Below are 72,089 nucleotides of genomic sequence, written 5' to 3'. Positions count from 1 at the left end.
GATGTGACCTGGTCTGAATAAGAGGATGTGACCTGGTCTGAATAGGAGGATATGACCTGGTCTGAATAAGAGGATGTGACCTGGCCTGAATAGGAGGATGTGACCTGGTCTGAATAAGAGGATGTGACCTGGTCTGAATAGGAGGATGTGACCTGGTCTGAATAAGAGGATGTGACCTGGTCTGAATAGGAGGATGTGACCTGGTCTGAATAAGAGGATGTGACCTGGTCTGAATAGGAGGATGTGACCTGGTCTGAATAGGAGGATGTGACCTGGTCTGAATAAGAGGATATGACCTGGTCTGAATAGGAGGATATGACCTGGTCTGAATTGGAGGATGTGACCTGGTCTGAATAGGAGGATGTGACATGGTCTGAATAGGAGGATATGACCTGGTCTGAATAGGAGGATGTGACCTGGTCTGTATAGGAGGATATGACCTGGTCTGAATAGGAGGATGTGACCTGGTCTGAATAGGAGGATATGACCTGGTCTGAATAGGAGGATGTGACCTGGTCTGAATAGGAGGATGTGACCTGGTCTGAATAGGAGGAGGAGGATGTGACCTGGTCTGAATAGGAGGATGTGACCTGGTCTGAATAGGAGGAGGAGGATGTGACCTGGTCTGAATAGGAGGATGTGACCTGGTCTGAATAGGAGGATATGACCTGGTCTGAATAGGAGGATATGACCTGGTCTGAATAGGAGGATGTGACCTGGTCTGAATAGGAGGATGTGACCTGGTCTGAATAGGAGGATGTGACCTGGTCTGAATAGGAGGATATGACCTGGTCTGAATAGGAGGATGTGACCTGGTCTGAATAGGAGGAGGATGTGACCTGGTCTGAATAGGAGGATGTGACCTGGTCTGAATAGGAGGATGTGACCTGGTCTGAATAGGAGGATGTGACCTGGTCTGAATAGGAGGATGTGACCTGGTCTGAATAGGAGGATGTGACCTGGTCTGAATATGAGGATGTGACCTGGTCTGAATAGGAGGATATGCCCTGGTCTGAATAGGAGGATGTGACCTGGTCTGAATAGGAGGATGTGACCTGGTCTGAATAGGAGGATGTGACCTGGTCTGAATAGGAGGATGTGACCTGGTCTGAATAGGAGGAGAAGGATGTGACCTGGTCTGAATAGGAGGATCTGACCTGGTCTGAATAGGAGGATGTGACCTGGTCTGAATAGGAGGATGTGACCTGGTCTGAATAGGAGGATATGACCTGGTCTGAATAGGAGGATATGACCTGGTCTGAATAGGAGGATGTGACCTGGTCTGAATAGGAGGATGTGACCTGGTCTGAATAGGAGGATGTGACCTGGTCTGAATAAGAGGATGTGACCTGGTCTGAATAGGAGGATGTGACCTGGTCTGAATAGGAGGATGTGACCTGGTCTGAATAGGAGGATGTGACCTGGTCTGAATAGGAGGATGTGACCTGGTCTGAATAGGAGGATGTGACCTGGTCTGAATAGGAGGATGTGACCTGGTCTGAATAGGAGGATGTGACCTGGTCTGAATAGGAGGAGGAGGATGTGACCTGGTCTGAATAGGAGGATGTGACCTGGTCTGAATAGGAGGATGTGACCTGGTCTGAATAGGAGGATGTGACCTGGTCTGAATAGGAGGATATGACCTGGTCTGTATAGGAGGATATGACTTGGTCTGAATAGGAGGATATGACCTGGTCTGAATAGGAGGATGTGACCTGGTCTGAATAGGAGGATGTGACCTGGTCTGAATAGGAGGATGTGACCTGGTCTGAATAGGAGGATGTGACCTGGTCTGAATAGGAGGATATGACCTGGTCTGAATAGGAGGATATGACCTGGTCTGAATAGGAGGATATGACCTGGTCTGAATAGGAGGATGTGACCTGGTCTGAATAGGAGGATGTGACCTGGTCTGAATAGGAGGATGTGACCTGGTCTGAATAAGAGGATGTGACCTGGTCTGAATTGGAGGATGTTACCTGGTCTGAATAGGAGGATGTGACCTGGTCTGAATAGGAGGATGTGACCTGGTCTGAATAAGAGGATGTGACCTGGTCTGAATAGGAGGATATGACCTGGTCTGAATAAGAGGATGTGACCTGGTCTGAATAGGAGGATATGACCTGGTCTGAATAAGAGGATGTGACCTGGCCTGAATAGGAGGATGTGACCTGGTCTGAATAAGAGGATGTGACCTGGTCTGAATAGGAGGATGTGACCTGGTCTGAATAAGAGGATGTGACCTGGTCTGAATAGGAGGATGTGACCTGGTCTGAATAAGAGGATGTGACCTGGTCTGAATAGGAGGATATGACCTGGTCTGAATAAGAGGATGTGACCTGGCCTGAATAGGAGGATGTGACCTGGTCTGAATAAGAGGATGTGACCTGGTCTGAATAGGAGGATGTGACCTGGTCTGAATAAGAGGATGTGACCTGGTCTGAATAGGAGGATGTGACCTGGTCTGAATAAGAGGATGTGACCTGGTCTGAATAGGAGGATGTGACCTGGTCTGAATAGGAGGATGTGACCTGGTCTGAATAAGAGGATATGACCTGGTCTGAATAGGAGGATATGACCTGGTCTGAATTGGAGGATGTGACCTGGTCTGAATAGGAGGATGTGATATGGTCTGAATAGGAGGATATGACCTGGTCTGAATAGGAGGATGTGACCTGGTCTGTATAGGAGGATATGACCTGGTCTGAATAGGAGGATGTGACCTGGTCTGAATAGGAGGATATGACCTGGTCTGAATAGGAGGATGTGACCTGGTCTGAATAGGAGGATGTGACCTGGTCTGAATAGGAGGAGGAGGATGTGACCTGGTCTGAATAGGAGGATGTGACCTGGTCTGAATAGGAGGAGGAGGATGTGACCTGGTCTGAATAGGAGGATGTGACCTGGTCTGAATAGGAGGATATGACCTGGTCTGAATAGGAGGATATGACCTGGTCTGAATAGGAGGATGTGACCTGGTCTGAATAGGAGGATGTGACCTGGTCTGAATAGGAGGATGTGACCTGGTCTGAATAGGAGGATATGACCTGGTCTGAATAGGAGGATGTGACCTGGTCTGAATAGGAGGATATGACCTGGTCTGAATAGGAGGATATGACCTGGTCTAAATAGGAGGATATGACCTGGTCTGAATAAGAGGATGTGACCTGGTCTGAATAGGAGGATATGACCTGGTCTGAATAGGAGGATGTGACCTGGTCTGAATAGGAGGATGTGACCTGGTCTGAATAGGAGGAGGAGGATGTGACCTGGTCTGAATAGGAGGATGTGACCTGGTCTGAATAGGAGGAGGAGGATGTGACCTGGTCTGAATAGGAGGATGTGACCTGGTCTGAATAGGAGGATATGACCTGGTCTGAATAGGAGGATATGACCTGGTCTGAATAGGAGGATGTGACCTGGTCTGAATAGGAGGATGTGACCTGGTCTGAATAGGAGGATGTGACCTGGTCTGAATAGGAGGATATGACCTGGTCTGAATAGGAGGATGTGACCTGGTCTGAATAGGAGGAGGATGTGACCTGGTCTGAATAGGAGGATGTGACCTGGTCTGAATAGGAGGATGTGACCTGGTCTGAATAGGAGGATGTGACCTGGTCTGAATAGGAGGATGTGACCTGGTCTGAATAGGAGGATGTGACCTGGTCTGAATAGGAGGATGTGACCTGGTCTGAATAGGAGGATGTGACCTGGTCTGAATAGGAGGATGTGACCTGGTCTGAATAGGAGGATATGACCTGGTCTGAATAGGAGGATGTGACCTGGTCTGAATAGGAGGAGGAGGATGTGACCTGGTCTGAATAGGAGGATATGACCTGGTCTGAATAGAAGGATGTGACCTGGTCTGAATAGGAGGATGTGACCTGGTCTGAATAGGAGGAGGAGGATGTGACCTGGTCTGAATAGGAGGATATGACCTGGTCTGAATAGGGGGATGTGACCTGGTCTGAATAGGAGGATGTGACCTGGTCTGAATAGGAGGATCTGACCTGGTCTGAATAGGAGGATGTGACCTGGTCTGAATAGGAGGATGTGACCTGGTCTGAATAGGAGGATGTGACCTGGTCTGAATAGGAGGATGTGACCTGGTCTGAATAGGAGGATGTGACCTGGTCTGAATAGGAGGATATGACCTGGTCTGAATAGGAGGATGTGACCTGGTCTGAATAGGAGGATGTGACCTGGTCTGAATAGGAGGATGTGACCTGGTCTGAATAGGAGGATGTGACCTGGTCTGAATAGGAGGATATGACCTGGTCTGAATAGGAGGATGTGACCTGGTCTGAATAGGAGGAGGAGGATGTGACCTGGTCTGAATAGGAGGATATGACCTGGTCTGAATAGAAGGATGTGACCTGGTCTGAATAGGAGGATGTGACCTGGTCTGAATAGGAGGAGGAGGATGTGACCTGGTCTGAATAGGAGGATATGACCTGGTCTGAATAGGGGGATGTGACCTGGTCTGAATAGGAGGAGGAGGATGTGACCTGGTCTGAATAGGAGGATGTGACCTGGTCTGAATAGGAGGAGGAGGATGTGACCTGGTCTGAATAGGAGGATATGACCTGGTCTGAATAGGAGGATATGACCTGGTCTGAATAGGAGGATATGACCTGGTCTGAATAGGAGGATGTGACCTGGTCTGAATAGGAGGATATGACCTGGTCTGAATAGGAGGATGTGACCTGGTCTGAATAGGAGGATGTGACCTGGTCTGAATAGGAGGATGTGACCTGGTCTGAATAGGAGGAGGAGGATATGACCTGGTCTGAATAGGAGGATGTGACCTGGTCTGAATAGGAGGATGTGACCTGGTCTGAATAGGAGGATGTGACCTGGTCTGAATAGGAGGATGTGACCTGGTCTGAATAGGAGGATGTGACCTGGTCTGAATAGGAGGATATGACCTGGTCTGAATAGGAGGATATGACCTGGTCTGAATAGGAGGATATGACCTGGTCTGAATAGGAGGATGTGACCTGGTCTGAATAGGAGGATGTGACCTGGTCTGAATAGGAGGATGTGACCTGGTCTGAATAAGAGGATGTGACCTGGTCTGAATAGGAGGATGTGACCTGGTCTGAATAGGAAGATGTGACCTGGTCTGAATAGGAGGATGTGACCTGGTCTGAATAGGAGGATGTGACCTGGTCTGAATAGGAGGATGTGACCTGGTCTGAATAAGAGGATGTGACCTGGTCTGAATAGGAGGATATGACCTGGTCTGAATACGAGGATGTGACCTGGTCTGAATAGGAGGATATGACCTGGTCTGAATAAGTGGATGTGACCTGGCCTGAATAGGAGGATGTGACCTGGTCTGAATAAGAGGATGTGACCTGGTCTGAATAGGAGGATGTGACCTGGTCTGAATAAGAGGATGTGACCTGGTCTGAATAGGAGGATGTGACCTGGTCTGAATAAGAGGATGTGACCTGGTCTGAATAGGAGGATATGACCTGGTCTGAATAAGAGGATGTGACCTGGCCTGAATAGGAGGATGTGACCTGGTCTGAATAAGAGGATGTGACCTGGTCTGAATAGGAGGATGTGACCTGGTCTGAATAAGAGGATGTGACCTGGTCTGAATAGGAGGATGTGACCTGGTCTGAATAAGAGGATGTGACCTGGTCTGAATAGGAGGATGTGACCTGGTCTGAATAGGAGGATGTGACCTGGTCTGAATAAGAGGATATGACCTGGTCTGAATAGGAGGAAATGACCTGGTCTGAATTGGAGGATGTGACCTGGTCTGAATAGGAGGATGTGACATGGTCTGAATAGGAGGATATGACCTGGTCTGAATAGGAGGATGTGACCTGGTCTGTATAGGAGGATATGACCTGGTCTGAATAGGAGGATGTGACCTGGTCTGAATAGGAGGATATGACCTGGTCTGAATAGGAGGATGTGACCTGGTCTGAATAGGAGGATGTGACCTGGTCTGAATAGGAGGAGGAGGATGTGACCTGGTCTGAATAGGAGGATGTGACCTGGTCTGAATAGGAGGAGGAGGATGTGACCTGGTCTGAATAGGAGGATGTGACCTGGTCTGAATAGGAGGATATGACCTGGTCTGAATAGGAGGATATGACCTGGTCTGAATAGGAGGATGTGACCTGGTCTGAATAGGAGGATGTGACCTGGTCTGAATAGGAGGATGTGACCTGGTCTGAATAGGAGGATATGACCTGGTCTGAATAGGAGGATGTGACCTGGTCTGAATAGGAGGAGGATGTGACCTGGTCTGAATAGGAGGATATGACCTGGTCTGAATAGGAGGATATGACCTGGTCTAAATAGGAGGATATGACCTGGTCTGAATAAGAGGATGTGACCTGGTCTGAATAGGAGGATATGACCTGGTCTGAATAGGAGGATGTGACCTGGTCTGAATAGGAGGAGGAGGATGTGACCTGGTCTGAATAGGGGGATGTGACCTGGTCTGAATAGGAGGAGGAGGATGTGACCTGGTCTGAATAGGAGGATGTGACCTGGTCTGAATAGGAGGATGTGACCTGGTCTGAATAGGAGGAGGAGGATATGACCTGGTCTGAATAGGAGGATGTGACCTGGTCTGAATAGGAGGATGTGACCTGGTCTGAATAGGAGGATGTGACCTGGTCTGAATAGGAGGATATGACCTGGTCTGAATAGGAGGATGTGACCTGGTCTGAATAGGAGGAGGATGTGACCTGGTCTGAATAGGAGGATGTGACCTGGTCTGAATAGGAGGAGGAGGATGTGACCTGGTCTGAATAGGAGGATGTGACCTGGTCTGAATAGGAGGATATGACCTGGTCTGAATAGGAGGATATGACCTGGTCTGAATAGGAGGATGTGACCTGGTCTGAATAGGAGGATGTGACCTGGTCTGAATAGGAGGATGTGACCTGGTCTGAATAGGAGGATATGACCTGGTCTGAATAGGAGGATGTGACCTGGTCTGAATAGGAGGAGGATGTGACCTGGTCTGAATAGGAGGATATGACCTGGTCTGAATAGGAGGATATGACCTGGTCTAAATAGGAGGATATGACCTGGTCTGAATAAGAGGATGTGACCTGGTCTGAATAGGAGGATATGACCTGGTCTGAATAGGAGGATGTGACCTGGTCTGAATAGGAGGATGTGACCTGGTCTGAATAGGAGGAGGGGGATGTGACCTGGTCTGAATAGGAGGATGTGACCTGGTCTGAATAGGAGGAGGAGGATGTGACCTGGTCTGAATAGGAGGATGTGACCTGGTCTGAATAGGAGGATATGACCTGGTCTGAATAGGAGGATGTGACCTGGTCTGAATAAGAGGATGTGACCTGGTCTGAATAGGAGGATGTGACCTGGTATGAATAAGAGGATGTGACCTGGTCTGAATAGGAGGATGTGACCTGGTCTGAATAAGAGGATATGACCTGGTCTGAATAGGAGGATATGACCTGGTCTGAATTGGAGGATGTGACCTGGTCTGAATAGGAGGATGTGACATGGTCTGAATAGGAGGATATGACCTGGTCTGAATAGGAGGATATGACCTGGTCTGTATAGGAGGATATGACCTGGTCTGAATAGGAGGATGTGACCTGGTCTGAATAGGAGGATATGACCTGGTCTGAATAGGAGGATGTGACCTGGTCTGAATAGGAGGATGTGACCTGGTCTGAATAGGAGGATGTGACCTGGTCTGAATAGGAGGATATAACCTGGTCTGAATAGGAGGAGGAGGATGTGACCTGGTCTGAATAGGAGGATCTGACCTGGTCTGAATAGGAGGATGTGACCTGGTCTGAATAGGAGGATGTGACCTGGTCTGAATAGGAGGATGTGACCTGGTCTGAATAGGAGGAGGAGGATGTGACCTGGTCTGAATAGGAGGATGTGACCTGGTCTGAATAAGAGGATGTGACCTGGTCTGAATAGGAGGATGTGACCTGGTCTGAATAAGAGGATGTTTCCTGGTCTGAATAGGAGGATGTGACCTGGTATGAATAAGAGGATGTGACCTGGTCTGAATAGGAGGATGTGACCTGGTCTGAATAAGAGGATATGACCTGGTCTGAATAGGAGGATATGACCTGGTCTGAATTGGAGGATGTGACCTGGTCTGAATAGGAGGATGTGACATGGTCTGAATAGGAGGAAATGACCTGGTCTGAATAGGAGGATATGACCTGGTCTGAATAAGAGGATGTGATCTGGTCTGAATAGGAGGATGTGACCTGGTCTGAATAAGAGGATGTGACCTGGTCTGAATAGGAGGATGTGACCTGGTATGAATAAGAGGATGTGACCTGGTCTGAATAGGAGGATGTGACCTGGTCTGAATAGAAGGATGTGACATGGTCTGAATAGGAGGATATGACCTGGTCTGAATAGGAGGATATGACCTGGTCTGTATAGGAGGATATGACCTGGTCTGAATAGGAGGATGTGACCTGGTCTGAATAGGAGGATATGACCTGGTCTGAATAGGAGGATGTGACCTGGTCTGAATAGAAGGATGTGACCTGGTCTGAATAGGAGGATGTGACCTGGTCTGAATAGGAGGAGGAGGATGTGACCTGGTCTGAAATAGCAGGAGGAGGATGTGACCTGGTCTGAATAGGAGGAGGAGGATGTGACCTAGTCTGAATAGGAGGAGAAGGATGTGACCTGGTCTGAATAGGAGGATATGACCTGGTCTGAATAGGAGGAGGAGGATGTGACCTGGTCTGAATAGGAGGATATGACCTGGTCTGAATAGGAGGAGGAGGATATGACCTGGTCTGTATAGGAGGATATGACCTGGTCTGAATAGGAGGATGTGACCTGGTCTGAATAGGAGGATATGACCTGGTCTGAATAGGAGGATGTGACCTGGTCTGAATAGGAGGATGTGACCTGGTCTGAATAGGAGGAGGAGGATGTGACCTGGTCTGAATAGGAGGATGTGACCTGGTCTGAATAAGAGGATGTGACCTGGTCTGAATAGGAGGATGTGACCTGGTCTGAATAAGAGGATGTGACCTGGTCTGAATAGGAGGATGTGACCTGGTATGAATAAGAGGATGTGACCTGGTCTGATTAGGAGGATATGACCTGGTCTGAATTGGAGGATGTGACCTGGTCTGAATAGGAGGATGTGACATGGTCTGAATAGGAGGATATGACCTGGTCTGAATAGGAGGATATGACCTGGTCTGAATAAGAGGATGTGACCTGGTCTGAATAGGAGGATGTGACCTGGTCTGAATAAGAGGATGTGACCTGGTCTGAATAGGAGGATGTGACCTGGTATGAATAAGAGGATGTGACCTGGTCTGAATAGGAGGATGTGACCTGGTCTGAATAAGAGGATATGACCTGGTCTGAATAGGAGGATATGACCTGGTCTGAATAGGAGGATATGACCTGGTCTGTATAGGAGGATATGACCTGGTCTGAATAGGAGGATGTGACCTGGTCTGAATAGGAGGATATGACCTGGTCTGAATAGGAGGATGTGACCTGGTCTGAATAGAAGGATGTGACCTGGTCTGAATAGGAGGATGTGACCTGGTCTGAATAGGAGGAGGAGGATGTGACCTGGTCTGAAATAGGAGGAGGAGGATGTGACCTGGTCTGAATAGGAGGAGGAGGATGTGACCTGGTCTGAATAGGAGGAGAAGGATGTGACCTGGTCTGAATAGGAGGATATGACCTGGTCTGAATAGGAGGAGGAGGATGTGACCTGGTCTGAATAGGAGGATGTGACCTGGTCTGAATAGGAGGATATGACCTGGTCTGAATAGGAGGATGTGACCTGGTCTGAATAGGAGGAGGATGTGACCTGGTCTGAATAGGAGGATATGACCTGGTCTGAATAGGAGGATATGACCTGGTCTGAATAAGAGGATGTGACCTGGTCTGAATAGGAGGATATGACCTGGTCTGAATAGGAGGATGTGACCTGGTCTGAATAGGAGGATGTGACCTGGTCTGAATAGGAGGAGGAGGATGTGACCTGGTCTGAATAGGAGGATGTGACCTGGTCTGAATAGGAGGAGGAGGATGTGATCTGGTCTGAATAGGAGGATGTGACCTGGTCTGAATAGGAGGATATGACCTGGTCTGAATAGGAGGATATGACCTGGTCTGAATAGGAGGATGTGACCTGGTCTGAATATGAGGATGTGACCTGGTCTGAATAGGAGGATGTGACCTGGTCTGAATAGGAGGATATGACCTGGTCTGAATAGGAGGATGTGACCTGGTCTGAATAGGAGGAGGATGTGACCTGGTCTGAATAGGAGGATGTGACCTGGTCTGAATAGGAGGATGTGACCTGGTCTGAATAGGAGGATGTGACCTGGTCTGAATAGGAGGATGTGACCTGGTCTGAATAGGAGGATGTGACCTGGTCTGAATAGGAGGATATGACCTGGTCTGAATAGGAGGATGTGACCTGGTCTGAATAGGAGGATGTGACCTGGTCTGAATAGGAGGATGTGACCTGGTCTGAATAGGAGGATGTGACCTGGTCTGAATAGGAGGATATGACCTGGTCTGAATAGGAGGATGTGACCTGGTCTGAATAGGAGGAGGAGGATGTGACCTGGTCTGAATAGGAGGATATGACCTGGTCTGAATAGAAGGATGTGACCTGGTCTGAATAGGAGGATGTGACCTGGTCTGAATAGGAGGAGGAGGATGTGACCTGGTCTGAATAGGAGGATATGACCTGGTCTGAATAGGGGGATGTGACCTGGTCTGAATAGGAGGAGGAGGATGTGACCTGGTCTGAATAGGAGGATGTGACCTGGTCTGAATAGGAGGAGGAGGATGTGACCTGGTCTGAATAGGAGGATATGACCTGGTCTGAATAGGAGGATATGACCTGGTCTGAATAGGAGGATATGACCTGGTCTGAATAGGAGGATGTGACCAGGTCTGAATAGGAGGATGTGACCTGGTCTGAATAGAAGGATGTGACCTGGTCTGAATAGGAGGATGTGACCTGGTCTGAATAGGAGGAGGATATGACCTGGTCTGAATAGGAGGATGTGACCTGGTCTGAATAGGAGGATGTGACCTGGTCTGAATAGGAGGAGGAGGATGTGACCTGGTCTGAATAGGAGGATGTGACCTGGTCTGAATAGGAGGATGTGACCTGGTCTGAATAGGAGGAGGAGGATGTGACCTGGTCTGAATAGGAGGATGTGACCTGGTCTGAATAGGAGGAGGAGGATGTGACCTGGTCTGAATAGGAGGATATGACCTGGTCTGAATAGGAGGAGGAGGATGTGACCTGGTCTGAATAGGAGGATGTGACCTGGTCTGAATAGGAGGATGTGACCTGGTCTGAATAGGAGGATGTGACCTGGTCTGAATAGGAGGATATGACCTGGTCTGAATAGGAGGATGTGACCTGGTCTGAATAGAAGGATGTGACCTGGTCTGAATAGGAGGATGTGACCTGGTCTGAATAGGAGGAGGAGGATGTGACCTGGTCTGAAATAGGAGGAGGAGGATGTGACCTGGTCTGAATATGAGGAGGAGGATGTGACCTGGTCTGAATAGGAGGAGAAGGATGTGACCTGGTCTGAATAGGAGGATATGACCTGGTCTGAATAGGAGGAGGAGGATGTGACCTGGTCTGAATAGGAGGATGTGACCTGGTCTGAATAGGAGGATGTGACCTGGTCTGAATAGGAGGATATGACCTGGTCTGAATAAGAGGATGTGACCTGGTCTGAATAGGAGGATATGACCTGGTCTGAATAGGAGGATATGACCTGGTCTGAATAGGAGGATGTGACCTGGTCTGAATAGGAGGAGGATGTGACCTGGTCTGAATAGGAGGATGTGACCTGGTCTGAATAGGAGGATGTGACCTGGTCTGAATAGGAGGATGTGACCTGGTCTGAATAGGAGGATATGACCTGGTCTGAATAGGAGGATGTGACCTGGTCTGAATAGAAGGATGTGACCTGGTCTGAATAGGAGGATGTGACCTGGTCTGAATAGGAGGAGGAGGATGTGACCTGGTCTGAAATAGCAGGAGGAGGATGTGACCTGGTCTGAATAGGAGGAGGAGGATGTGACCTAGTCTGAATAGGAGGAGAAGGATGTGACCTGGTCTGAATAGGAGGATATGACCTGGTCTGAATAGGAGGAGGAGGATGTGACCTGGTCTGAATAGGAGGATATGACCTGGTCTGAATAGGAGGAGGAGGATATGACCTGGTCTGTATAGGAGGATATGACCTGGTCTGAATAGGAGGATGTGACCTGGTCTGAATAGGAGGATATGACCTGGTCTGAATAGGAGGATGTGACCTGGTCTGAATAGGAGGATGTGACCTGGTCTGAATAGGAGGAGGAGGATGTGACCTGGTCTGAATAGGAGGATGTGACCTGGTCTGAATAAGAGGATGTGACCTGGTCTGAATAGGAGGATGTGACCTGGTCTGAATAAGAGGATGTGACCTGGTCTGAATAGGAGGATGTGACCTGGTATGAATAAGAGGATGTGACCTGGTCTGATTAGGAGGATATGACCTGGTCTGAATTGGAGGATGTGACCTGGTCTGAATAGGAGGATGTGACATGGTCTGAATAGGAGGATATGACCTGGTCTGAATAGGAGGATATGACCTGGTCTGAATAAGAGGATGTGACCTGGTCTGAATAGGAGGATGTGACCTGGTCTGAATAAGAGGATGTGACCTGGTCTGAATAGGAGGATGTGACCTGGTATGAATAAGAGGATGTGACCTGGTCTGAATAGGAGGATGTGACCTGGTCTGAATAAGAGGATATGACCTGGTCTGAATAGGAGGATATGACCTGGTCTGAATTGGAGGATGTGACCTGGTCTGAATAGGAGGATGTGACATGGTCTGAATAGGAGGATATGACCTGGTCTGAATAGGAGGATATGACCTGGTCTGTATAGGAGGATATGACCTGGTCTGAATAGGAGGATATGACCTGGTCTGAATAGGAGGATGTGACCTGGTCTGAATAGAAGGATGTGACCTGGTCTGAATAGGAGGATGTGACCTGGTCTGAATAGGAGGAGGAGGATGTGACCTGGTCTGAAATAGGAGGAGGAGGATGTGACCTGGTCTGAATAGGAGGAGGAGGACGTGACCTGGTCTGAATAGGAGGAGAAGGATGTGACCTGGTCTGAATAGGAGGATATGACCTGGTCTGAATAGGAGGAGGAGGATGTGACCTGGTCTGAATAGGAGGATGTGACCTGGTCTGAATAGGAGGATATGACCTGGTCTGAATAGGAGGATGTGACCTGGTCTGAATAGGAGGAGGATGTGACCTGGTCTGAATAGGAGGATATGACCTGGTCTGAATAGGAGGATATGACCTGGTCTGAATAAGAGGATGTGACCTGGTCTGAATAGGAGGATATGACCTGGTCTGAATAGGAGGATGTGACCTGGTCTGAATAGGAGGATGTGACCTGGTCTGAATAGGAGGAGGAGGATGTGACCTGGTCTGAATAGGAGGATGTGACCTGGTCTGAATAGGAGGAGGAGGATGTGATCTGGTCTGAATAGGAGGATGTGACCTGGTCTGAATAGGAGGATATGACCTGGTCTGAATAGGAGGATATGACCTGGTCTGAATAGGAGGATGTGACCTGGTCTGAATATGAGGATGTGACCTGGTCTGAATAGGAGGATGTGACCTGGTCTGAATAGGAGGATATGACCTGGTCTGAATAGGAGGATGTGACCTGGTCTGAATAGGAGGAGGATGTGACCTGGTCTGAATAGGAGGATGTGACCTGGTCTGAATAGGAGGATGTGACCTGGTCTGAATAGGAGGATGTGACCTGGTCTGAATAGGAGGATGTGACCTGGTCTGAATAGGAGGATGTGACCTGGTCTGAATAGGAGGATATGACCTGGTCTGAATAGGAGGATGTGACCTGGTCTGAATAGGAGGATGTGACCTGGTCTGAATAGGAGGATGTGACCTGGTCTGAATAGGAGGATGTGACCTGGTCTGAATAGGAGGATATGACCTGGTCTGAATAGGAGGATGTGACCTGGTCTGAATAGGAGGAGGAGGATGTGACCTGGTCTGAATAGGAGGATATGACCTGGTCTGAATAGAAGGATGTGACCTGGTCTGAATAGGAGGATGTGACCTGGTCTGAATAGGAGGAGGAGGATGTGACCTGGTCTGAATAGGAGGATATGACCTGGTCTGAATAGGGGGATGTGACCTGGTCTGAATAGGAGGAGGAGGATGTGACCTGGTCTGAATAGGAGGATGTGACCTGGTCTGAATAGGAGGAGGAGGATGTGACCTGGTCTGAATAGGAGGATATGACCTGGTCTGAATAGGAGGATATGACCTGGTCTGAATAGGAGGATATGACCTGGTCTGAATAGGAGGATGTGACCAGGTCTGAATAGGAGGATGTGACCTGGTCTGAATAGAAGGATGTGACCTGGTCTGAATAGGAGGATGTGACCTGGTCTGAATAGGAGGAGGAGGATGTGACCTTGTCTGAATAGGAGGATGTGACCTGGTCTGAATAGGAGGATGTGACCTGGTCTGAATAGGAGGAGGAGGATGTGACCTGGTCTGAATAGGAGGATGTGACCTGGTCTGAATAGGAGGAGGAGGATGTGACCTGGTCTGAATAGGAGGATATGACCTGGTCTGAATAGGAGGAGGAGGATGTGACCTGGTCTGAATAGGAGGATGTGACCTGGTCTGAATAGGAGGATGTGACCTGGTCTGAATAGGAGGATGTGACCTGGTCTGAATAGGAGGATATGACCTGGTCTGAATAGGAGGATGTGACCTGGTCTGAATAGAAGGATGTGACCTGGTCTGAATAGGAGGATGTGACCTGGTCTGAATAGGAGGAGGAGGATGTGACCTGGTCTGAAATAGGAGGAGGAGGATGTGACCTGGTCTGAATATGAGGAGGAGGATGTGACCTGGTCTGAATAGGAGGAGAAGGATGTGACCTGGTCTGAATAGGAGGATATGACCTGGTCTGAATAGGAGGAGGAGGATGTGACCTGGTCTGAATAGGAGGATGTGACCTGGTCTGAATAGGAGGATGTGACCTGGTCTGAATAGGAGGATATGACCTGGTCTGAATAAGAGGATGTGACCTGGTCTGAATAGGAGGATATGACCTGGTCTGAATAGGAGGATATGACCTGGTCTGAATAGGAGGATGTGACCTGGTCTGAATAGGAGGAGGATGTGACCTGGTCTGAATAGGAGGATGTGACCTGGTCTGAATAGGAGGATGTGACCTGGTCTGAATAGGAGGATGTGACCTGGTCTGAATAGGAGGATATGACCTGGTCTGAATAGGAGGATGTGACCTGGTCTGAATAGGAGGAGGATGTGACCTGGTCTGAATAGGAGGATGTGACCTGGTCTGAATAGGAGGATGTGACCTGGTCTGAATAGGAGGATGTGACCTGGTCTGAATAGGAGGATGTGACCTGGTCTGAATAGGAGGATGTGACCTGGTCTGAATAGGAGGATGTGACCTGGTCTGAATAGGAGGATGTGACCTGGTCTGAATAGGAGGATATGACCTGGTCTGAATAGGAGGATGTGACCTGGTCTGAATAGGAGGATGTGACCTGGTCTGTATAGGAGGATATGACCTGGTCTGAATAGGAGGATGTGACCTGGTCTGAATAGGAGGATGTGACCTGGTCTGAATAGGAGGATATGACCTGGTCTGAATAGGAGGATGTGACCTGGTCTGAATAGGAGGATGTGACCTGGTCTGTATAGGAGGATATGCCCTGGTCTGAATAGGAGGATGTGACCTGGTCTGAATAGGAGGATATGACCTGGTCTGAATAGGAGGATGTGACCTGGTCTGAATAGGAGGATGTGACCTGGTCTGAATAGGAGGAGGAGGATGTGACCTGGTCTGAATAGGAGGATGTGACCTGGTCTGAATAGGAGGATGTGACCTGGTCTGAATAGGTGGAGGAGGATGTGACCTGGTCTGAATAGGAGGATGTGACCTGGTCTGAATAGGAGGAGGAGGATGTGACCTGGTCTGAATAGGAGGATGTGACCTGGTCTGAATAGGAGGATATGACCTGGTCTGAATAGGAGGATGTGACCTGGTCTGAATAGGAGGATGTGACCTGGTCTGAATAGGAGGATGTGACCTGGTCTGTATAGGAGGATATGACCTGGTCTGAATAGGAGGATGTGACCTGGTCTGAATAGGAGGATGTGACCTGGTCTGTATAGGAGGATATGACTTGGTCTGAATAGGAGGATGTGACCTGGTCTGAATAGGAGGATATGACCTGGTCTGAATAGGAGGATGTGACCTGGTCTGAATAGGAGGAGGAGGATGTGACCTGGTCTGAATAGGAGGATGTGACCTGGTCTGAATAGGAGGAGGAGGATGTGACCTGGTCTGAATAGGAGGATGTGACCTGGTCTGAATAGGAGGATATGACCTGGTCTGAATAGGAGGATGTGACCTGGTCTGAATAGGAGGATGTGACCTGGTCTGAATAGGAGGATGTGACCTGGTCTGTATAGGAGGATATGACCTGGTCTGAATAGGAGGATGTGACCTGGTCTGAATAGGAGGATATGACCTGGTCTGAATAGGAGGATGTGACCTGGTCTGAATAGGAGGATGTGACCTGGTCTGAATAGGAGGATGTGACCTGGTCTGAATAGGAGGATGTGACCTGGTCTGAATAGGAGGATATGACCTGGTCTGAATAGGAGGATGTGACCTGGTCTGAATAGGAGGAGGAGGATGTGACCTGGTCTGAATAGGAGGATATGACCTGGTCTGAATAGAAGGATGTGACCTGGTCTGAATAGGAGGATGTGACCTGGTCTGAATAGGAGGAGGAGGATGTGACCTGGTCTGAATAGGAGGATATGACCTGGTCTGAATAGGGGGATGTGACCTGGTCTGAATAGGAGGAGGAGGATGTGACCTGGTCTGAATAGGAGGATATGACCTGGTCTGAATAGGAGGATGTGACCTGGTCTGAATAGGAGGAGGAGGATGTGACCTGGTCTGAATAGGAGGATATGACCTGGTCTGAATAGGAGGATATGACCTGGTCTGAATAGGAGGATGTGACCTGGTCTGAATAGGAGGATATGACCTGGTCTGAATAGGAGGATGTGACCTGGTCTGAATAGGAGGATGTGACCTTGTCTGAATAGGAGGATGTGACCTGGTCTGAATAGGAGGATATGAACTGGTCTGAATAGGAGGAGGAGGATCTGACCTGGTCTGAATAGGAGGATATGTCCTGGTCTGAATAGGAGGATATGACCTGGTCTGAATAGGAGGATATGACCTGGTCTGAATAGGAGGATATGACCTGGTCTGAATAGGAGGATATGACCTGGTCTGAATAGGAGGATGTGACCTGGTCTGAATAGGAGGATGTGACCTGGTCTGAATAGGAGGATGTGACCTGGTCTGAATAGGAGGAGGAGGATGTGACCTGGTCTGAATAGGAGGAGGAGGATGTGACCTGGTCTGAATAGGAGGAGGAGGATGTGACCTGGTCTGAATAGGAGTAGGAGGATGTGACCTGGTCTGAATAGGAGGATGTGACCTGGTCTGAATAGGAGGATATGACCTGGTCTGAATAGGAGGTTGTGACCTGGTCTGAATAGGAGGATGTGACCTGGTCTGAATAGGAGGATGTGACCTGGTCTGAATAGGAGGAGGAGGATGTGACCTGGTCTGAAATAGGAGGAGGAGGATGTGACCTGGTCTGAATAGGAGGAGGAGGATGTGACCTGGTCTGAATAGGAGGAGAAGGATGTGACCTGGTCTGAATAGGAGGATATGACCTGGTCTGAATAGGAGGAGGAGGATGTGACCTGGTCTGAATAGGAGGATGTGACCTGGTCTGAATAGGAGGATGTGACCTGGTCTGAATAGGAGGATATGACCTGGTCTGAATAAGAGGATGTGACCTGGTCTGAATAGGAGGATATGACCTGGTCTGAATAGGAGGATATGACCTGGTCTGAATAGGAGGATGTGACCTGGTCTGAATAGGAGGAGGATGTGACCTGGTCTGAATAGGAGGATGTGACCTGGTCTGAATAGGAGGATGTGACCTGGTCTGAATAGGAGGATGTGTCCTGGTCTGAATAGGAGGATATGACCTGGTCTGAATAGGAGGATGTGACCTGGTCTGAATAGGAGGAGGATGTGACCTGGTCTGAATAGGAGGATGTGACCTGGTCTGAATAGGAGGATGTGACCTGGTCTGAATAGGAGGATGTGACCTGGTCTGAATAGGAGGATGTGACCTGGTCTGAATAGGAGGATGTGACCTGGTCTGAATAGGAGGATGTGACCTGGTCTGTATAGGAGGATATGACCTGGTCTGAATAGGAGGATGTGACCTGGTCTGAATAGGAGGATATGACCTGGTCTGAATAGGAGGATGTGACCTGGTCTGAATAGGAGGATGTGACCTGGTCTGAATAGGAGGATATGACCTGGTCTGAATAGGAGGATGTGACCTGGTCTGAATAGGAGGATGTGACCTGGTCTGTATAGGAGGATATGACCTGGTCTGAATAGGAGGATGTGACCTGGTCTGAATAGGAGGATATGACCTGGTCTGAATAGGAGGATGTGACCTGGTCTGAATAGGAGGATGTGACCTGGTCTGAATAGGAGGAGGAGGATGTGACCTGGTCTGAATAGGAGGATGTGACCTGGTCTGAATAGGAGGATGTGACCTGGTCTGAATAGGAGGATATGACCTGGTCTGAATAGGAGGATGTGACCTGGTCTGAATAGGAGGATGTGACCTGGTCTGAATAGGAGGATGTGACCTGGTCTGAATAGGAGGATATGACCTGGTCTGAATAGGAGGATGTGACCTGGTCTGAATAGGAGGATGTGACCTGGTCTGAATAGGAGGATGTGACCTGGTCTGAATAGGAGGATGTGACCTGGTCTGAATAGGAGGATGTGACCTGGTCTGAATAGGAGGATGTGACCTGGTCTGAATAGGAGGATATGACCTGGTCTGAATAGGAGGATATGACCTGGTCTGAATAGGAGGAGGAGGATGTGACCTGGTCTGAATAGGAGGATGTGACCTGGTCTGAATAGGAGGATATGACCTGGTCTGAATAGGAGGATATGACCTGGTCTGAATAGGAGGATGTGACCTGGTCTGAATAGGAGGATGTGACCTGGTCTGAATAGGAGGATATGACCTAGTCTGAATAGGAGGATGTGACCTGGTCTGAATAGGAGGATGTGACCTGGTCTGAATAGGAGGATGTGACCTGGTCTGAATAGGAGGATGTGACCTGGTCTGAATAGGAGGATATGACCTGGTCTGAATAGGAGGATGTGACCTGGTCTGAATAGGAGGATGTGACCTGGTCTGAATAGGAGGATGTGACCTGGTCTGAATAGGAGGATATGACCTTGTCTGAATAGGAGGATATGACCTGGTCTGAATAGGAGGATATGACCTGGTCTAAATAGGAGGATGTGACCTGGTCTGAATAGGAGGATATGACCTGGTCTGAATTGGAGGATATGACCTGGTCTGAATAGGAGGATATGACCTGGTCTAAATAGGAGGATGTGACCTGGTCTGAATAGGAGGATATGACCTGGTCTGAATAGGAGGATGTGACCTGGTCTGAATAGGAGGATATGACCTGGTCTGAATAGGAGGAGGAGGATATGACCTGGTCTGAATAGGAGAATATGACCTGGTCTGAATAGGAGGATATGACCTTGTCTAAATAGGAGGATATGACCTGGTCTAAATAGGAGGATGTGACCTGGTCTGAATAGGAGGATATGACCTGGTCTGAATAGGAGGATATGACCTGGTCTGAATAGGAGGATGTGACCTGGTCTGAATAGGAGGAGGAGGATATGACCTGGTCTGAATAGGAGGATATGACCTGGTCTGAATAGGAGGAGGAGGATGTGACCTGGTCTGAATAGGAGGATATGACCTGGTCTGAATAGGAGGATATGACCTGGTCTGAATAGGAGGTTATGACCTGGTCTGAATAGGAGGATATGACCTGGTCTGAATAGGAGGATGTGACCTCGTCTGAATAGGAGGATATAACCTGGTCTGAATAGGAGGACGAGGATGTGACCTGGTCTGAATAGGAGGATATGACCTGGTCTGAATAGGAGGATATAACCTGGTCTGAATAGGAGGATGTGACCTGGTCTGAATAGGAGGATATAACCTGGTCTGAATAGGAGGATGTGACCTGGTCTGAATAGGAGGATATGACCTGGTCTGAATAGGAGGATATGACCTGGTCTGAATAGGAGGAGGAGGATGTGACCTGGTCTGAATAGGAGGATGTGACCTGGTCTGAATAGGAGGAGGAGGATGTGACCTGGTCTGTATAGGAGGATATGACCTGGTCTGAATAGGAGGATGTGACCTGGTCTGAATAGGAGGATATGACCTGGTCTGAATAGGAGGATGTGACCTGGTCTGAATAGGAGGATGTGACCTGGTCTGAATAGGAGGATGTGACCTGGTCTGAATAGGAGGATATGACCTGGTCTGAATAGGAGGATGTGACCTGGTCTGAATAGGAGGATGTGACCTGGTCTGAATAGGAGGATGTGACCTGGTCTGAATAGGAGGATATGACCTGGTGTGAATAGGAGGATGTGACCTGGTCTGAATAGGAGGATGTGACCTGGTCTGAATAGGAGGATGTGACCTGGTCTGAATAGGAGGATGTGACCTGGTCTGAATAGGAGGATATGACCTGGTCTGAATAGGAGGATGTGACCTGGTCTGTATAGGAGGATATGACCTGGTCTGAATAGGAGGATGTGACCTGGTCTGAATAGGAGGATGTGACCTGGTCTGAATAGGAGGATGTGACCTGGTCTGAATAGGAGGATGTGACCTGGTCTGAATAGGAGGATATGACCTGGTCTGAATAGGAGGATATGACCTGGTCTGAATAGGAGGATGTGACCTGGTCTGAATAGGAGGATGTGACCTGGTCTGAATAGGAGGATATGACCTAGTCTGAATAGGAGGATGTGACCTGGTCTGAATAGGAGGATGTGACCTGGTCTGAATAGGAGGATGTGACCTGGTCTGAATAGGAGGATGTGACCTGGTCTGAATAGGAGGATATGACCTGGTCTGAATAGGAGGATGTGACCTGGTCTGAATAGGAGGATGTGACCTGGTCTGAATAGGAGGATGTGACCTGGTCTGAATAGGAGGATATGACCTTGTCTGAATAGGAGGATATGACCTGGTCTGAATAGGAGGATATGACCTGGTCTAAATAGGAGGATGTGACCTGGTCTGAATAGGAGGATATGACCTGGTCTGAATTGGAGGATATGACCTGGTCTGAATAGGAGGATATGACCTGGTCTAAATAGGAGGATGTGACCTGGTCTGAATAGGAGGATATGACCTGGTCTGAATAGGAGGATGTGACCTGGTCTGAATAGGAGGATATGACCTGGTCTGAATAGGAGGAGGAGGATATGACCTGGTCTGAATAGGAGAATATGACCTGGTCTGAATAGGAGGATATGACCTTGTCTAAATAGGAGGATATGACCTGGTCTAAATAGGAGGATGTGACCTGGTCTGAATAGGAGGATATGACCTGGTCTGAATAGGAGGATATGACCTGGTCTGAATAGGAGGATGTGACCTGGTCTGAATAGGAGGAGGAGGATATGACCTGGTCTGAATAGGAGGATATGACCTGGTCTGAATAGGAGGAGGAGGATGTGACCTGGTCTGAATAGGAGGATATGACCTGGTCTGAATAGGAGGATATGACCTGGTCTGAATAGGAGGTTATGACCTGGTCTGAATAGGAGGATATGACCTGGTCTGAATAGGAGGATGTGACCTCGTCTGAATAGGAGGATATAACCTGGTCTGAATAGGAGGACGAGGATGTGACCTGGTCTGAATAGGAGGATATGACCTGGTCTGAATAGGAGGATATAACCTGGTCTGAATAGGAGGATGTGACCTGGTCTGAATAGGAGGATATAACCTGGTCTGAATAGGAGGATGTGACCTGGTCTGAATAGGAGGATATGACCTGGTCTGAATAGGAGGATATGACCTGGTCTGAATAGGAGGAGGAGGATGTGACCTGGTCTGAATAGGAGGATGTGACCTGGTCTGAATAGGAGGAGGAGGATGTGACCTGGTCTGTATAGGAGGATATGACCTGGTCTGAATAGGAGGATGTGACCTGGTCTGAATAGGAGGATATGACCTGGTCTGAATAGGAGGATGTGACCTGGTCTGAATAGGAGGATGTGACCTGGTCTGAATAGGAGGATGTGACCTGGTCTGAATAGGAGGATATGACCTGGTCTGAATAGGAGGATGTGACCTGGTCTGAATAGGAGGATGTGACCTGGTCTGAATAGGAGGATGTGACCTGGTCTGAATAGGAGGATATGACCTGGTGTGAATAGGAGGATGTGACCTGGTCTGAATAGGAGGATGTGACCTGGTCTGAATAGGAGGATGTGACCTGGTCTGAATAGGAGGATGTGACCTGGTCTGAATAGGAGGATATGACCTGGTCTGAATAGGAGGATGTGACCTGGTCTGTATAGGAGGATATGACCTGGTCTGAATAGGAGGATGTGACCTGGTCTGAATAGGAGGATGTGACCTGGTCTGAATAGGAGGATGTGACCTGGTCTGAATAGGAGGATATAACCTGGTCTGAATAGGAGGAGGAGGATATGACCTGGTCTGAATAGGAGGATGTGACCTGGTCTGAATAGGAGGATGTGACCTGGTCTGAATAGGAGGATGTGACCTGGTCTGAATAGGAGGGTGTGACCTGGTCTGAATAGGAGGATATGACCTGGTCTGAATAGGAGGATGTGACCTGGTCTGAATAGGAGGATGTGACCTGGTCTGAATAGGAGGATGTGACCTGGTCTGAATAGGAGGATATGACCTGGTCTGAATAGGAGGATATGACCTGGTCTGAATAGGAGGATATGACCTGGTCTAAATAGGAGGATGTGACCTGGTCTGAATAGGAGGATATGACCTGGTCTGAATAGGAGGATATGACCTGGTCTGAATAGGAGGATATGACCTGGTCTAAATAGGAGGATATGACCTGGTCTGAATAGGAGGATATGACCTGGTCTGAATAGGAGGATGTGACCTGGTCTGAATAGGAGGATATGACCTGGTCTGAATAGGAGGATATGACCTGGTCTGAATAGGAGGATGTGACCTGGTCTGAATAGGAGGAGGAGGATATGACCTGGTCTGAATAGGAGGATATGACCTGGTCTGAATAGGAGGAGGAGGATGTGACCTGGTCTGAATAGGAGGATATGACCTGGTCTGAATAGGAGGATATGACCTGGTCTGAATAGGAGGTTATGACCTGGTCTGAATAGGAGGATATGACCTGGTCTGAATAGGAGGATGTGACCTCGTCTGAATAGGAGGATATAACCTGGTCTGAATAGGAGGACGAGGATGTGACCTGGTCTGAATAGGAGGATATGACCTGGTCTGAATAGGAGGATATAACCTGGTCTGAATAGGAGGATGTGACCTGGTCTGAATAGGAGGATATAACCTGGTCTGAATAGGAGGATGTGACCTGGTCTGAATAGGAGGATATGACCTGGTCTGAATAGGAGGAGGAGGATGTGACCTGGTCTGAATAGGAGGATGTGACCTGGTCTGAATAGGAGGAGGAGGATGTGACCTGGTCTGTATAGGAGGATATGACCTGGTCTGAATAGGAGGATGTGACCTGGTCTGAATAGGAGGATGTGACCTGGTCTGAATAGGAGGATGTGACCTGGTCTGAATAGGAGGATGTGACCTGGTCTGAATAGGAGGATGTGACCTGGTCTGAATAGGAGGATGTGACCTGGTCTGAATAGGAGGATGTGACCTGGTCTGAATAGGAGGATATGACCTGGTGTGAATAGGAGGATGTGACCTGGTCTGAATAGGAGGATGTGACCTGGTCTGAATAGGAGGATGTGACCTGGTCTGAATAGGAGGATGTGACCTGGTCTGAATAGGAGGATATGACCTGGTCTGAATAGGAGGATGTGACCTGGTCTGTATAGGAGGATATGACCTGGTCTGAATAGGAGGATGTGACCTGGTCTGAATAGGAGGATGTGACCTGGTCTGAATAGGAGGATGTGACCTGGTCTGAATAGGAGGATATAACCTGGTCTGAATAGGAGGAGGAGGATATGACCTGGTCTGAATAGGAGGATGTGACCTGGTCTGAATAGGAGGATGTGACCTGGTCTGAATAGGAGGATGTGACCTGGTCTGAATAGGAGGATATGACCTGGTCTGAATAGGAGGATGTGACCTGGTCTGAATAGGAGGATGTGACCTGGTCTGAATAGGAGGATGTGACCTGGTCTGAATAGGAGGATATGACCTGGTCTGAATAGGAGGATATGACCTGGTCTGAATAGGAGGATATGACCTGGTCTAAATAGGAGGATGTGACCTGGTCTGAATAGGAGGATATGACCTGGTCTGAATAGGAGGATATGACCTGGTCTGAATAGGAGGATATGACCTGGTCTAAATAGGAGGATGTGACCTGGTCTGAATAGGAGGATATGACCTGGTCTGAATAGGAGGATGTGACCTGGTCTGAATAGGAGGATATGACCTGGTCTGAATAGGAGGAGGAGGATATGACCTGGTCTGAATAGGAGGATATGACCTGGTCTGAATAGGAGGATGTGACCTGGTCTGAATAGGAGGATGTGACCTGGTCTGAATAGGAGGATGTGACCTGGTCTGAATAGGAGGATGTGACCTGGTCTGAATAGGAGGATGTGACCTGGTCTGAATAGGAGGATGTGACCTGGTCTGAATAGGAGGATATGACCTGGTCTGAATAGGAGGATGTGACCTGGTCTGAATAGGAGGATGTGACCTGGTCTGAATATGAGGATGTGACCTGGTCTGAATAGGAGGATGTGACCTGGTCTGAATAGGAGGATGTGACCTGGTCTGAATAGGAGGATATGACCTGGTCTGAATAGGAGGAGGAGGATATGACCTGGTCTGAATAGGAGGATGTGACCTGGTCTGAATAGGAGGATGTGACCTGGTCTGAATAGGAGGATGTGACCTGGTCTGAATAGGAGGATGTGACCTGGTCTGAATAGGAGGATATGACCTGGTCTGAATAGGAGGATGTGACCTGGTCTGAATAGGAGGATGTGACCTGGTCTGAATAGGAGGATGTGACCTGGTCTGAATAGGAGGATATGACCTGGTCTGAATAGGAGGATATGACCTGGTCTGAATAGGAGGATATGACCTGGTCTAAATAGGAGGATGTGACCTGGTCTGAATAGGAGGATATGACCTGGTCTGAATAGGAGGATATGACCTGGTCTGAATAGGAGGATATGACCTGGTCTAAATAGGAGGATGTTACCTGGTCTGAATAGGAGGATATGACCTGGTCTGAATAGGAGGATGTGACCTGGTCTGAATAGGAGGATATGACCTGGTCTGAATAGGAGGAGGAGGATATGACCTGGTCTGAATAGGAGGATATGACCTGGTCTGAATAGGAGGATGTGACCTGGTCTGAATAGGAGGATGTGACCTGGTCTGAATAGGAGGATGTGACCTGGTCTGAATAGGAGGATGTGACCTGGTCTGAATAGGAGGATGTGACCTGGTCTGAATAGGAGGATATGACCTGGTCTGAATAGGAGGATGTGACCTGGTCTGAATAGGAGGATGTGACCTGGTCTGAATAGGAGGATGTGACCTGGTCTGAATAGGAGGATGTGACCTGGTCTGAATAGGAGGATGTGACCTGGTCTGAATAGGAGGATATGACCTGGTCTGAATAGGAGGATGTGACCTGGTCTGTATAGGAGGATATGACCTGGTCTGAATAGGAGGATGTGACCTGGTCTGAATAGGAGGATGTGACCTGGTCTGAATAGGAGGATGTGACCTGGTCTGAATAGGAGGATGTGACCTGGTCTGAATAGGAGGATGTGACCTGGTCTGAACAGAAAACAAACAGCAGTAAACAAACAACAGTCAACAAACAACAGTAAACAAACAGCAGTCAACAAATAGCAGTAAACAAACAGCAGTCAACAAACAGCAGTCAACAAACAACAGAAAACAAACAGCAGTCAACAAACAGTAGTCAACAAACAGCAGTCAACAAACAGCAGTCAACAAACAGCAGTCAACAAACAACAGTAAACAAACAACAGTAAACAAACAGAGGTCAACAAACAACAGTCAACAAACAGCAGTCAACAAACAGAGGTCAACAAACAACAGTCAACAAACAGCAGTCAACAAACAGCAGTCAACAAACAGAGGTCAACACACAACAGTCAACAAACAGCAGTCAACAAACAGAGGTCAACACACAACAGTCAACAAACAGCAGTCAACAAACAGAGGTCAACAGTCAACAAACAGCAGTCAACAAACAGAGGTCAACACACAACAGTCAACAAACAGCAGTCAACAAACAGAGGTCAACACACAACAGTCAACAAACAGCAGTCAACAAACAGCAGTCAACAAACAGCAGTCAACACACAACAGTCAACAAACAGCAGTCAACAAACAGCAGTCAACACACAACAGTCAACACACAACAGTCAACAAACAGCAGTCAACAAACAGAGGTCAACACACAACAGTCAACAAACAGCAGTCAACAAACAGCAGTCAACAAACAACAGTCAACACACAACAGTCAACACACAACAGTAAATATTTTGGAGAGCAATAGAAGCTTATCGTATTGGACTAGATCACCCAAGATCACAATAGAATGAGGTTAGTCTGACGGCCCAGTCTGTATCGTCACTATTGTTTCTATTCATGATCAGTCTGACGGCCCAGACTGTCCAGTCACTATAGTTTCTATTCATGATCAGTCTGACGGCCCAGACTGTCCAGTCACTATAGTTTCTATTCATGAATAGAAACTATAGTGACTGGGCCGCCAGACTAATCATGAATAGAAACTACAGTGACGATACAGACTGGGCCGTCAGACTAATCATGATTAGTCTGGCGGCCCAGACTGTCCAGTCACTATAGTTTCTATTCATGATTAGTCTGGCGGTCCAGTCTGTCCAGTCACTATAGTTTCTATTCATGATTAGTCTGGCGGTCCAGTCTGTATCGTCACTATAGTTTCTATTCATGATTAGTCTGGCGGTCCAGTCTGTATCGTCACTATAGTTTCTATTCATGATTAGTCTGGCGGTCCAGTCTGTATCGTCACTATAGTTTCTATTCATGATTAGTCTGGCGGTCCAGTCTGTATCGTCACTATAGTTTCTATTCATGCTAAGCTCCTCAAATGATGTGGCTACGTTCAGCATAGTGGCTCTAATATCAGTCTACAATTTAGACTCCAACACACACACAGACACACACACACACAATCAAACAGTCTACAATTTTAGCAACCAGGAAATGACATAGCGATTTCCACAAGATAACACAAAGTCATAACAGCTTTCCCAGGTTGACAACAGATGCTGCTCCGTCAGGGGAAATCAACAGGCGACTATCACAGCCAATCACAACACTGGTGGCTAAGTAATACTGTGAAACACCGTCATCCCGCTGTTACTGCAGATATGTTATGAACGTTTTCTGCTGAATTGATATATTTATTTTTTTATCCTATAGCGTAGCACCTTTTTAAGGTTTGCCGGTAAAATGGAAACCACTGGGCTTGAACTCACATCCTTCGGATCCAGAGTCATGGGATTCCACCCATCCGCCACCCCCGTCCACATCACTGTAGCATAATACAAGACTACTTAGAATGTATTTCCCCACGTCCTCAGGACAGGACAGATGTCCAATTCTGTTGTCAATCTGGGGGATCTGGCTGCACACACAGGAGCTGGGAACACTCTCTCTCACACACACACACACACACACACTTTGGAGCTGGGAACCCACACACACACACACACACACACACACTTTGGAGTTGGGAACCCACACACACACACACACTTTGGAGTTGGGAACACACACACACGCTTTGGAGTTGGGAACACACACACACACACACACTTTGGAGTTGGGAACACACACACACACACACACTTTGGAGTTGGGAACACACTCTTTGGAGTTGGGAACACACACACGCTTTGGTGTTGGGAACCCACACACACACTTTGGAGTTTGGATCACACACACACTTTGGAGTTGGGATCACACACACCTACATACATCAGGGAATCCTCTCCTCTTTTTCATCCCTCACTTCCTGTCCTTAGGGGTCATCATACCATCCTCACTTCCTGTCCTTAGGGGTCATCATACCATCCTCACTTCCTGTCCTTAAGGGTCATCTTACCATCCTCACTTCCTGTCCTTAGGGATCATCATACCATCTTCACTTCCTGTCCTTAGGGGTCATCATACCATCCTCACTTCCTGTCCTTAGGGGTCATCATACCATCCTCACTTCCTGTCCTTAGGGGTCATCATACCATCCTCACTTCCTGTCCTTAGGGGTAATCTTATCATCCTCACTTCCTGTCCTTAGGGGTCATCATAACATTCTCACTTCCTGTCCTTAGGGGTCATCTTATCATCCTCAATTCCTGTCCTTAGGGGTCATCATACCATCCTCACTTCCTGTCCTTAGGGGTCATCATACCATCCTCACTTCCTGTCCTTAGGGGTCATCATACCATCCTCACTTCCTGTCCTTAGGGGTCATCATATCATCCTCACTTCCTGTCCTTAGGGGTCATCATACCATCCTCACTTCCTGTCCTTAGGGGTCATCATACCATCCTCACTTCCTGTCCTTAGGGGTCATCATAACATCCTCACTTCCTGTCCTTAGGGGTCATCATACCATCCTCACTTCCTGTCCTTAGGGGTCATCATACCATCCTCACTTCCTGTCCTTAGGGGTCATCATAACATCCTCACTTCCTGTCCTTAGGGGTCATCATACCATCCTCACTTCCTGCCCTTAGGGGTCATCATACCATCCTCACTTTCTGTCCTTAGGGGTAATCTTATCATCCTCACTTCCTGTCCTTAGGGGTAATCATAACATCCTCACTTCCTGTCCTTAGGGGTCATCTTATCATCCTCACTTCCTGTCCTTAGGGGTCATCTTATCATCCTCAATTCCTGTCCTTAGGGGTCATCATAACATCCTCACTTCCTGTCCTTAGGGGTCATCTTATCATCCTCACCTCCTGTCCTTAGGGGTCATCATAACATCCTCACTTCCTGTCCTTAGGGGTCATCATACCATCCTCACTTCCTGTCCTTAGGGGTCATCTTATCATCCTCACTTCCTGTCCTTAGGGGTCATCATACCATCCTCACTTCCTCTCCTTAGGGGTCATCATACCATCCTCACTTCCTGTCCTTAGGGGTCATCATACCATCCTCACTTCCTCTCCTTAGGGGTCATCATACCATCCTCACTTCCTGTCCTTAGGGGTCATCATACCATCCTCACTTCCTGTCCTTAGGGGTCATCATACCATCCTCACTTCCTGTCCTTAGGGGTCATCTTATCATCCTCACTTCCTGTCCTTAGGGGTCATCATACCATCCTCACTTCCTGTCCTTAGGGGTCATCATAACATCCTCACTTCCTGTCCTTAGGGGTCATCATACCATCCTCACTTCCTGTCCTTAGGGGTCATCATACCATCCTCACTTCCTGTCCTTAGGGGTCATCATACCATCCTCACTTCCTGTCCTTAGGGGTCATCATAACATCCTCACTTCCTGTCCTTAGGGGTCATCATACCATCCTCACTTCCTGTCCTTAGGGGTCATCATACCATCCTCACTTCCTGTCCTTAGGTGTCATCATAACAGACCTCACTTCCTGTCCTTAGGGGTCATCATAACATCCTCACTTCCTGTCCTTAGGGGTCATCATACCATCCTCACTTCCTGTCCTTAGGGGTCATCATACCATCCTCACTTCCTGTCCTTAGGGGTCATCATACCATCCTCACTTCCTGTCCTTAGGGGTCATCATAACATCCTCACTTCCTGTCCTTAGGGGTCATCATACCATCCTCACTTCCTGTCCTTATCGGTCATCATACCATCCTCACTTCCTGTCCTTATCGGTCATCATACCATCCTCACTTCCTGTCCTTAGGGGTCATCATACCATCCTCACTTCCTGCCCTTAGGGGTCATCATACCATCCTCACTTCCTGCCCTTAGGGGTCATCATACCATCCTCACTTCCTGTCCTTAGGGGTCATCATACCATCCTCCTTTAACTGTATTTTCCTTTATCTCTCCTTTGTTCATTTAAATAAAACAAAATATATAAAATATAGGAACATTATTATAAAGCGGCTGTTGCATGAATGTAATGTTTACATGAGAAATTATGTACAAAATAAATAAAAATAAGAGGATTTAATTAAAACAAATATTGCGAAGATAGTTAAAAAGAGTAAAGTAGTAGAGATTCCTAGTTGTAATGAGACAGAGCTTATCTCTCTGTTGCTAGAATCTGCCAAATCTGACTCCAACCCAGCCAACCCACTACACCCCTCTCCTCCCTTCTCCTCCATCCCTCCTTTTTCTCCCCCCTGTGTCCCCCTCTCCTCCCCTCTGCACCTAGTGTTCTGAGATGTGTTCATCAAGGCATGCAACTGAAAACGTGAAACGGAAAGCAAAAATGAACGTTTCTTATTGGGCAGGGTCCGTTTTTCTTCCGTTTGGTACCTGATGAACACGACCCAGGACAGGTGGATACACAACACCATGCCACTCTGTTCATCTTGCCTGATCTATTTGTCATTCTCCCCAGTCACATTTATTCTGTTTTGTAACGTGTGAATTGTTGCTTTTGAGTTTTTATCCTGCCTAAAAGAGGAGTGAGAATGTCATAATTTAAATTATTTAATTTGTTTCTCCATTCATTCAGACCTATTTATTTTTTTATTTCCGTTGTAAAAAATAAAAACAAATCTGTTGACATCAGATGTTGTAATGTTGGCAACAACAAACAAACAACAACCAGTAAAGTGTAAAAATCCTGTATAAAAGAGATGTAATTCAGTTATCAATAAAATCCTTTTTTTGGAAAGCGTTTGTCCGTTGCTCATTGGTTTTCTATTGGAGAAAAGATATCCCCCAGTATCACAGCAGACTTTCGAGTAAACACTTTACAGTATTTTACAGTTGTTCTGTCCTGCTTATGAAAGCATCGTGTGCGGATGATTCATGTGTTATGCCTCTTTTAAGTAGGTCCCCCATCAAACCTTTGTTGTGCATGATGCTGTAGTGTAGCGTAGTGTAGTGGTGGATCTAGGTCTGTCATAACTGGTTAACTACCAGTTTTACCAGGCCCGGTATGTCTCTGTCTGGCCCGTTATGTCTCTGTCTGGCCCGGTATGTCTCTTTCTGGCCCGATCTACTCCGGTATGTCTCTGTCTGGCCCGGTATGTCTCTGTCTGGCCCGGTATATCTCTGTCTGGCCCGGTATGTCTCTGTCTGGCCCGGTATGTCTCTATCTGGCCCGGTATGTCTCTTTCTGAGAGATGGATGGAGAGAAGAGATGGATGGATGGATAGAGAGGAGAGATGGATGGAGAGGAGAGATGGATGGATGGATAGAGAGGAGAGATGGATGGAGAGGAGAGATGGATGGGTCTTATTATAACAACACTGACCCTGGGGTCTTATTATAACAACACTGACCCTGGGGTCTTATTATAACACCACGGACCCTGGGGTCTTATTAATCCTCCTCTAAACCGCTCGGAAGTTAAGGAACATGGACTGGGTTAAGGTAATGGACTGGGGTAAAGGTAATGGACTGGGTAAAGGTAATGGACTGGGTTAAGGTAATGGACTGGGTTAAGGTAATGGGCTGGGGTTAATGTAATGTGGTAAAGGTAATGGACTGAGTTAAGGTAATGGTCTAGGGTTAAGGAACATGGACTGGGTAAGGTAATGGACTGGGTTAAGGTAATGGACTGGGGTAAAGGTAATGGGCTGGGGTAAAGGTAATGGACTGGGTAAGGTAATGGACTGGGATAAAGGTAATGGACTGGGTTAAGGTAATGGACTGGTTAAGGTAATGGACTGGGTTAAGGTAATGGACTGGGTTAAGGTAATGGACTGGTTAAGGTAATGGACTGGGTAAGGTAATGGACTGGGTTAAGGTAATGGACTGGGTTAAGGTAATGGACTGGTTAAGGTAATGGACTGGTTAAGGTAATGGACTGGGTTAAGGTAATGGACTGGGTTAAGGTAATGGACTGGGTTAAGGTAATGGACTGGGGTTAAGGTAATGGACTGGGTAAGGTAATGGACTGGGGTTAAGGTAATGGACTGGGGTTAAGGTAATGGACTGGGTAACTCCAGCCTTACTTGAACACACCAATACTTTTAAATGTATGAGGTGGAGTGAACAAGTGCACATGGGGTACAGTGTCCTTACTGTAAGAGGGGTAGAGAATAGGAAGTATCCTTACTGTAAGAGGGGTAGAGAATAGGAAGTGTCCTTACTGTAAGAGGGGTAGAGAATAGGAGGTATCCTTACTGTAAGAGGGGTAAAGAATAGGAGGTATCCTTACTGTAAGAGGTGTAGAGAATAGGAGGTATCCTTACTGTAAGAGGGGTAGAGAATAGGAAGTATTCTTACTGTAAGAGGGGTAGAGAATATGATGTATCCTTACTATAAGAGGGGTATAGAATAGGAAGTGTCCTTACTGTTAGAGGGGTAGAGAATAGGAGGTATCCTTACTGTAAGAGGGGTAGAGAATAGGAAGTGTCCTTACTGTTAGAGGGGTAGAGAATAGGAAGTATCCTTACTGTAAGAGGGGTATAGAATAGGAAGTGTCCTTACTGTTAGAGGGGTAGAGAATAGGAGGTGACACAGCACAAACATGGATGTTATTCAGCAGAAGAGAAGAGATATTCTCATCTTTTCTTCCTCAAGTGTGCTCTTCCTTCACTCCCCCATGTTTCTTATGCCTGTCCATTCCATGGTATGGAGTCAACAAGTACACACTTCTAAGGTAGACAATTGGGACTCATTAAAAGGCCTTCGATAAGATCCTGGATCAACCTAACCCTTTGGTCTGTTTGTCTGGTCCAAAGAGAGAGAGAGAGACATGGTTCAGAGAGAGAGAGAGAGAGAGACATGGTTCAGAGAGAGAGAGAGAGACATGGTTCAGAGAGAGAGAGAGAGACATGGTTCAGAGAGAGAGAGAGAGAGACATGGTTCAGAGAGAGAGAGAGAGACATGGTTCAGAGAGAGAGAGAGATGGTTCAGAGAGAGAGAGAGAGAGACATGGTTCAGAGAGAGAGAGAGAGACATGGTTCAGAGAGAGAGAGAGAGAGACATGGTTCAGAGAGAGAGAGAGAGACATGGTTCAGAGAGAGAGAGAGAGAGACATGGTTCAGAGAGAGAGAGAGATGGTTCAGAGAGATAGAGAAAGACATGGTTCAGAGAGGGAGAGAGAGACATGGTTCAGAGAGAGAGAGAGAGAGAGAGAGAGACATGGTTCAGAGAGAGAGAGAGAGACATGGTTCAGAGAGAGAGAGACATGGTTCAGAGAGAGAGAGAGAGAGAGACATGGTTCAGAGAGAGAGAGAGAGACATGGTTCAGAGAGAGAGAGAGAGACATGGTTCAGAGAGAGAGAGAGAGACATGGTTCAGAGAGAGAGAGAGAGAGACATGGTTCAGAGAGAGAGAGAGAGAGACATGGTTCAGAGAGAGAGAGAGATGGTTCAGAGAGAGAGAGAGAGACATGGTTCAGAGAGAGAGAGAGAGAGACATGGTTCAGAGAGAGAGAGAGAGACATGGTTCAGAGAGAGAGAGAGAGACATGGTTCAGAGAGAGAGAGAGAGAGACATGGTTCAGAGAGAGAGAGAGAGACATGGTTCAGAGAGAGAGAGAGAGAGACATGGTTCAGAGAGAGAGAGAGATGGTTCAGAGAGATAGAGAAAGACATGGTTCAGAGAGGGAGAGAGAGACATGGTTCAGAGAGAGAGAGAGAGACATGGTTCAGAGAGAGAGAGACATGGTTCAGAGAGAGAGAGAGAGAGAGAGACATGGTTCAGAGAGAGAGAGAGAGAGACATGGTTCAGAGAGAGAGAGAGAGAGAGAGATGGTTCAGAGAGAGAGAGAGAGACATGGTTCAGAGAGAGAGAGAGACATGGTTCAGAGAGAGAGAGAGAGAGATGGTTCAGAGAGAGAGAGAGAGAGATGGTTCAGAGAGAGAGAGAGATGGTTCAGAGAGATAGAGAGAGACATGGTTCAGAGAGAGAGAGAGAGACATGGTTCAGAGAGAGTGAGAGAGAGAGACAGCACACAGATACATCACACTGTCTCCACTAATGCTGTTCCTGAATAGATCATTGTTCCGTCTTTTCCGGGCCTTTCTAAAAAAAAATAGAAGGATAAAGAACTTTAAGGATGAGAACAAAAGACAAATGATAGAGAAACAGAAATTAATGTGATATGGATTGATAGACGGCTCGGGGTATAATAAAGAGGACGGAGAGAGAAAGATGGAGGGAGATGTAATTATTACACATTATCAGAGCAGATGGACACAGTTGCCATGGAGAGAGGCACGAGTATTCTGTGTTCCGTTTCTGATCAACAGCAATACTGTGTCCTGTGGAGAGAGAGAATGAACGAGGGGATGAATTAGAGGAGAGAAGGGAGGAGAAGAGGTCCTGAGAAGAAAGGGATGAGAAGTTAAGGGTAGGGAATGACGAGTGACAGAGGAAAGGAGAGTTTGTGTGGATGCGTGGTGGTGGTGGGGGGGGGGGGGGGGGGGGGGTGTCTTGTCTGGAACCAATCAGGTCAAGGTGAGACAAACTCCTGCTCACACCAAACCCTCATCTATATATACAGACAAGACGTCTATAGGAGGCTCTGCCACCTCACACACAGAGACAGACCGACACACCAAACCCTCATCTACAGTATATATACTCTTATCTTGGACTAGGTGGTTCTCAATAATACTACCGAGCTGCACGCAATTGGAGGGTCGTAGGATGTGAGACGGAGGGTCGTTGTATGTGAGACGGAGGGTCGTAGTATGTGAAACGGACCACACACACCAGATGGACAAACAAACACACACACACACACACACACACACACACCAGATGGACAAACAAACACACACACAGACACACACACACCAGATGGACAAACAAACACACACACACACCCACCAGATGGACAAACAAACACACACACAGACACACAGACACACAGACACACACACACACACACACACACACTCACACCAGATGGACAAAAACACACACACACACACACACACACACACACACATGGCTAGATGGACTGGACAGTGGAGTGGCAAGGCCGATCATAGAGAATGATGGCTGTGGTGACATAAATCTACTAATATAACAAACAACGTGGCTGTGTGTTAGAGAGGATATATAGAGTTAGAGAGATAACAGAGGTAGAGGTTAGAGAAGTTAGGAAGGGTTAGAGGGGTTAGAGAAGATATAGAGTTAGAGAGGTAACAGAGGTAGAGGTTAGAGAAGTTAGGAAGAGTTAGAGGGGTTAGAGAGGTTAGAGAGGTAACAGATGTAGAGGTTAGAGGGGTTAGGAAGGGTTAGAGGGGTTAGAGAGGTAACAGAGGTAGAGGTTAGAGAAGTTAGGAAGGGTTAGAGGGGTTAGAGAGGATGTAGAGTTAGAGAGGTTAGAGAAGATATAGAGTTAGAGAGGTTGGAGAGGATACAGAGTTAGAGAGGTTAGAGAAGATATAGAGTGAGTGAGGTTAGAGAGGATACAGAGTTAGAGTGGTTAGAGAGGATATAGAGTTAGAGAGGTTAGAGAGGATATAGAGTTAGAGAGGATAGATGGGTTAGAGAAGATATAGAGTTAGAGAGGTTAGATGGGTTAGAGAGGATATAGAGTTAGAGAGGTTAGATGGGTTAGAGAAGATATAGAGTTAGAGAGGTTAGATGGGTTAGAGAAGATATAGTGTTAGAGAGGTTAGAGAGGATATAGAGTTAGAGAGGTTAGAGTTAGAGAGGTTGGAGAGGATATAGAGTTAGAGAGGATATAGAGGTAGAGAGGTTAGAGAGGATATAGAGTTAGAGAGGATATAGAGTTAGAGAGGATAGATGGGTTAGAGAGGATATAGAGTTAGAGAGGTTAGATGGGTTAGATAAGATATAGAGTTAGAGAGGTTAGAGAGGACATAAGGTTAGAGAGGTTAGATGGGTTAGAGAGGATATAGAGTTAGAGAGGTTAGATGGGTTAGAGAGGATATAGAGTTAGAGAGGTTAGAGAGGATATAGAGTTAGAGAGGTTAGAGAGGATATAGAGTTAGAGAGGTTGGAGAGGATATAGAGTTAGAGAGGATATAGAGTTAGAGAGGATATAGAGGTAGAGTGGTTAGAGAGGTTAGAGAGGATACAGAGTTAGAGAGGTTAGAGAGGATACAGAGTTAGAGAGGTTGGAGAGGATATAGAGTTAGATAGGATATAGTGGGTCATATGATTGAGTGTAGTCTGGCCCAGGAGTGGGAAGGTGAACGGAAAGGCTCTGGAGCAACGAACCGCCCTTGCTGTCTCTGCCTGCCCGGTTCCCCTCTTTCCACTGGGATTTTCTGCCTCTAACCCTATTACAGGGGCTGAGTCACTGGCTTACTGGGGCTCTCTCATACCGTCCCTGGAAGGGGTGCGTCACCTGAGTGGGTTGATTCACTGATGTGGTCATCCTGTCTGGGTTGGCGCCCCCCCTTGGGTTGTGCCGTGGCGGAGATCTTTGTGGGCTATACTCAGCCTTGTCTCTGGATGGTAAGTTGGTGGTTGAAGATATCCCTCTAGGGGTGTGGGGGCTGTGCTTTGGCAAAGTGGGTGGGGTTATATCCTTACTATTTGGCCCTGTCCGGGGGTGTCCTCGGATGGGGCCACAGTGTCTCCTGACCCCTCCTGTCTCAGCCTCCAGTATTTATGCTGCAGTAGTTTGTGTCGGGGGGCTAGGGTCAGTTTGTTATATCTGGAGTACTTATCCTGTCCTATTCGGTGTCCTGTGTGAATTTAAGTGTGCTCTCTCTAATTCTCTCTTTCTCTCTTTCTTTCTCTCTCTCGGAGGACCTGAGACCTAGGACCATGCCTCAGGACTACCTGACATGATGACTCCTTGCTGTCCCCAGTCCACCTGGCCGTGCTGCTGCTCCAGTTTCAACTGTTCTGCCTTATTATTATTCGACCATGCTGGTCATTTATGAACATTTGAACATCTTGGCCATGTTCTGTTATAATCTCCACCCGGCACAGCCAGAAGAGGACTGGCCATCCCACATATGCTCTCTCTAATTCTCTCTTTCTTTCTCTCTCTCGGAGGACCTGAGCCATAGGACCATGCCCCAGGAATACCTGACATGATGACTCCTTGCTGTCCCCAGTCCACCTGACTGTGCTGCTGCTCCAGTTTCAACTATGCTGCCTTATTATTATTCGACCATGCTGGTCATTTATGAACATTTGAACATCTTGGCCATGTTCTGTTATAATCTCCACCCGACACAGCCAGAAGAGGACTGGCCACCCCACATAGCCTGGTTCCTCTCTAGGTTTCTTCCTAGGTTTTGGCCTTTCTAGGGAGTTTTTCCTAGCCACCGTGCTTCTACACCTGCATTGCTTGCTGTTTGGGGTTTTAGGCTGGGTTTCTGTACAGCACTTTGAGATATCAGCTGATGTACGAAGGGCTATATAAATACATTTGATTTGATATAGAGTTAGAGGGGTTAGAGAGGATATAGAGTTAGAGAGGTTAGAGAGGATATAGAGTTAGAGAGGTTAGAGAGGATACATAGGTAGAGAGGTTAGAGAGGATATAGAGTTAGAGAGAATATAGAGTTAGAGAGGTTAGAGAGAATATAGAGTTTAGAGAGGATATAGAGTTAGAGAGGTTAGAGAGGATATAGAGTTACAGAGGATATAGAGGTAGAGAGGTTAGATAGGATATAGAGTTAGAGAGGATATAGAGTTAGAGAGGTTAGAGGGGTTAGAGGGGTTAGAGAGGTTAGAGGGGTTAGAGAGGTTAGAGAGGATATAGAGGTTAGAGAGGATATAGAGGTTAGAGAGGATATAGAGTTAGAGAGTTTAGAGGGGTTAGAGAGGTTAGAGAGGTTAGAGAGGTTATAGAAGTTAGAGAGGTTAGAGAGTTAGAGAGGTTAGAGAGGATAGAGAGGATATAGAGTTAGAGAGGTTAGAGAGGATATAGAGTTAGAGAGGTTAGAGAGGATACAGAGGTAGAGAGGTTAGAGAGGATATAGAGTTAGAGAGGTTAGAGAGGATATAGAGGTAGAGAGGTTAGAGAGGATATAGAGTTAGAGAGGTTAGAGAGGATATAGAGTTAGAGAGGTTAGAGAGGATACAGAGGTAGAGAGGTTAGAGAGGATATAGAGTTAGAGAGGATATAGAGTTAGAGAGGTTAGAGAGGATATAGAGTTAGAGAGGTTAGAGAGGATATAGCGGTAGAGAGGATATAGAGTTAGAGAGGTTAGAGGGGTTAGAGAGGTTAGAGGGGTTAGAGAGGTTAGAGAGGTTAGAGAGGATATAGAGGTAGAGAGGATATAGAGTTAGAGAGGATATAGAGTTAGAGAGGTTAGAGAGGATATAGAGTTAGAGGGGTTAGAGGGGTTAGAGAGGTTAGAGGGGTTAGAGAGGTTAGAGAGGTTAGAGAGGATATAGTGGTAGAGAGGCTTTAGAGTTAGAGAGGATATAGAGTTAGAGAGGTTAGAGAGGATATAGAGGTAGAGAGGATATAGCGTTAGAGAGGTTAGAGGGGTTAGAGAGGATATATAGTGCACTACTGTTGACCAAAGCCCTATATAGTACACTACCGTTGACCAGAGCCCTATATAGTACACTACTGTTCACTACAGTCCTATATAGTACACTACTGTTGACCAGAGCCCTATATAGTACACTACTGTTCACTAGAGCCCTATATAGTACACTACTGTTGACCAGAGCCCTATATAGTACACTACTGTTGACCAGAGCCCTATATAGTACACTACTGTTGACCAGAGCCCTATATAGTGCACTACTGTTGACCAGAGCCCTATATAGTACACTACTGTTGACCAGAGCCCTATATAGTACACTACTGTTGACCAGAGCCCTATATAATGCACTACTGTTGACCAGAGCCCTATATAATGTACTACTGTTGACCAGAGCCCTGTCTCACAGTGTTGTGGTTGACTAGATATCCTATAACTCCCCAGTGTCAGTCACCCTGTCTCACAGTGCTGTGGTTGACTAGAATCTGGTAAATTCAGACATGTCCATAATTATTGACACCTTTTATAAAGATGAGAGGATAAAATGACCGTATAGTTTTAAATAATGCAAACACTCAGCTACAATCAGAAGGTTTTCAGACCTCTTGACTTTTTCCACATTTTGTAAACAGTATAGTTAGTATTTGTTGCTCATCTTTGTCATGGGTGCCAATAATTCTGGACCTGACTGTACATCCACGTTTACATAGGATTACATTCCATATAGCACCCTATTCCCTATATAGTGCACTACTTTAGACCAGAGTCCTATTCCCTATATAGTGCACTACTTTAGACCAGAGCCCTATGGCACCCTCTTCCCTATATAGTGCACTACTTTAGACCAGAGCCCTATTCCCTAGACCAGAGCCCTATACCCTATATAGTGGTACTACTATAGACCAGGGCCCTATGGCACCCTATTCCCTATATAGTGGTACTACTATAGACCAGGGCCCTATGGCACCCTATTCCCTATATAGTGCACTACATTAGACCAGAGCCCTATGGCACCCTATTCCCTATATAGTGCACTACATTAGACCAGAGCCCTATGGCACCCTATTCCCTACATAGTGCACTACTTTAGATCAGAGCCCTATAGAACCCTATTCCCTACATAGTGCACTATATTAGAACAGAGCCCTATAGAACCCTATTCCCTATATAGTGCACTACATTAGAACAGGGCCATATGGAACCCTATTCCTTATATAGTGCACTACATTAGACCAGAGCCCTATGGCACCCTATTCCCTATATAGTGCACTACATTAGAACAGGGCCATATGGAACCCTATTCCTTATATAGTGCACTATATTAGAACAGAGCCCTATAGAACCCTATTCCCTATATAGTGCACTACTTTAGAACAGGACCCATAGGGAACAGGGTTCCCTTTAGGAGACATGTCTATATTTTAGCCAATTTGCCCTCCAGCACAATCTGCTCACCGTTAAAGTGATTGGCAGTTCTATTAGAAATCGTTTGAGGAGTCGAGTGCTGCAGTTTTCACCGTGTCACTCGTACTACAAGACGAGAGATTCAGTAGTAGGTCAGCGAGTGTTGCAGAAGGCATTTTGTCTCGCCTGATGACTTGCTTACAGATTCATGTATATTTATGAAAGTGGTTTATATTTCATATTTCACGTCAATGTACTGGTGTGTAAGTATATGTATATAAGAGAGAGATTAATAACAAACACAGTGTCATTTACACTACCAACAAATGGAGCGCTAGCCTGGATCCCATCTGTTTTTGCTCTATTTGCCAACTCCTTAGGAAATGGTCATGACTGGCTGGCTAATTTCATAAGGAGTTGACAAGAGAACAGAAACAGACTGGCACCCAGGCTAATAAATAACATGTATATCTGGCTATACAGACTGGCACCCAGGCTAATAAATAACATGTATAACTGGCTTTACAGACTGGCACCCAGGCCAATAAATAACATGTATAACTGGCTATACAGAATGGCACCCAGGCTAATAAAAAGCATGTATAACTGGCTATACAGACTGGCACCCAGGCTAATAAATAACATGTATAACTGGCTATACAGACTGGCACCCAGGCTAATAAATAACATGTATAACTGGCTATACAGACTGGCACCCAGGCTAATAAATAACATGTATAACTGGCTATACAGACTGGTACCCAGGCTAATAAATAACAAGTATAACTGGCTATACAGACTGGCACCCAGGCTAATAAATAACATATATAACTGGCTATACAGACTGTCACCCAGGCTAATAAATAACATGTATAACTGGCTATAGAGAATGGCACCCAGGCTAATAAATAACATGTATAACTGGCTATACAGACTGGCACCCAGGCTAATAAATAACATGTATAACTGGCTATACAGACTGGTACCCAGGCTAATAAATAACATGTATAACTGGCTATACAGACTGGCACCCAGGCTAATAAAAAGCATGTATAACTGGCTATACAAAACCCTGAAGAGTGTTAACTGAAAACATTAGTAATGTATTGTGACTAGACATCACCACTGTGCATCACCTCCCTACCTTAATAAGTACACATATCACATCAACGGATTCAAATTAGTTATTCATTTATTCATATAAAAATAACTAAATAGCCTGACATCCCCATCAGTCAATGGACAGCAACCCACAAAATAACTTACATTAAAACACTAAACACTAAATAAACACTGACTGTATTTCTGCAAAACACTTATTTCTGCACTGTAGAATCAACCAATCATTAACAACATACTGTAGAATCAGCCAATCATTAACAACATACTGTAGAATCAGCCAATCATTAACAACATACTGTAGAATCAGCCAATCATTAACAACATACTGTAGAATCAACCAATCATTAACAACATACTGTAGAATCAACCAATCATTAACAACATACTGTAGAATCAGCCAATCATTAACATCATACTGTAGAATCAACCAATCATTAACAACATACTGTAGAATCAGCCAATCATTAACAACATACTGTAGAATCAGCCAATCATTAACAACATACTGTAGAATCAGCCAATCATTAACAACATACTGTAGAATCAACCAATCATTAACAACATACTGTAGAATCAACCAATCATTAACAACATACTGTAGAATCAACCAATCATTAACAACATACTGTAGAATCAGCCAATCATTAACATCATACTGTAGAATCAACCAATCATTAACAACATACTGTAGAATCAGCCAATCATTAACATCATACTGTAGAATCAACCAATCATTAACAACGTACTGTAGAATCAGCCAATCATTAACAACATACTGTAGAATCAACCAATCATTAACATCATACTGTAGAATCAACCAATCATTAACATCATACTGTAGAATCAGCCAATCATTAACAACATACTGTAGAATCAACCAATCATTAACATCATACTGTAGAATCAACCAATCATTAACAACATACTGTAGAATCAACCAATCATTAACAACATACTGTAGAATCAACCAATCATTAACAACATACTGTAGAATCAGCCAATCATTAACAACATACTGTAGAATCAGCCAATCATTAACAACATACTGTAGAATCAACCAATCATTAACATCATACTGTAGAATCAACCAATCATTAACAACATACTGTAGAATCAACCAATCATTAACAACATACTGTAGAATCAGCCAATCATTAACAACATACTGTAGAATCAACCAATCATTAACAACATACTGTAGAATCAACCAATCATTAACAACATACTGTAGAATCAACCAATCATTAACAACATACTGTAGAATCAGCCAATCATTAACATCATACTGTAGAATCAGCCAATCATTAACAACATACTGTAGAATCAACCAATCATTAACAACATACTGTAGAATCAACCAATCATTAACAACATACTGTAGAATCAGCCAATCATTAACATCATACTGTAGAATCAGCCTATCATTAACATCATACTGTAGAATCAACCAATCATTAACAACATACTGTAGAATCAGCCAATCATTAACATCATACTGTAGAATCAGCCAATCATTAACATCATACTGTAGAATCAGCCAATCATTAACATCATACTGTAGAATCAGCCAATCATTAACAACATACTGTAGAATCAGCCAAACATTAACATCATACTGTAGTTTAAAAAAAAACTAATGTCTGTATTGATGGGTTATTTGTCTGGCAAATCGCACCCTATTCCCTACATACGACCCGAGCCCCAAGGGCCTTGGTGAAAAGTAGTGCACTTTATTCGGAATAGGGTGCCATTTGCGACGCAGATTGTTTTCACACAACATGCAGAACAAAGAGCCGCATTAGCAGGTACATTAGGAAGAAAGGACACTGTAAATTAACAGGTACATTAGGAAGAAATGACGCTGTAAATTAACAGGTACATTAGGAAGAAATGACGCTGTAAATTAACAGGTACATTAGGAAGAAATGACGCTGTAAATTAGCAGGTACATTAGGAAGAAATTACGCTGTAAATTAGCAGGTACATTAGGAAGAAATGACACTGTAAATTAACAGGTACATTAGGAAGAAAGGACGCTGTAAATTAACAGGTACATTAGGAAGAAATGACGCTGTAAATTAACAGGTACATTAGGAAGAAATGACACTGTAAATTAACAGGTACATTAGGAAGAAATGACGCTGTAAATTAACAGGTACATTAGGAAGAAATGACACTGTAAATTAACAGGTACATTAGGAAGAAATGACGCTGTAAATTAACAGGTACATTAGGAAGAAATTACGCTGTAAATTAACAGGTACATTAGGAAGAAATGACGCTGTAAATTAACAGGTACATTAGAAGGAAATGTCCATTGGCTGTTGGTATTTTCTTAGGATCTCCATTGGCTGTTGTTGTTTTATTAGGATCCCCATTGGCTGTTGGTATTTTATTAGGATCCCCATTGGCTGTTGGTATTTTATTAGGATCCCCATTGGCTGTTGGTATTTTCTTAGGATCTCCATTGGCTGTTGGTATTTTCTTAGGATCTCCATTGGCTGTTGTTGTTTTATTAGGATCCCCATTGGCTGTTGGTATTTTATTAGGATCCCCATTGGCTGTTGGTATTTTATTAGGATCCCCATTAGCTGTTAATATTTTAATAGGATCCCCATTGGCTGTTGGTATTTTATTAGGATCCCCATTGGCTGTTGGTGTTTTATTAGGATCCCCATTGGCTGTTGGTATTTTATTAGGATCCCCATTGGCTGTTGGTATTTTATTAGGATCCCCATTGGCTGTTGGTATTTTATTAGGATCCCCATTGGCTGTTGGTATTTTATTAGGATCCCCATTGGCTGTTGGTATTTTATTAGGATCCCCATTGGCTGTTGGTATTTTATTAGGATTCCCATTGGCTGTTGCAAAAGCAGCAACTACTCTTCCTGGAGTCCACATGAAACATGGCATAATACAGAACATTAATAGACAAGAACAGCTCCAGGACAGAACTACATACATTTAAAACAAGAAAAGTGTAAGTAAAATGTTCTGTACTGACTCAATACTGAGGAAAAAACACAGAGAGACCAATTATTCTAGTCCTGCATTTATCATTTACATTTTCATATATTACATATCAATTCAGTAGCATCTATCAGTACATACGCATATTTAGGTTAAATAGGGGAGAGGCATTGTGTTTCTTAAAGCCAGGTTTGCTGTTCACCTGAGCAATCTGAGATGAAAGGGATTTCCATTTCCAATCATGGCTCTATATAATACTGTACGTTTTCTTGAATTCATTGGGGATTTGGGGACTGTGAAAAGACCCCTGGTGGCATGTCTGGTGTGATAAGTGTGTGTGTCAGAGCTGTGTCTAAGTTGACTACGCAAACAATTTGGTAGGTTCAACACCTCTTTGGGCTCTACTCAACATCTTCATAACGGTTATTTTGATGGTGTCCGAGGTGGAACTGAGCTGTTAAATCCACAAGTGGCTCCCGGCCTTATAACTAAAGCGGACGTTGCCATTGGCTGCATGGAGTTGCATTAACCGAAATCCCATGCAGGTTTGTTAACAAGTGGGAACACTGCGATGTGATATGTAATCTACACCTTGATAATAGAAATCCTTATGATTTTGTTTAATGCGTAATTATTTCTATGTAGCCTACACATTCTGAACTTCTAACGCAAGTGAGGAGGGTGTGGCTTCGAGTGTGGGGGGGTGTGGCTTCTAGTGGGGAGGGGGGGGGGTGGCTTCGAGTAGGGAGGGTGTGGCTTCTAGTGGGGAGGGGGGGGGGGTGGCTTCGAGTAGGGAGGGTGTGGCTTCGAGTGGGGAGGGGGGGGGGGGGTGGCTTCGAGTAGGGAGGGTGTGGCTTCGAGTGGGGAGGGGGGGGGGGTGTGGCTTCGAGTGGGGAGGGGGGGGGGGGGTGTGGCTTCGAGTGGGGGGGGGGGTGGCTTCGAGTAGGGAGGGTGTGGCTTCGAGTGGGGAGGGTGTGGCTTCTAGTGAGGCGGGTGTTGCTTCATGACAGTGATCGCATGTGCAGCTGCTCACCGATTTGACGGCTCCAACGCAGTTCCAACTCAGATACCGCCAAAACAGCCGCTATGCATGTGTCTGCTATCGTTGGTTAACGATTGATCTGACTGAATCTAGGCTTAAATCAAGGACAGACCTCTCCCCATCTGTACATGTTGCGTGCCCTTCTCTATAAGCATGCTGAAGGTCTGTTGTTAATTTGTTTACAGAGAAATGGCATTGTTTCTGGTCAATCACAATTTTTTTTAAATAAAGTTTGCTAAGAGTCGGCAGCAAGCTGATTGGTCAGCTGTTAGAACCAGTAAAGGGTGCTTTACCATTCTTGGGTACCGGAATTACTTTGGTTTCCCTCCAGTTCTAAGGACAATTATTTTTCCTCCAGACTCAGATTAAAGATATGACAAATAGGAGTGGCTATATAGTGTGAATCCATGTTGACTTGAAGTTCAACTGAATCAAGTGAGTGCTTGTTAGTTTTTTCCCCTTCATTTTGATGCAAGTGACTGTTGGCTTCTTCTTTCCATTGATGATTCTTGCAAGAGGATATTGTTTTATGTACATGCATGTCCTCTACAGCTAGTCCCTCTCTTCCCAGGTTGGTCCTCTACAGCTCGTTCCTCTCTTCCCAGGTTGATCTAGTGCTGGGTAGTGTAGTGTCCCAGGTTGGTCTAGTGCTGGGTAGTGTAGTGTCCCAGGTTGGTCTAGTGCTGGGTAGTGTAGTGTCCCAGGTTGATCTAGTGCTGGGTAGTGTTGTGTAGTGTTCTAGGTTGGTCTAGTGCTGGGTAGTGTAGTGTCCCAGGTTGGTCTAGTGCTGGGTAGTGTAGTGTCCCAGGTTGGTCTAGTGCTGGGTAGTGTAGTGTCCCAGGTTGATCTAGTGCTGGGTAGTGTTGTGTAGTGTCCTAGGTTGGTATAGTGCTGGGTAGTGTAGTGTCCCAGGTTGGTCTAGTGCTGGGTAGTGTAGTGTCCCAGGTTTATCTAGTGCTGGGTAGTGTTGTGTAGTGTCCTAGGTTGGTCTAGTGCTGGGTTGTGTAGTGTCCTAGGTTGGTCTAGTGCTGGGTAGTGTAGTGTCCCAGGTTGGTCTAGTGCTGGGTAGTGTAGTGTCCCAGGTTGGTCTAGTGCTGGGTTGTGTAGTGTCCTAGGTTGGTCTAGTGCTGGGTAGTGTAGTGTCCCAGGTTGATCTAGTGCTGGGTAGGGTAGTGTAGTGTCCCAGGTTGATCTAGTGCTGGGTAGTGTAGTGTAGTGTAGTATAGTGTCCCAGGTTGGTCTAGTGCTGGGTAGTGTAGTGTCCCAGGTTGGTCTAGTGCTGGGTAGTGTAGTGTCCCAGGTTGATCTAGTGCTGGGTAGGGTAGTGTAGTGTCCCAGGTTGGTCTAGTGCTGGGTAGTGTAGTGTAGTGTCCCAGGTTGGTCTAGTGCTGGGTAGTGTAGTGTAGTGTCCCAGGTTGGTCTAGTGCTGGGTAGTGTAGTGTCCCAGGTTGATCTAGTGCTGGGTAGTGTAGTGTCCTAGGTTGGTCTAGTGCTGGGTAGTGTAGTGTCCCAGGTTGGTCTAGTGCTGGGTAGTGTAGTGTAGTTTAGTGTCCCAGGTTGGTCTAGTGCTGGGTAGTGTAGTGTCCCAGGTTGATCTAGTGCTGGGTAGTGTTGTGTAGTGTCCTATGTTGGTCTAGTGTTGGGTAGTGTAGTGTCCCAGGTTGGTCTAGTGCTGGGTAGTATAGTGTCCCAGGTTGGTCTAGTGCTGGGTAGTGTAGTGTAGTGTCCCAGCCTGGTCCTCTACAGCTCCTCCCTCTCCTCCCAGCTTTCTCTCGTGTTGAGTAGTGTAGTGCCCCAGTTTGGTCTAGGGCTGGGAGGTGTTGTGTAGTGTCCCAGCCTGGTCCTCTACAGCTCGTCCCTCTCCTCTCCCTCACAGTGACATGCTTCCCTCTGGCTGTTCATGAAGGATCTGCAGCCCAGCGTCCACACTGTGTTGTACAGAGTATCTGCTACGGTCTCACAGGCTGGGAGGGGGAGAGAGAGAGACAGAGGGTTAGGGTTGAGGGAGGGATGTAGGTAGGTAAGGTAGGTAAGGTAGGTAGGTAGGTAGGTAGGTAGGTAGGTAGGTAGGTAGGGAGGGAGGGGGAGAGAGAGAGAGAGAGAGAGAGAGAGAGAGAGAGAGAGAGAGAGAGAGAGAGAGAGAGAGAGAATGTAGATAGGGGGAGGGAGTGGAACACATGGAACAGCTAACAGCACTGAAGGAGGAGGGAGAGGAACACATGGAACAGCTAACAGCACTGAAGGAGGAGGGAGAGGAACACATGGAACAGCTAACAGCACTGAAGGACGAGGTCAGAAAGCTGAGGTGTGACAGAGAGCAGGACTCTTCCCCCAGACAAGCCAGCAGAACAGCCCACCTCAGACCCGGACCACAGCCTCAACACCACAATGGGACAGACAACACAGGACCCACCAACCCAACAGACCCCACCCCTCCTAACAGACCCCACCCCCTCCTAACAGACCCCAGCCCCTCCTAACAGACCCCACCCCTCCTAACAGACCCCACCCCCTCCTATCAGACCCCACACCCTCCTAACAGACCCCACCCCCTCCTAACAGACCCCACCCCCTCCTAACAGACCCCAGCCCCTCCTAACAGACTCCACCACCTCCTAACAGACTCCACCCCTTCCTAACAGACCCCACCCCCTCCTAACAGACCCCACCCCTCCTAACAGATCTAAACTAAACTTTTGCCTAAACACAGTGGCTAAACTCTGGTGCCCAAACACTAGGCATATCCTGGAGCTGTTGTCAGAGGACAGACTAGGGACCCCCAGCCACATCATCATTCACATGGGCACAAATGATCTAAGGGCACCGCAGGAAAGCCTGGCAACAGCACTCAAGAGAGTGATTGAAACAGCTTCTTCCACTTTCCCCAACGCACAAGTGGTTACCTCCACCCTGCTACCACCAAAAGACTATCATTCTGTCACAATACAGCGGGTGAATCCAAGCATTTCCCGAGACTGTGCCTCAAAACCTAATGTCTACCTTGCCCACCACTCCACCCTGAACTTGAGCAGCCTTTACCCTGACTAGAAATGAGTAAGGAAATAATCTCAACAGAGAAAAATGGCCACCTATATCTATATCCCCCTACTTTAACAGCTTCTCCATCCTAGACCGGGAGATCAACCATATTCAGGCCCAGGGACATGTACTAGTTTGTGGCGACCTAAACTCTAGAACTGGACAAGAACCTGACACCTTCAGCACACAGGGGGTCAAACACCTACCTGGAGGTGACAGCATTCCCTCCCCTATATGCCCCCCATAGGCACAACTACGACAACATAACCAACAAAAAATGGGTCACAACTCCTGCAGCTCTGTCGCACGCTGGGTCTGTACATAGTCAATGGTAGGCTTCGAGGAGACTCCTACGGTAGGTACACCTATAGCTCATCTCTTGGCAGTAGCACTGTAGACTACTTTATCACTGATCTCAACCCAGAGTCTCTCAGAGCGTTCACAGTCAGCCCACTTGGCAGTAGAAAGCCTAACAGTATATTTGACCTTTCAGCTTCCCTTTCAAATCTAAAAATGCAGACAATCTAAAAAAAATGAACAACAATGATAAATGGTTTGATGAAGTATACAAAAACCTAAGAAAGAAATTGAGAAACCTGTCCAACCAACAACATAGAGACCCAGAAAACCTGAGTGTACGCCTTCACTATGGTGAATCACTAATACAATACACTACAAACAATACACTACGGGAAAAGATGGAACAGCACGTCAGAAATCAGCTCAATGTCATAGATTCTAACCGCTTCTGGGAAAATTGGAACACACTAAACAAACAACAACACAAAGAGTTTATTTTTACTTTATTTAACTAGGCAAGTCAGTTAAGAACAAATTCTTATTTTCAATGACGGCCTAGGAACAAATAAGAATTTGCAATTCTACATAATTTTACATGACTGGAGGCTTTGGCAGAATAAAAGGAAAAAAGAATACTGCACAGATGATCAAAATGACAGGCTACTATGACAAACTGAGAATCTGAGATACATAACAAACACCTTGTCTTGAATCCATCAATAGCCTACCTGGGCCAAGGAGACACATATTGTAGGCTACGGTATATGAGGAGGAAATTATAGTCCTAAAAAATAATTATCCGCAGCTCACTCGCCGGCGCGTTCTTGCCAAACTCCTACATCTCACTCTTGTTTTACTTTGTGAAATATTTTGTTAGCCTATAGCAGACAGATTCGACCTATAGCAGGCAGATTCGACCTATAGCAGACAGATTCGACCTATAGCAGACCGATTTGACCTATAGCAGACAGATTCGACCTAAAGCAGACTGATTCGACCTATAGCAGACAGATTAGATCTATAGCAGACATATTTGACCTATAGCAGACAGATTCGACCTATAGCAGACAGATTAGATCTATAGCAGACAGATTTGACATATAGCAGACAGATTCGACCTATAGCAGACATATCCGGCATATAGCAGACCGATTCGACCTAAAAGCAGACAGATTCGACCTATAGCAGACAGATTCAACCTATAGCAGACAGATTCGACCTATAGCAGACAGATTCAACCTATAGCAGACAGATTCGACCTATAGCAGACAGATTCAACCTATAGCAGACAGATTCGACCTATAGCAGACAGATCCAACCTATAGCAGACAGATTCGACCTATAGCAGACAGATTCAACCTATATCAGACAGATTCGACCTATAGCAGACAGATTCGACCTATAGCAGACAGATTCAACCTATAGCAGACAGATTCAACCTATAGCAGACAGATTCGACCTATAGCAGACAGATTCGACCTATAGCAGACAGATTCAACCTATAGCAGACAGATTCGACCTTCCATTCGGTTTCCAACCTGTGTTTTCCCGCAGTTGTATTTGAAATATTGCGGAAAGCCTGTTTTTTTTGTCTGCATACTGTTCATTGACAGATTTGCGGCACGTTCCCGACCGTAGACTATGCCTGGGTATTGGCATACACACAATCCACAGCTAGGTCATTTTTTGTTATTGTTAAAACCTGTTGTAACACCCCATCCCGGATCCGGGAGCGTAATCATCAACTGAAAACTACGTCACAATGCTGTAGACACCTTGGGGAATATGGAGAAAAGGTAATCTGGTTGATAGCCCATTCACTGCTCAATAGGGACGCATTGGAACGCAGCGCTTTCAAAACATGAGGCACTTCCGGATTGGATTTTTCTCAGGCTTTCGCCTGCAATATCAGTTCTGTTATACTCACAGACAATATTTTTACAGTTTTGGAAACTTTAGAGTGTTTTCTATCCTAAGCTGTCAATTATATGCATATTCTAGCATCTTGTCCTGACAAAATATCCCGTTTACTTTGGGAACGTTATTTTTCCAAAAATGAAAATTCTGCCCCCTAGTCACAAGAGGTTTTAAGAAGCTGTGGTAGGATCCGGCTCAAACGAAGCACTGCGTCTACGGTCAAGTGTTACAGAGTATAATTCAGTAGCTATCTCACCTTTGACCTTTGACACAAGCCCCAGGCTCTTCTTCAGGTCAGAGCAAATAGCGTGGAGACACAAGCGGTACTTGGAGTCACAGCGGTTTTTGTCGGAGCCACAGGTGTCATAGCAACTGTCCAGCTGGTTACAGCACTGAGTCATGGCTGGGATGCCCATGTCAAACTGTGTTGGGACAATAACAAAAATACAGAAAGATATACAGGTTATAAGTTAACATAACATAGGATTTATATACACTCACACAAAAAAGGTGCTTTCTAGAACCTAAAATGACTTCAGCTGTCCCAATAGGAGAACCCTTTGAAAAACACTATTTGGTTCCAGGTAGAAACCTTTTGTTTTCAGTGTAGAACCCTTTCCACAGAGGGGGCTATATAAGGGCCCTTTAAGTATAGTATGTATTGTATGAGAAAACAGTCTGCGGTTTAGGTGTCGGGTATTAGTACAGTATCATACGCTGTCTACAGTTAGTGATAGTTAAAACATACACTATCTGGTACCTGGAATCCTAGGAGGTCGGAGCTGCAACCATTGGGCTCTGGGGTCACATAACCAATGCGATGCACAGGTGTCTTACCTGAGAAGGAAAGGTGAACAACTCTAATTCAGACCCATTTACAGTTAATTACGTAGGTCCACAGATTGATCAATAGGTTGTTATCAATCAGCACAAATTGAACATTCAACACCCTATTGTGAAGTTTATTGACAAGAACCGAAACTGAAAAAAAGGTGCTATCTAGAACCTAACATGTTTTTTCTGCCCTTTGGAGAACCTTTTATGGTACCAGGTAGAACCCTTTATGGTTCCAGGTAGAACCTTTTATGGTTCCAGGTAGAACCCTTTATGGTTCCAGGTAGAACCCCTTTGGGTTTCATGTAGGACCCCTTCCACAGAGGGTTCCAATGCACATGGAACCCAAAAGGGTTCTCCCTGGAACCAAAAAGGGTTCTACCTGGAACCATAAAGGCCTAGCCAGTCTCCAGATCTCAACCCCATAGAAAATCTTTAGAGGGAGTTGAAAGTTCGTGTTGCCCAGCAACAGCCCCAAAACATCACTGCTCTAGAGGAGATCTGCATGGAGGAATGGGCCAAAATACCAGCAACAGTGTGTGAAAACCTTGTGAAGACTTACAGAAAATGTTTGACCTCTGTCATTGCCAACAAAGGGTATTTAACAAAGTATTGAGATAAACTTTTGTTATTGACCAAATACTTATTTTCCAACATAATTTGCAAATAAATTCAGTAAAAATCCTACTATGAGATTTTCTGGATTTTTTTCTAATTTTGTCTGTCATAGTTGAAGTGTACCTATGATGAAAATTACAGGCCTCTCTCATCTTTTTAAGTGGGAGAACTTGCACAATTGGTGGCTGACTAAATACTTTTTTGCCCCACTGTTTATATAGAACATGACAGGGAACTCGGAGTGGCTCCTGTATAGATCCATAGGTTTTCGCTGTTCCAGTGTCCATGCAATCATATGATACTACTGTACTAAGTATGGAGCGATATACTGGGCTAGTGTGGAAACTGGAATGTAGCACGGTTGTGGTGTCATGATATACGAGCACATACTTAGAATGAAGCAGTGTGGATATACCTTCACTGGGGTATGCTGGTGTGGATATACCTTCACTGGGGTATGCTGGTGTGGATATACATTCACTGGGGTATGCTGGTGTGGATATACCTTCACTGGGGTATGCTAGTGTGGATATACCTTCACTGTGGTATGCTAGTGTGGATATACCTTCACTGTGGTATGCTAGTGTGAATATACCTTCACTGGGGTATGCTGGTGTGGATATACATTCACTGGGGTATGCTAGTGTGGATATACATTCACTGTGGTATGCTAGTGTGAATATACCTTCACTGGGGTATGCTGGTGTGGATATACATTCACTGGGGTATGCTAGTGTGGATATACCTTCACTGTGGTATGCTGGTGTGGATATACTTTCACTGTGGTTTGCTGGTGTGGATATACCTTCACTGTGGTTTGCTGGTGTGGATATACCTTCACTGTGGTATGCTGGTGTGGATATACCTTCACTGTGGTAACCTAGTGTGGACATAGCTTCACTGTGGTATGCTGGTGTGGATATACTTTCACTGTGGTAACCTAGTGTGGATATACCTTCACTGTGGTATGCTGGTGTGGATATACCTTCACTGGGGTATGCTAGTGTGGACATACCTTCACTGTGGTATGCTGGTGTGGATATACCTTCACTGTGGTAACCTAGTGTGGACATAGCTTCACTGTGGTATGCTGGTGTGGATATACCTTCACTGTGGTATGCTGGTGTGGATATACCATCACTGTGGTAACCTAGTGTGGACATACCTTCACTGTGGTATGCTGGTGTGGATATACCTTCACTGTGGTATGCTAGTGTGGATATACCTTCACTGTGGTAACCTAGTGTGGATATACCTTCACTGTGGTATGCTAGTGTGGACATACCTTCACTGTGGTATGCTGGTGTGGATATACCTTCACTGTGGTATGCTGGTGTGGATATACCTTCACTGTGGTAACCTAGTGTGGATATACCTTCACTGTGGTATGCTAGTGTGGACATACCTTCACTGTGGTATGCTGGTGTGGATAAACCTTCACTGTGGTATGCTGGTGTGGATATACCTTCACTGTGGTATGCTTGTGTGGATATACCTTCACTGGGGTATGCTGGTGTGGATATACATTCACTGGGGTATGCTGGTGTGGATATACCTTCACTGGGGTATGCTAGTGTGGATATACCTTCACTGTGGTATGCTAGTGTGGATATACCTTCACTGTGGTATGCTAGTGTGAATATACCTTCACTGGGGTATGCTGGTGTGGATATACATTCACTGGGGTATGCTAGTGTGGATATACATTCACTGTGGTATGCTAGTGTGAATATACCTTCACTGGGGTATGCTGGTGTGGATATACATTCACTGGGGTATGCTAGTGTGGATATACCTTCACTGTGGTATGCTGGTGTGGATATACTTTCACTGTGGTTTGCTGGTGTGGATATACCTTCACTGTGGTTTGCTGGTGTGGATATACCTTCACTGTGGTATGCTGGTGTGGATATACCTTCACTGTGGTGACCTAGTGTGGACATAGCTTCACTGTGGTATGCTGGTGTGGATATACCTTCACTGTGGTATGCTGGTGTGGATATACCTTCACTGTGGTATGCTTGTGTGGATATACCTTCACTGGGGTATGCTGGTATGGATATACATTCACTGGGGTATGCTGGTGTGGATATACCTTCACTGGGGTATGCTAGTGTGGATATACCTTCACTGTGGTATGCTAGTGTGGATATACCTTCACTGTGGTATGCTAGTGTGAATATACCTTCACTGGGGTATGCTGGTGTGGATATACATCCACTGGGGTATGCTAGTGTGGATATACATTCACTGTGGTATGCTAGTGTGAATATACCTTCACTGGGGTATGCTGGTGTGGATATACATTCACTGGGGTATGCTAGTGTGGATATACCTTCACTGTGGTATGCTGGTGTGGATATACCTTCACTGTGGTATGCTGGTGTGGATATACCTTCACTGTGGTAACCTAGTGTGGATATACCTTCACTGTGGTATGCTAGTGTGGACATACCTTCACTGTGGTATGCTGGTGTGGATATACCTTCACTGTGGTATGCTGGTGTGGATATACCTTCACTGTGGTATGCTTGTGTGGATATACCTTCACTGGGGTATGCTGGTGTGGATATACATTCACTGGGGTATGCTGGTGTGGATATACCTTCACTGGGGTATGCTAGTGTGGATATACCTTCACTGTGGTATGCTAGTGTGGATATACCTTCACTGTGGTATGCTAGTGTGAATATACCTTCACTGGGGTATGCTGGTGTGGATATACATTCACTGGGGTATGCTAGTGTGGATATACATTCACTGTGGTATGCTAGTGTGAATATACCTTCACTGGGGTATGCTGGTGTGGATATACATTCACTGGGGTATGCTAGTGTGGATATATATATATATATTCACTGAGTTCCCTGAATTCCTATCGGACCTTGTAGTCATAGCGGATAATATTCTAATATTTGGTGACTTTAATATTCACATGGAAAAGTCCACAGACCCACTCCAAAAGGCTTTCGGAGCCATCATCGACTCAGTGGGTTTTGTCCAACATGTCTCTGGACCCACTCACTGTCACAGTCATACGCTGGACCTAGTTTTGTCCCATGGAATAAATGTTGTGGATCTTAATGTTTTTCCTCATAATCCTGGACTATCGGACCACCATTTTATTACGTTTGCAATTGCAACAAATAATCTGCTCAGACCCCAACCAAGGATCATCAAAAGTCGTGCTATAAATTCACAGACAACACAAAGATTCCTTGATGTCCTTCCAGATTCCCTTTGTCTACCCAAGGACACCAGAGGACAAAAATCAGTTAACCACCTAACTGAGGAACTCAACTTAACCTTGCGCAATACCCTAGATGCAGTTGCACCCCTAAAAACTAAAAACATTTCTCATAAGAAACTAGCTCCCTGGTACACAGAAAATACCCGAGCTCTGAAGCAAGCTTCCAGAAAATTGGAACGGAAATGGCGCCACACCAAACTGGAAGTCTTCCGACTAGCTTGGAAAGACAGTACTGTGCAGTACCGAAGAGCCCTTACTGCTGCTCGATCATCCTATTTTTCTAACTTAATTGAGGAAAATAAGAACAATCCGAAATTCCTTTTTGATACTGTCGCAAAGCTAACTAAAAAGCAGCATTCCCCAAGAGAGGATGACTTTCACTTTAGCAGTGATAAATTCATGAACTTCTTTGAGGAAAAGATTATGATTATTAGAAAGCAAATTACGGACTCCTCCTTAAATCTGCGTATTCCTTCAAAGCTCAGTTGTCCTGAGTCTGCACAACTCTGCCAGGACCTAGGATCAAGAGAGACGCTCAAGTGTTTTAGTACTATATCTCTTGACACAATGATGAAAATAATCATGGCCTCTAAACCTTCAAGCTGCATACTGGACCCTATTCCAACTAAACTACTGAAAGAGCTGCTTCCTGTGCTTGGCCCTCCTATGTTGAACATAATAAACGGCTCTCTATCCACCGGATGTGTACCAAACTCACTAAAAGTGGCAGTAATAAAGCCTCTCTTGAAAAAGCCAAACCTTGACCCAGAAAATATAAAAAACTATCGGCCTATATCGAATCTTCCATTCCTCTCAAAAATTTTAGAAAAGGCTGTTACGCAACAACTCACTGCCTTCCTGAAGACAAACAATGTATACGAAATGCTTCAGTCTGGTTTTAGACCCCATCATAGCACTGAGACGGCACTTGTGAAGGTGGTAAATGACATTTTAATGGCATCGGACCGAGGCTCTGCATCTGTCCTCGTGCTCCTAGACCTTAGTGCTGCTTTTGATACCATCGATCACCACATTCTTTTGGAGAGATTGGAAACCCAAATTGGTCTACACGGACAAGTTCTGGCCTGGTTTAGATCTTATCTGTCGGAAAGATATCAGTTTGTCTCTGTGAATGGTTTGTCCTCTGACAAATCAACTGTAAATTTCGGTGTTCCTCAAGGTTCCGTTTTAGGACCACTATTGTTTTCACTATATATTTTACCTCTTGGGGATGTCATTCGAAAACATAATGTTAACTTTCACTGCTATGCGGATGACACACAGCTGTACATTTCAATTAAACATGGTGAAGCCCCAAAATTGCCCTTGCTAGAAGAATGTGTTTCAGACATAAGGAAGTGGATGGCTGCAAACTTTCTACTTTTAAACTCGGACAAAACAGAGATGCTTGTTCTAGGTCCCAAGAAACAAAGAGATCTTCTGTTGAATCTGACAATTAATCTTAATGGTTGTACAGTCGTCTCAAATAAAACTGTGAAGGACCTCGGCGTTACTCTGGACCCTGATCTCTCTTTTGAAGAACATATCAAGACCATTTCAAGGACAGCTTTTTTCCATCTACGTAACATTGCAAAAATCAGAAACTTTCTGTCCAAAAATGATGCAGAAAAATTAATCCATGCTTTTGTCACTTCCAGGTTAGACTACTGCAATGCTCTACTTTCCGGCTACCCGGATAAAGCACTAAATAAACTTCAGTTAGTGCTAAATACGGCTGCTAGAATCCTGACTAGAACCAACAAATTTTATCATATTACTCCAGTGCTAGCCTCTCTACACTGGCTTCCTGTCAAAGCAAGGGCTGATTTCAAGGTTTTACTGCTAACCTACAAAGCATTACATGGGCTTGCTCCTACCTATCTCTCTGATTTGGTCCTGCCGTACATACCTACACGTACGCTACGGTCACAAGACGCAGGCCTCCTAATTGTCCCTAGAATTTTTAAGCAAACAGCTGGAGGCAGGGCTTTCTCCTATAGAGCTCCATTTTTATGGAACGGTCTGCCTACCCATGTCAGAGACGCAAACTCGGTCTCAACCTTTAAGTCTCTACTGAAGACTCATCTCTTCAGTGGGTCATATGATTGAGTGTAGTCTGGCCCAGGAGTGGGAGGGTGAACGGAAAGGCTCTGGAGCAACGAACCGCCCTTGCTGTCTCTGCCTGGCCGGTTCCCCTCTTTCCACTGGGATTCTCTGCCTCTAACCCTATTAGAGGGGCTGAGTCACTGGCTTTACTGGGGCTCTCTCATGCCGTCCCTGGAGGGGGTGCGTCACCTGAGTGGGTTGAGTCACTGATGTGGTCATCCTGTCTGGGTTGGCGCCTCCCCCCCCCCCTTGGGTTGTGCCGTGGCGGAGGTCTTTGTGGGCTATACTCAGCCTTGTCTCAGGATGGTAAGTTGGTGGTTGAAGATATCCCTCTAGTGTTGTGGGGGCTGTGCTTTGGCAAAGTGGGTGGGGTTATATCCTTCCTGTTTGGCCCTGTCCGGGGGTGTCCTCGGATGGGGCCACAGTGTCTCCTGACCCCTCCTGTCTCAGCCTCCAGTATTTATGCTGCAGTAGTTTATGTGTCGGGGGGCTAGGGTCAGTTTGTTATATCTGGAGTACTTCTCCTGTCCTATTCGGTGTCCTGTGTGAATCTAAGTGTGCTCTCTCTAATTCTCTCCTTCTCTCTTTCTCTCTCTCGGAGGACCTGAGCCCTAGGACCATGCCCCAGGACTACCTGACATGATGACTCCTTGCTGTCCCCAGTCCACCTGGCTGTGCTGCTGCTCCAGTTTCAACTGTTCTGCCTTATTATTATTCGACCATGCTGGTCATTTATGAACATTTGAACATCTTGGCCATGTTCTGTTATAATCTCCACCCGGCACAGCCAGAAGAGGACTGGCCATCCCACATATGCTCTCTCTAATTCTCTCTTTCTTTCTCTCTCTCGGAGGACCTGAGCCATAGGACCATGCCCCAGGAATACCTGACATGATGACTCCTTGCTGTCCCCAGTCCACCTGACTGTGCTGCTGCTCCAGTTTCAACTATTCTGCCTTATTATTATTCGACCATGCTGGTCATTTATGAACATTTGAACATCTTGACCATGTTTTGTTATAATCTCCACCCGGCACAGCCAGAAGAGGACTGGCCACCCCACATAGCCTGGTTCCTCTCTAGGTTTCTTCCTAGGTTTTGGCCTTTCTAGGGAGTTTTTCCTAGCCACCGTGCTTCTACACCTGCATTGCTTGCTGTTTGGGGTTTTAGGCTGGGTTTCTGTACAGCACTTTGAGATATCAGCTGATGTACGAAGGGCTATATAAATAAATTTGATTTGATTTGATTTGATATACCTTCACTGTGGTATGCTGGTGTGGATATACTTTCACTGTGGTTTGCTGGTGTGGATATACCTTCACTGTGGTTTGCTGGTGTGGATATACCTTCACTGTGGTATGCTGGTGTGGATATACCTTCACTGTGGTAACCTAGTGTGGACATAGCTTCACTGTGGTATGCTGGTGTGGATATACTTTCACTGTGGTAACCTAGTGTGGATATACCTTCACTGTGGTATGCTGGTGTGGATATACCTTCACTGGGGTATGCTAGTGTGGACATACCTTCACTGTGGTATGCTGGTGTGGATATACCTTCACTGTGGTAACCTAGTGTGGACATAGCTTCACTGTGGTATGCTGGTGTGGATATACCTTCACTGTGGTATGCTGGTGTGGATATACCTTCACTGTGGTAACCTAGTGTGGACATACCTTCACTGTGGTATGCTGGTGTGGATATACCTTCACTGTGGTATGCTAGTGTGTATATACCTTCACTGTGGAAACCTAGTGTGGATATACCTTCACTGTGGTATGCTAGTGTGGACATACCTTCACTGTGGTATGCTGATGTGGACATACCTTCACTGTGGTATGCTGGTGTGGATATACCTTCACTGTGGTATGCTGGTGTGGATATACCTTCACTGTGGTATGCTGGTGTGGATATACCTTCACTGTGGTATGCTGGTGTGGATATACCTTCACTGTGGTATGCTGGTGTGGATATACCTTCACTGTGGTATGCTGGTGTGGATATACCTTCACTGTGGTATGCTGGTGTGGATATACCTTCACTGTGGTATGCTGGTGTGGATATACCTTCACTGTGGTATACTAGTGTGGACATACCTTCACTGTGGTATGCTGGTGTATATATTGGAATGTACCCTGTAAGCCATATTGTAATAACTATGATCTATTTGTACTGTATCTCAGGTTGATCTATATCACTTAGACTTTATAATGTTATGGTAACACTGACCCCAGGTGTAACTAACCTGGTTCAGTTTATCAACCAGCTAATTATTAGAATCAGGCGACTAGATTAGGGTTGGAGTTAAAACCTACAGGACGGTATCTCTCCAGGAACAGGGTTGGAGTTAAAACCTACAGGACGGTATCTCTCCAGGAACAGGGTTGGAGTTAAAACCTACAGGACGGTATCTCTCCAGGAACAGGGTTGGAGTTAAAACCTCCAGGAGGGTATCTCTCCAGGAACAGGGTTGGAGTTAAAACCTACAGGACGGTATCTCTCCAGGAACAGGGTTGGAGTTAAAACCTACAGGACGGTATCTCTCCAGGAACAGGGTTGGAGTTAAAACCTACAGGACGGTATCTCTCCAGGAACAGGGTTGGAGTTAAAACCTACAGGACGGTATCTCTCCAGGAACAGGGTTGGAGTTAAAACCTACAGGATGGTATCTCTCCAGGAACAGTGTTGGAGTTAAAACCTACAGGACGGTATCTCTCCAGGAACAGGGTTGGAGTTAAAACCTACATGACGGTATCTCTCCAGGAACAGGGTTGGAGTTAAAACCTACAGGAGGGTATCTCTCCAGGAACAGGGTTGGAGTTAAAACCTACAGGACGGTATCTCTCCAGGAACAGGGTTGGAGTTAAAACCTACAGGACGGTATCTCTCCAGGAACAGGGTTGGAGTTAAAACCTACAGGAGGGTATCTCTCCAGGAACAGGGTTGGAGTTAAAACCTACAGGACGGTATCTCTCCAGGAACAGGATCGGAGAGCCCTGACCTAACCAATGGTGTTTGTGTAAGATCCTAAAGGGGTACAGTGTGATCTGTTCTTCAACAAATCAAGTTGGCTTCTCTACAAGGATAACACTCAGTATCTATGTTCTGTTACATTCAGGATAACACTCAGTATCTAGGTTCTGTTACATTCAGGATAACACTCAGTATCTAGGTTCTGTTACATTCAGGATAACACTCAGTATCTAGGTTCTGTTACATTCAGGATAACACTCAGTATCTAGGTTCTGTTACATCAGGATAACACTCAGTATCTAGGTTCTGTTACGTTCAGGATAACACTCAGTATCTAGGTTCTGTTACGTTCAGAGCTCGATTCCGTCCACATCATGGAAGCTCAGTGGTATAGCTGCATTTCAGTTTAATGTCGTCGCTTTCGCGGAGACTGCATTTACGGCTGCACATGTCGGCTCAATCGGACATGATCTTTAAATCTAGAACGCGCTATAGCCCTGAACTTCCGCAAATACGGATTGAATCGAGCCCTAGGTGTCTATAGCCAGGCTTGACATGGCAACACCATGGAGTCATACTGAGATGTTACTGTAATCACTGATAGACACACACAACTCCTGTCCCATCCTTACCGTATTTGCATTTGTACTGACACAATCCGTTGCGTCCCCCCATCAATTCCACCAGGGAGTCAAAGTATCCATTGGCTGCCTGGAGGCTCTCTTTGATGGAAACCAAGCCCCAGTCAGAGTCCCCTTCCTGGGCTTCGACGACAGGTACCACAGGGCTGGCTGTATCCTCCGCTGTAGCTTCTGCCTCTGCCTCTGCTGCCTCTTCAATGGCCTCTGTCGCTTTTTCTAGTGCCTCCTGGTCAGCCAAATCTTTCAAGATGGCGTCCTGAATCTCAGTCTCTTTAGCGAGGTCTTCCTCCTCCACCTGGGCAGACAACTCTTTAATCATGGCTTCTGTTATCAGGGCCTCTTTAACAAGGGTCTCCGGATCCATGTAAGCAGGGTCTTCCACCACTGGCATGTCCACCGTGAGGGCCTCTGTGTCTGGAACTTCATCTGCCATGACAGGGGCGTTTACTAGCGGAGCATCAACAACAGGGGAGTCCGCAACTGCTTCCTTGACTACAAATGCCCCAGCTACAACGGTATCTGCAACAGGCTTGTCGGCCACCAGGTCTTCGGCCACTGGGGTGTCTTCTACAGGTTCCTCCACTGCAGGCGTATCATCAACAACCAGGCTATCTGCCCCCACGGTATCACCCTCCACCCTGATATCTACAGCAGTAGGCGTATCATCAACAACCAGGCTATCTGCCTCCACGGTATCACCCTCCACCCGGATATCTACAGCGGTAGGCGTATCATCAACAACCAGGCTATCTGCCCCCACGGTATCACCCTCCACCCGGATATCTACAGCAGTAGGCGTATCATCAACAACCAGGCTATCTGCCCCCACGGTATCACCCTCCACCCTGATATCTACAGCGGTAGGCGTATCATCAACAACCAGGCTATCTGCCCCCACGGTATCACCCTCCACCCTGATATCTACAGCGATAGGCGTATCATCAACAACCAGGCTATCTGCCTCCACGGTATCACCCTCCACCCTGATATCTACAGCGGTAGGCGTATCATCAACAACCAGGCTATCTGCCCCCACGGTATCACCCTCCACCCTGATATCTACAGCGATAGGCGTATCATCAACAACCAGGCTATCTGCCCCCATGGTATCACCCTCCACCCTGATATCTACAGCGATAGGCGTATCATCAACAACCAGGTTATCTGCCCCCACGGTATAATCCTCGGTAGCAGCAGCAACAGTATCACCCTCGGTAGCAGCAGCAGCAGCAACGGTATCACCCTCGGTAGCAGCAGCAGCAGCAACGGTATCACCCTCGGTAGCAGTGACGGTATCATCCCCTAACTTGGTTTCTGCTTCTGGGACTTCCTCTTCAGGAGTGATGTTCCTGACCAGAGAAGCAGACATCCCCCAGGAGAGGCAGAGAGAGAGCAGAAGGAAGGCTGAGGTGCGCGGCAGCATGGTGGCGAGACAGACAGAGAGGAAGTCACAGCACAGGGGAGGGGGGGGGGTCTAGACGGGTAGGTCTAAGAGGAAGACATCCACATTTGGATCCAGGCAGACGGAGTCGAAGCAGAAGGGGGGGGGGGAAGTGTTGGTAGGCAGAGAAAGACGTCCACACTCCGCTGGAGGTCTGGGACAGCTGGACAGGAGAGGACCAGGGTGCCTGTTGTTGACAAGGTGTGAGAACGAGAGGCACATAGGATCAATAGACTCAGAGTACTGACTGAGGCTGTGTAAGAGGCAGAGAGGACTTTGGCTGCTGACTAGGCCAGGGAGACAGCGAGGCACGGAGTATCGACACCGGGTTCAAAGGTCTGTTGATAAGGAAAGGCCTGCCTGGACAGACTGTAGTGGGCTGGAATTGTGGGCTGTCCTGCATGACTGCATAGCCTAGACACCATGGTTTATCCAGGTCTTTTTTTCATTCTTTATCTACAGTATATTTTTACCCAGCAAGTTTGGGATGTGCATATCACCTTTTTTCATGTTAGTCGTGTTATCTCCCGTTGAGAGAGAACGTTCATGCTCACCATAGCGCTTGTCTCTGTTACATCCTCTCTTCTCCTCTGCTGGGAAACCTCTCTCCTCTCACCAAGTGCTCGCTCCATCTCCTAAAAAATATTGAATGAATCTAATCCCAGTAATCCCATCACTTGAACTTCCTCAGAGGGAACTAATTAAGATTCACATGTTTAGCTTCATCAGTGCTAAAAATCACATTTGTTATAAGGTGATCTCAGATCAGCTGAGCAGCTAATCATAACGTCTTTGAGAACATAGAGGTAGAATGACTAGATTATACACAGAGTGGACAAAACATTAGGAACACCTGCTCTTTCCATGACATAGACTGACCAGGTGAATCCAGGTGAAAGCTATGATCCCTTATTGATGTCACTTGTTAAAGCCACTTCAATCAGTGTAGATGAAGGGGAGGAGACGGGTAAAAGAAGGATTTTTAAGCCCTGAGACATTTGAGACATGTATTGTGTATGTGTGTCGTTCAGAGGGTGAATGGGTAAAACAACATATTTGAGTGTCGTTGAACGAGGTATGGTAGTAGGTACCAGACGCACCGGTTTGTGTCCAGAACTGAAACGCTACTGGATATTTCACGCTCAACACTTCCTGTGTGTTCCAAGAATGGTCCACAATCCCAAAGGACTTCCAGCCAATTTGACACAACTGTGGGAAAGCATTGGAGTCAACATGGACCAGCATCCCTGTGGAACGCTTTCGACACTGACGAATTGGGACTGTCCTAAGGGCAACTCGGTATCAGGAAGGTGTTTCTAAATAGTTTGGTAAACTCTGTGTATTTCTATGTTGAAGACACAGTCCTTCACTGCATTTGGTTTCAGCCATTCTGCAAACATGTGTTTTATTCTGTATTATATATACTTAGTATATAGTATAGTATAGTATATATTATAGTATATAGTATAGTATATAGTATAGTATAGCATATAGTATATAGTATAGTATATAGTATAGTATCGTTTAGTATATAGTATAGTATATAGTATAGTATATAGTATAGTACAGTATAGTATAGTGTATAGTATGGTATATAGTATAGTGTATGGTATATAGTATAGTATATAGTATAGTATATAGTATAGTATATAGTATAGTATAGTATACAATATATAGTACATGTTATATAGTATAGTGTAGTATATAGTATAGTATATAGTATAGTATAGTATACAATATATAGTACATATTATATAGTATAGTATAGTATACTATAGTAGTGTATATAGTGTAGTATAGTATATAGTATAGTATATTGTGTATAGTATAGTGTATGGTATAGTATATAGTATAGTATATAGTATAGTATATAGTATTGTATAGCACAGTATATGGTATAGTATAGTATAGTATAGTATACTATATAGTACAGTATAGTACATAGTATATTGTATAGTATAGTATATAGTATAGTATATTGTAGTATACAGTATAGTATAGTATAGTATATAGTATATAGTAGAGTAGAGTATATGGTATAGTATATAGTATATAGTATAGTATAGTATATAGTATATAGTACAGTATAGTATATATTATAGTATAGTATGTAGTATAGTATAGGGTATAGTATAGTATATAGTATATAGTATAGTACAGTATATAGTATAGTATAGTATATAGTATGTTGTATAGTATATAGTACAGTATAGTATAGTATGTAGTATAGTATAGTATATAGGATATAGTATAGTATATTGTATAGTATATAGTGTAGTATAGTATAGTATATCGTATAGTATATAGTACAGTATAGTATAGTATATAGTATAGCATGTAGTATAGTATAGGGTATAGTATAGTGTATAGTATAGTGTATGGTATAGTATATAGTATAGTATATAGTATAGTATATAGTATTGTATAGCACAGTATATGGTATAGTATAGTATAGTATAGTATACTATATAGTACAGTATAGTACATAGTATATTGTATAGTATAGTATATAGTATAGTATATAGTATAGTATATTGTAGTATACAGTATAGTATAGTATAGTATATAGTATATAGTAGAGTAGAGTATATGGTATAGTATATAGTATATAGTATAGTATAGTATATAGTATATAGTACAGCATAGTATATATTATAGTATAGTATGTAGTATAGTATAGGGTATAGTATAGTATATAGTATATAGTATAGTACAGTATATAGTATAGTATAGTATATAGTATGTTGTATAGTATATAGTACAGTATAGTATAGTATGTAGTATAGTATAGTATATAGGATATAGTATAGTATATTGTATAGTATATAGTGTAGTATAGTATAGTATATCGTATAGTATATAGTACAGTATAGTATAGTATATAGTATAGTATGTAGTATAGTATAGGGTATAGTATAGGGTATAGTATATAGTATAGTATAGTATGGGGTATAGTATAGTATATATACTTTCTATTCCCCTTATGTATTATTTAACAAATTATTTGTAATTCCTTTGTAATTCCTTTGTAATTCCTTTGTAATTCCTACAATCTACAAGCAGCTCCGTGCTTCCTTGGTGACAGAACATCAGATAGCACACCTTTGACAACAGTACAGTGTATCAACATGCTGCTCCTGTGGAGAAAGATATGATATGGGAGGGTAAAGTCTGGTTGTGTGTGTGTGCTGTGTACAGTAGTAGGTTGCAGGTAATGAATGATAAGTGTGGTGACGTGGACAGGTCAGTTCTGGAAGACAGACTATGGTGGGAGCCAAGGAAGGGGATCTACTTTATATATTAAAAGGATAAACAGTCAAATAAAATAAACAATTCAAAGCTCAATGCAGCCATTTTGTTTATAAATATCAAATAATTTCTCGGTAACAATAAAGTACATTATTGTAATTGATTTCTATTTAAATTGGTAAAAGTAGAGACAAAAGAAACGACTTCTCAAACAAGATCTTAGCTGGGACTGTCTGGGAGTGGTCTGAGTGAGGAGGGGATAACCGAAAACTAGCTGTTATTGGCCGAGAGAGGTTTGGAACTCTCTTTCTTATTGGTCGCTTAACCATGTTGACATCGCCATGGAAAGTCCTATGTAGACTGTATTTTCAACCAGCAGCTATCAGGAAATAACACCGATCAAATGTTTTCACAATTTTACGGTGTTAGTTTCATCATATGATCTAAAACACGGGTAAAACTGAATTTTGACTGCTCTGGGCCTTTAACGTGCCTCAATCCATATTTTGACTTCTGGTTGCTTATATTATAATCCTCACCTTATTTAACAAAAGCCGTGTTTATATCTTTATTATCACAACACTGGTAAATATCCGGATTAGTCAAATAAGATATTTAAATTATGTCTTACAGCATAATTGACTCTTGGACGGACTATGGTACATTTTAATGTGTGGTTGTTGCTCGTTGTACTTCTGTTACCATCAGAGGAATTAAAATGTCAGATTGAATAACAATGATTCAGGGTGATGACGTGCATCTTGGATAATGCTAATCATCCTGTCTTCTAGCATGAATGGACGAGGCGTCCAAGAGGCGTCACTACAGTCCCTTGTTCAAATCCAGGCTGCATCACATCCCACCGTGATTGGGAGTCCCATAGGGCGGCTCGCGATTGGCCCTGCGTCGCCCGGGTAGGCCGTCATTATAAATAGGAATTTGTTCTTAAACTGACTTAGTTAAATAAAAATAAAAACGTGTTGTAGTGGTCTTCAGATAAACTTGTCCGAGAGCACACCCTAGTGGACAAAAAGCAGCACTGTTCCAAAAACGACTCATTTACTTTGTGCTGTGTCGTAGTCCATATTTTGTTCCAACACCTCCATGTGAATAGAACCAGATCACAGAACAACAGTGAGAGACTGGCTCTGCTAATCATTTAGAACATTTTTTAAAATGTATTTATTTAACCAAGATAGTCTCAGTAGAGACAATAAAGGTCTTTGAGATACCTGGGCCGTATCCACAAAGCGTCTTAAGAGTAGGATCGTAATGAATAAGATTATCACCTCCTATACTGAGACGCTCTGTGAATACAGGCCAAGACAGCAACAGGTAGCGTATACAGTGCATTCCGATATTATTCACACCATTTGGGGTCCTGAGCGCTCTGGAGCAGGTTTTCATCAAGGATCTCTCTGTACTTTGCTCCGTTCATCTTTCCCTCGAAGTTGTCTCGACTTCCAGTCCCTGCCGCTGAAAAACATCCTCACAGCATGATGCTGCCACCACCATGCTTCACCGTAGGGATGGTGCCAGGTTTCCTCCAGATGTGACGCTTGGCATTCAGGCCAAAGAGTTCAATCTTGATTTCATCAGACCAGAGAACCTTGTTTCTCATGGTTTGAGAGTCTCTTAGGTGCCTTTTTAGCAAACTCCAGTTTTCTCTTAGTCATTATGGGGTATTGTGATGTCATTATGGGCTATTGTGATGTCATTATGGGGTATTGTGATGTCATTATGGGCTATTGTGATGTCATTATGGGGTATTGTGATGTCATTATGGGCTATTGTGAACACCTCTTTAAGATAATTGCAATCTTTCTGCAAAAATGACTAGCATATAAAAGTAAATATTGCCTACTCAGGATATCTAGCCTATAACTTGCACATATTCTATCCATTGACCTTAGGGAGCGGTCATGATTTTTCAATTTCAGTCAAGGGGAGGGTTTAGTATTTTTTGTATTCAGTTAAGGGGATGGTCATGTAAATTTGTAAACGATTAAATGCCATTACGCCCGGTGTTTGAAAAAATTAGTTGCTTATTATATATGCCCCAATGCTGCCCCTCATCCCTGATTCTCTGCTGGGCGTGCAATATCAAGTGTGCCTAGTGTGGTCTCAATCACATGATCCATCGCCTGTACTATAGGCTATACCAATGTCCTGTTCAGATTGAGAGGGAGATGAGAAGGAGGAACGGAGATAAGCTTGCTACTGCTATATTTCATTTAAAAATATAGATGCCCATAATGAAGCTATTTTGACAATAAGTCATATTCAAATCATTTCCATAACTTATATTACTATAAAGTGGTAGCCGCCGAGACGGGTGCTGAAAGTTAGTACATTCGAGAAGGCCTAATTAATGAATTAAACAGTCTTCATTTTTAATTTTACTTTACGTTACTAACAAGAGGGCTTTGTGTTGGTTCTTACTTCTTCCTGTTCAAGAAATAAGAGGCTGGCCTTCCTGTTTGACAGACAGAATTAATATCCATAGATTTAGTCTGCCAAATCCTTCAGTCGACATCCACTCCTTAAATATCTCATTGTCAGTGTTGGTTGTATTTGAGTGTATGCTACTGTGGGTACTGTGGCTTTTGTTAAAGATAATGGCTAAATGCTTAGGCCTACCGTACCCTTTGTTAGCTTAAATGGATCAAACCTGGGTTCGATCCCAGGCTGTGTCACAACAGGCCGTGATCAGAAGTCCTGTAGGGCAGCACCCATTTAGCCCAGCGTTGTCCGGGTTAGGGGAGGTTTTTGCCGGGGGGGCAGGGTCTTTACTTGGCTCATCGTGCTCTAGCGACTCCTTGTGGTGGGCCAGGCACCTGCAGGCTGACCTCGGTCGGAAACGGTGTTTCCTCCGACACATTGGAGTGGCTTGCTTCCGGGTTAAGCGAGCCGGTGTTAAGAGGCACGGTTTGGCAGGTCATGTTTCAGAGGAAGCATTACTCAACCTTTGCCTCCCGAGCCCATTGGGAAGTTGCAACGATGAAACAAGATCGAAATTGGGCAGAAAAAGGGGCTAAAATACATTTTTTTTAAAATTATAATATAATATGATATAATATAATATGAAAATATAGATTTTTTCTCTATTAGGCTACAATCAGCCTGATTCTAGGCTTTTAGTAGCTAAAACAGACATACCGTGCTGAAGCACTGTGAAACAGTCATGGAAGCTCACACAGGTAGAATACATTGGTGTTTTCAGGAATATTTTATAAAACTCATCATCATTAATACTCTCTTACATTTACAGCTGAGACATTCCTCCGTTATACCACATCTAAGAACATTTGTATAACAGTTATAACACATCTAAGAACATTCGTATAACAGTTATAACACATCTAAGAACATTCGTATAACAGTTATGACGTGTCTAGACCATTCTGCTTCTCTTCATGTTCACGTTGTACAAAACCAAAAAGGCCCGACATTTAAAACAATTTATTCGTATAAAAAAATATAAATAAGTTGAAATGTTTAACTCTAAGAAAAATAACAGTCATAATAACAATAGCAATAATAATATAATAACATTTGATAATAATGTTTATAAAAAAAAAGAAACTGAACAGAAATAGAATGTATCCCAAATGGAACACTATTCCCTACATAGTGCCCTACATTTGACCAGAGCCCTATGGGATAGGGTGTCATTTGGGACACAGCCGAGGGTAGATGATGGTGCTGGGAAGCAAGGAGTCACAGTGCAGTGTAGTGAGGCCTCACCAACTTACAAAAAATGGGGGTGGAGGGAGTGAGGGAGGGAGTGTGAGAGGGAGTGTGGGAGGGAGTGAGGGAGTGTGGGAGGGAGTGAGGGAGGGTGGGAGGGAGTGAGGGAGAGAGGGAGTGTGGGAGGGAGTGAGGGAGTGTGGGAGGGAGTGAGGGAGTGAGGGAGGGAGGGAGTGAGGGAGTGTGGGGTGGGGGGCAGTCAAAAGCTCAAAACACACTTTTTCATGCACGCATGCTCACACACACGCATGCTCACACACACAGACACGTGTACACAGAGTCAGAAAGTGCATGACCGCCGTTGTAAGTTAGCACCATATAAAGCATACAGCGGATTTGTTCCTAATTTAATTCTAGCATGTATGCATTATCATCATTTATACACGTATCACTGCGTAAATTTAAAGTCAGCATTATCATCATTTATACACGTATTAATGTGTAAAATCATTATCATTATACACGTATTAATGTGTAAAATCATTATCATTATACACGTATTAATGTGTAAAATCATTATCATTATACACGTATTAATGTGTAAAATCATTATCATTATACACGTATCGCTGTGTAAAATCATTATCATTATACACGTATTAATGTGTAAAATCATTATCATTATACACGTATCACTGTGTAAAATCATTATCATTATACACGTATCACTGTGTAAAATCATTATCATTATACACGTATCACTGTGTAAAATCATTATCATTATACACATATTACTGTGTAAAATCATTATCATTATACACGTATTAATGTGTAAAATCATTATCATTATACACGTATCACTGTGTAAAATCATTATCATTATACACGTATCACTGTGTAAAATCATTATCATTATACACATATTAATGTGTAAAATCATTATCATTCTACACGTATTAATGTGTAAAATCATTATCATTATACACGTATCACTGTGTAAATGTAAAGTCACCATTAATACATGTATTACTGTGTAAAATCATTATCATTATACACGTATTACTGTGTAAAATCATTATCATTATACACGTATTACTGTGTAAAATCATTATCATTATACACATATTACTGTGTAAAATCATTATCATTCTACACATATTAATGTGTAAAATCATTATCATTCTACACGTATTAATGTGTAAAATCATTATCATTATACACGTATTAATGTGTGAAATCATTATCATTATACACGTATCACTGTGTAAATGTAAAGTCACCATTAATACATGTATTACTGTGTAAAATCATTATCATTATACACGTATTACTGTGTAAAATCATTATCATTATACACGTATTAATGTGTAAAATCATTATCATTATACACATATTACTGTGTAAAATCATTATCATTATACACATATTACTGTGTAAAATCATTATCATTCTACACATATTACTGTGTAAAATCATTATCATTCTACACATATTAATGTGTAAAATCATTATCATTCTACACGTATTAATGTGTAAAATCATTATCATTATACACGTATTAATGTGTAAAATCATTATCATTATACACGTATCACTGTGTAAAATCATTATCATTATACACGTATCACTGTGTAAAATCATTATCATTCTACACGTATTAATGTGTAAAATCATTATCATTCTACACATATTACTGTGTAAAATCATTATCATTCTACACATATTACTGTGTAAAATCCTTATCATTCTACACATATTACTGTGTAAATGTAAAATCAGATAAATAACAGGCCTGGGGTCAATTCCAAATGCAATTGCAGTCAATTCAGAATGTAAACCAAATTCCAATTCCCAAATGTTTCTAATTGAATAGCATTGAAGACAATTGGACAATTGGAATTGACATTTCAGTTTGCTTCTTAAATTGACTGGAATGCAAATGGGCTTGACCCCAACTCTGACAAATCAGTAGGAGTTCAGTTTAGGTCTATTGGTGTGGATCTTCTTGGTTGAAAGGTACTGGAAGCAGTTCTGAAAGGTAACGCAGCTAGCCTGGTTCCAGATCAGTTTTTGTCAGTTTTTTTTTGTTGCTCTTATCAACTCCACAGCTCATTGTCACATGACAACGAGTGACCAGGAGTTGGAATGATAGCACACACAAAAAAAAAGACTGGCACAGACTGGCACTCAGGCTATAAACGCAGCAGGTTTCTGTAGTTGATGGGTGTCTTACCCCTATTGCACATAGCCTGGTCCCAGATCTGTTTGTGCTGGTGTGACAATGGGAGAAAATAACTATTGGAGTAGGTAAGACAGCATAGCCGATGAACAGATCTGCGATCAGGATATATAGACCACCTGGAATCATCGTAATAACATTCATTACAATGTACATTCAGTCACAGCTTTGGGTCAACAGTAGTACTAGTCTTTCCATAAGTACGTTGGCAGTTATTTCAGGGTTCTGGAAGATGTTCATATAGGAGGAACAGAACAGTGGCAACTGATTGTACACATAGTACTGACCACCGGCTTGTTTCCTTTCTTGGATTACCTGACATTTAGGGGCCTCCCTTCGACTGCCCTCATCTCAGCTCAACAGTTAAATTGCCCTCA

General features: G+C 44.9%; 1 protein-coding gene across 3 annotated transcripts; it reads right to left on the bottom strand.

Annotated features, from left to right (window-relative positions):
• Positions 1 to 33,038: 33,038 nt before the first annotated feature.
• Positions 33,039 to 62,549, bottom strand: LOC139377005 (calphotin-like). 3 transcript variants are annotated; one of them, XM_071120060.1, is made up of 4 exons: positions 61,085 to 62,549; positions 51,420 to 51,508; positions 50,928 to 51,093; positions 33,039 to 33,143 (listed from the first exon to the last, which is right to left on the bottom strand). In XM_071120060.1, exons 1-4 carry the CDS (start codon positions 62,514 to 62,516, stop codon positions 33,139 to 33,141), a joined length of 1,692 nt encoding a protein of 563 aa, XP_070976161.1. In that variant the 5' UTR covers positions 62,517 to 62,549; the 3' UTR covers positions 33,039 to 33,138. The 3 variants fall into 3 exon arrangements, with proteins under 3 accessions (XP_070976161.1, XP_070976160.1, XP_070976159.1); XM_071120059.1 differs by lacking the exon at positions 33,039 to 33,143 and adding an exon at positions 45,880 to 47,379 and having other exon boundaries at positions 51,432 to 51,508; XM_071120058.1 differs by lacking the exon at positions 33,039 to 33,143 and adding an exon at positions 47,124 to 47,379.
• Between the last annotated feature and the right edge of the window lie 9,540 nt (positions 62,550 to 72,089).

This window comes from Oncorhynchus clarkii, chromosome 20, assembly GCF_045791955.1.
Source record: "Oncorhynchus clarkii lewisi isolate Uvic-CL-2024 chromosome 20, UVic_Ocla_1.0, whole genome shotgun sequence".
Classification (NCBI taxonomy): domain Eukaryota; kingdom Metazoa; phylum Chordata; class Actinopteri; order Salmoniformes; family Salmonidae; genus Oncorhynchus; species Oncorhynchus clarkii.
Note: the sequence above shows the minus strand (reverse complement) of the source record. Positions and strands in the feature narration are given on the sequence as shown.

What these genes read in the sequence shown, in the direction of transcription:
- LOC139377005 (XM_071120058.1), bottom strand. Translation starts at nt 62,516, where the DNA reads ATGCTGCCGCGCACCTCAGCCTTCCTTCTGCTCTCTCTCTGCCTCTCC. An exon ending in GATTCCAGGTACCAGATAGT is followed by an intron (nt 51,094 to 51,419) that starts GTATGTTTTAAC and finishes GTCCCAACACAG; the next exon opens with TTTGACATGGGCATCCCAGC. An exon ending in GCTTGTGTCAAAGGTCAAAG is followed by an intron (nt 47,380 to 50,927) that starts GTGAGATAGCTA and finishes TCCCCCTCCCAG; the next exon opens with CCTGTGAGACCGTAGCAGAT.